Raw genomic sequence first — 71,444 nt, forward strand, 5'->3', positions numbered from 1 at the left:
AGCAGTAGCACAGTGGGTAGGGCATTCACCCGAATTTAGACTTGTCTGTCCAGGTGCCAACATCACCTGCATCTCTGAAAGGTCTCAGCTGTCACTGTTATGACCTGGATACTATAGTTTCATTGCCTTAATGAGCTTCTTCTAGAAACTTTCCCACACCCATGAAAGCACCCATACATCTACTTGCACATCCTGAAATTTGGGGGTTCTCCCTGACTCCTGTCTCCTAACCCAGGTTCCATACACCCAGGAATGATATAAAGTCCAACTTCTAATGCCTGCAGTATCCAGTCACTTTTCTTACTTTCCCTATTCACACCCCCAAATCCCCAATATTTATACCCCAAATCTGCACTAGTTTCCCAGTTTCCTCTTCAGCTCACTCTCCCCTCACTTGTCCATCTGCACAGCAGCCAGGCTGATGCCCCCAAAGACATTGCCCTGGGCTGAACTTCTATTCAAATCTGCCCGGAGCTGCCCTTCTTAGATACAAGTCAAACCTTCGAGGCTCATCGAGGCCTCATAATCTGAGGTACCAGGACCTCACCTCAGTGACTGTTCCAGCCATACTGACACCTCCTTTTCCCTGACAAAGATTCGCTCCAACCCTGATGCATTTGCACTGGGATTCCCTGCCTGGCATGTGCCCCAGACATCCACACAGATACTACCTCATGTCCTTCCATCTTTCATCAAAGGTCAATGTCCCTGTGAGGCTACACTAAACTGGGTAAAAAAAAAACAGACGCTGTTCCTGTCCCCAATCATTTATAAATGGGTTATGTCACCCACAGCAGTTCAATTTTGAACCTGAAGACCTGAGTTAGTAATGCTATTTCCAGTGTAAATCTGTCCCTTCCTGTTAAATCTCTAAGTCTGGTAAGTTTTGCCTGATTTTCATTCTGTGCTGTTTGCTAGACTCAAAAACAGCATTCCCATATCTGACACAGTGGGTAGATCATCAGAGCAGACCACTATAAGAGACACTGTCTTATTTATGCAACCTCAACCTACATGCTGTGCTGTGGCAGCTACAATGTCTACAACGATAACATTGATGTCACCTCCACTTTTCTCACAAGTGCTTCTCATTCCTCACTTTACTCCCTCTCACACTGGCACCCCACAGCACTTTTTCTCTTCAGAGAAGAGGATCTTGGGTTGGCAGATCCCATTTTCTAAGCCGTAAGTTTGAAGGTAACTCATAGTACTTTGTAATCCATGAACTCAGACAGCGTTACGATTCCTAGAGCTTCAGGGTTGGTGTGTGGGTGGGCTGATGAAGAGGAATACATTGAAGATGAAAAACAGTAAGATCCCCTTCATTCTTTTGGTTCTAGATTGTGAATCCTTCAAGGCAGGAAAATCTGGGAAGAACAATGCAGGATACAATCCAGAACAAAGGCAAGTCTGAACACTCATCTTTTGATACCACAGAGACTCCTGTATGCAGAGGCCATGCTAGGCCTTGGGAGACAGTGACAGGCAAATACATCCTGAGGCTCAGAGATGGGGACACACACTGACAGAATGAGCTATGAATGTGTGGGAAAGTGAACAGGCAGCCTTCTGCATGGAAGTAACAAAGAAACACCCAGATAAGACTGAGGAGCAGACCCAGGTCTGAGCCTAGACTGACCAGCACAGAAGCCCTCGCTGCCCAGAGTCCTAGGACAAGGATGAGGCCAGGTGTGACCTGAGTCCCTGTGAGCAAGGGCCTGTGGGAGAAGGTGCTACTGAGGGACGAGAGCAAGGAGCAGGAGAAATGACCCAGACAGCTGTGTGAGCATGTTAAAACCCAGAAGGACTGAGAAAAGGGCTGGGCACAGACTCAGTTCCTGCCCCCACACCCCCGCCGCTCCCCATAGCCTCTCCTGTCACACATGGGACAGACTCAAAGCAGAAAACACATGGAAGGTCTCAGGATTGCCATTTATACCCTCTCATATTTCCTATTTTCATAAAGGGATTTCCTTTATTAACCACTCAATCCCACAAAAAAGGTATTAGAAAAGTGCAAATAAGACGCTTCTTTCAATAAAAAAGAAACATTACATTTATTTATTTTTATTTTTTAGAAATCACCGTGAGACACAGTTACAGACTTACAAACTTTTGTGATTACATTCCAGTCATTCAATGATCGAGTACCCATCCCTACATCAGTGCCCATTCTCCACCACCAATGTTCCATGTTCCCAGTATCCCTCCCTCCACCCCCCCCCCCCCCCCGCCTCTGTGGCAGGCACATTCTCTTTTACTCATAGAGAAACATTATTCAGGAAAACAAGAAGCTAACACAGATAGAGATGGCCAAGTTGCATCTCTGCTGACACAGCCCAGAGAATAAGGTCAGTGTGGGGAGGGCCTGGTGGGCAGGGGTAGGCCAGTCTCCCCCCTCACAGTATGTGACAAGACAAAAGACACACTCAGGTCCCAGGGAGCAAAGAGAATAAGAAGTTTTTGAGTCACAACATTGGATATGAGGAAACCCAGCAGGGAAGCTGTCTTACACTGTGAGAGAAAAGAATGAAGAGACTCAGGTGATTCACAGAAGTGGTGACATCTTGAGAAAACTCCCAGAATCCCTCTCAAAGAACCCCCAAACCCAATCCCGTCCCCTCTGCCCAAACCCTCATTTTAAGTGTTCATGAGAGACTCACCATAGTCCTGGGAACTGTCACTGTCTGGGAGGAACAAACAGGACAAGGTCAGAGCCCCAGAGGATGGAACTAGAGGGGGAATTAGGTGGGCTCTAGTCTCTATCCAGAGCTCCAAGGTCCCAGCCCTGCCCACACTTACTTGCAGTCTGAGTGTACTTTCCTCCTTTCTCACCTTGGTAAGGAACCAACCAGTGAAGGTTGGGGAGAGCACTGGGTCCTGAGGCCACAGAGTAGCTCTCTAGGACCCGACCCCAGGGAAGCATCAGAAATCTGAAGACTGAGGGCAGGACCAGGAAACATGTGATAAGGAGACGCTCATGGAACAACCAGCCCCTCCTAGCGGTCTGTGCTCAGCAAGGACAGTCCCTGTGACCTGGGACCCTGGCAACCAGGTTCATCCCCAGCTTATGGAGGTGAAAATGTCCTTTCATGAGCAAACCTGAAGCGGCACACACAGGGGAAGGGTGAGCAACCGCACAGGGGCGGGTGGTGCTCCCACTAATGAGGCAGGAAAACTAATAAAAGACAGGATACCTCCAAAGTGGGGCAAGAAAGCTCAGACCACCTCAATCCTACCTGAACACTTCTACCTGTAGATCATAGGTTCTCCCATACATCTAGCGATCGCAGCTAAGGGGGTAATCACACCAAGAGTGATGCTCACAGTGAGGGTGCCAAATGCAGATGGGGCTCTGATAAGGAAGGAAGGAGAGGGCATGATTCCCAGCATTGGCCCAGATCCTTCACAGTTCTCCAGAAGGGCATCTCTCCTGATTCCCCTTCTGGAGAGCAGACTCTGCCCATCCCCATCCTTACCCCATCTCAGGGTGACAGGTTCTGGCAGCCCCTGGTGCTGCACACAGCAAGTGTATCTCTGCTCCTCTCCAGAAGGCACCACCACAGCCGCCCACTTCTGGAAAATTCCATCTCCTGAAGGCCTGGTATCCACCAGCTCTGTGTCCTGGGTCAGGTCTTCCCCATCACGCTGCCGGGTCAGGGTGATCTCGGCAGGGTAGAAGCCTAGGGCCCAGCACCTCAAAGTGACTTCATGGTCAGAGAAGGGGTGGTTGGTTATGTGTGTTCTGGGTGGTTCTGAGGAGAAAGAATGAGAAAACTCACACTGTGGGTCGCTTTAAGGTTGAGGATAAATAGAATAATTGGTTTGGAACAGGAGGCAAACATCCAACACAAGTCTCCTGACTCAGGAGACTGGGATAAAATCCTATTATTGGAAAATTCTAGACTAGAGTGTCGGTAGGCGGTTAGGGTCTCTCAGGACACACTGACTGTGGTCCTGCCCTGGGTGGAGGGTGAGTTACTGAGAGATGGAGGAGTCAGAGCTAAGATCTGAGTAAGCTCAAAGATGACTGCGAAGTCATATTTGTTATTGTAGAGAGGGTCTCCCCTTCTTCATGCACATTGGAGGCCTTCAAGGTCCTGTGGACACAGGGTGGGCCTGAGGGAAGGGCGAGTTCCTCTGGAACTTGATCACTTGATCATTTGATCACTTGACTTCCCATTAATCATCGATTTGCTCGAGCGGGCGCCAGTAACGTCTCCATTCATCCCTGTCGCGTGCTAGTGTAGCCCAATGGTGTCTGTTCGTTCTAGGAATACGAAGAGCTTCAAACTGATCGTTCATGATCTTGATGAAGAAGTCTGACCATATGGTAGGTGGGCGGCCACGCGGTCTTTTGACATCCGGTGGAATCCAGTCAGTAACAGCTCTAGTCCAGCAGTCATCTTTAAATCTCATTACATGACCAACCCTTCTGATTTTTGACACCTTGGCAAATGAGACAGCGTCCCTGATTCTTGATCGTCGACGGAGGTCAGAACTCCGAATTCTTTCTCTCATTTGAGTGAAACGTGATATTCCAAGTATAGCTCTTTCAATTCCTCTTTGGGAGACCTGAATAGCGTTCTCATCCTGTTTGCGTAGGGCCCAGGTCTCTGAGGCATATGTTAATGCAGGAAGAACAGTGGAATCAAAGAGATGTGCCTGGAGCCGGAGGTTCTTCGTCCTCTTAGCTATTTCTTCGACGCTCTTGAAGGTGTTCCAAGCCGCTCTCTTCCTCCTGCATAGCTCGGGTGCCAGGTCGTTTGTCATGTTGATTTCTCGACCTAGGTACACATAGCTGTTGCATTTGGAGATGGTTGTTCCATTGAGAGCGAATGGGGCATCAGGAACGAGGCTGTTTCTCATAAACATTGTCTTCGTAAGATTCAGCTGTAGTCCTACCTTTCCACACTCACGGTCGAAGTCGGCCAGCTTTTGTGCCGCTTGGTTAATGTTTAGTGTTATTAAAACAATGTCATCAGCAAAGCAGAGGTGGTGTAGTTGCCGACCGTCTATCTTCACTCCCATTCCTTCCCATTCCAGTCATCGCATGATGTTCTCGAGGGTGGCACTGAAGAGTTTCGGTGAAATGGTATCACCTTGCTGAACCCCTCTCTTGACATCAATGAGTACTTCTTTGTAGAATGGTGAGATCCTGGTAGTGAATCCGCAATACAGCTCACGGAGGATCCTGATGTATTGGGCTTGAATGCCCTGATTGGCTAGGGCTTCAATGACCACTTCTGTCTCAACAGAATCAAAGGCCTTCTTTAAATCAATGAACATTAGACAGAGCGGCATCTTGAACTCCCAAGAAACCTCAATGAGCTTGGTTATCATGTGGATATGGTTGATGGTGCTGAATCCTTTGCGGAACCCGGCTTGCTCGCATGGTTGTCCTTCATCTAGTGTTCTGCCAATCCTATTCAGGATGACTCGAGTGAACAACTTGTAGATGTCAGACAATAGGCAGATTGGATGATAGTTACCAATGTCGTGGATGTCTCCCTTCTTGTACAGCAGTACAGTGCTGCTGGTTTTCCATTGGGACGGAACCTTGCCTTCAGACAGGTAGCATGTGAAGAGCCGAGCCAGCATATTGATGAGTACTGACAGCAGGTTCTTCAGGTGTTCAGGTCTGACCTTGACTGGGCCGGGTGCTGTTCATTTCTTTACTGACGAAATGGTGGGTGTTATGAATACTTTTCCCGGCTTCTGCCGCATCTACCAGCACTTCTGCTCTTCTCTCTTTGAGGTCTTCCTTGATCGCATCTCTGCACTACTTTGCGAGCTTGGACGTTCGCTTGCGGTTGCCTGAGGCATGCACCAAACCACGTTGGCGAATAAGCTCAAGAGTTTTCGAAGACAAGCTTTTTTTGTGGCTACCTCTCTCTTGGCGTTCCTCGCACATTCATGGAGGTGCTGAACCAGTCGATCGTATTCCTCGTCAATGTTGTCAACAGTGGCATCTTCCCATGTTGCCGCAATAGTGCCAAAGAGCTCCCAGTTGGTGGTCGTTCTGGGAGTTCTCTTTTTAAACTTTGCAGCCCTTTCTCCCTGCTCTGTAAAGTAGAATTTTGCACAAAGGAGACGGTGGTCCAATCCCATTTGGAATTTTGGGACAACAGCGACATCAGTCAGGCAAAATCGTCGATTGAATATGATGTGGTCTATTTCGTTGTGGAATCTTCCACCAGGACACTCCCATGTCCAACATTTAGATTCGGCCTTCTGGAACTGTGAGTTACCATGGATGGTCTTGGTTGACATGATGAACTCAGACAGTCTCTCACCCTGTTCGTTCCATTCTAGGCCATGGGTCCCAATGTGAAGTTCTTTGGCTGATCTTCTCAGTCCTATCTTGGCATTAAAATCACCCACAATGATCTTGTAGAAGGTGTGGTCTTCTTTATAGAACTTCTCCAGCTCCATGTAGAACTTCTCAATTTCTCCTTCATCATAATTAGATGTTGGTGTGTAGACAACGAAGATAGAAACTGCCAGCAGTGAGCCACATCTATTCAAATGTAAACATCCGATTCAGGTTGTTAGGCATTCGAATGAATCAATGCTCATGGCCAAGTTTTTGTTGACAAGGACACCGACGCCTCCGACACCTCTTTTATCGCATGTTCCGAGGAACCATTCTTCTCCAGTGTCGAAAACAGCATGATGAGATTGGTGCCTTGTCTCAGTCAGACCAATGATGTCGTACTTGATCTTTCGTGCTTGTACTATCAGGTCCTTGATGGCTGCATCTGATGCTAGCATACGTGCACTTAAAGTACAGACAATCATTTTTGTATTCCTTCATTGTGGCAGCCTAGTTCGGCCTTGAGATTTTATCGGCCTCTCCTTTCTCATCCTTCTCAATGCTGCCATATTGGTGAAGACTTCAGGGTCAGGGGAATGAAACCCATTGTAATTACTGGTTTTGGCATATCGAATACACAACGGATAGCTTGCGAGGCTCTGCCTTGCGGGCGGAATACTCTCGGTAGCTTGCCAGGCTTTCCAAGAGGGATAGAGGCTTTTGGGGAGACCTCTAATCGCCCTTGTAGGTGTTACCATATTTGAACCCTATCAAATATGGTAGGGCAATTCCGGAAGATGGGTATTTAATGTCTTATAATGTGTCGCGTGTCCGCAGGGTGGGCCTGAGTGAAGGGCGAGTCTCTCTGGAACAGAACATGGAAACCAGGCGGGTTTGTCCCTCTCCTGACTGAAGGGGTGCTGTTCTGACAATGAACCCAGCTATCTTTCCCCTTGTGGGGAGTCGCCATACCCCACCCCCAGGGAAAGTCGGGGGTCCTCACCACTGGGGACTCAGTACCTGCTCACAAGAGAGTGTCCTTCCTGTCCTGCAGGTATCTGCAGAGCCACTGCACGCACGCACTCCCCCTCCAGGTAGTACCTGTAATGATCAGCTACACCTGCCTGCTCCCACTTGCATTGGGTTTGCCAAGCCTGCATGCCCCCCCCCCCCCCCCCCCCCCCCGCTGCCCGCCATCCAGGAGCGCAGGTCCTCCTTCAGGGCGATGTAGTAGGAGTAGGAGTATTGGCTGTACCTGCGCAGGAGGAGTTCGTCGTATCCCACATCGCAGCAGTACATCAGCTGCAGGGTGTGAGAGTCTGACCCCGCCCCGCACAGATTAACCCCGAACCGAGAAAAAAACCCGGCGGCGGCGGTCCCCCGGTCCTCTTGGTCAAGGATCCGGGGCTGGTCCCTCAGCCTCGGGGACGCTCGGACCCGCCTCGTGGCGACCCGTCCCATCCCTGCTCGCTCTGGTTGTGGTAGCAGCGCAGGTTGCTCAGGCTCCGCGTCTGCCCATCCCAGTTCAGGTCCCTCCTGCTCCGCCCACAGCGCCCGCGGCTCCATCCTCCCACTAGCTGGAGTGGCTCTGACTTCGAGTCGCTGTCTAAGCGCAAGAACTCGTGTTGTCCACGTAGCCGACCGTGATGAAGCGGGGCTCCCCGCGTTTGGGCAGGGACATGGTGGTGTAGAAATACCGCAGGGAGTGGGGACCTGGGGGAGCGGAAGGGGTGAGACCGGGCCCGGCCCGCCGTCCCGCACGCCCCGGGGCCAGGGTGATAGGGGGAAGAGAAACGGGAAAGGGGGAGAGGGACCGAGAAGCGGGAGACTTACAGACGCAGTCCCCACCCTCCTCCTCGTAACGAACTCCCCTCCTACCAGCAGTCACCCGCCCGGGTCTGGGTCAGGGCCAGGCCCCACAAGAGCAGCAGCAGAAGGGTTCGCAGCTCCCACATGTGGTGGGAACCAGGGAGTCTGACTCCTTGAAGGGCCCCACCTGGAGCCAAGCAGACCAAGCAGACGCTGATTGACTTCTCTACACAGTGTCGCTCAATGGGAGTGAAGATTTGTGACGCTTCACTAGTATCTGTGCAGGAGGCACTGACATAGAGGGAGAAGCGAAACTCTGGGGAGACCAGGAATCACAGCCCTCAGTTCCCGCCCCCAACACCTCCTTGGGGATCAAGACACTGGGAGCCACACCTGGGACTTGAGACTTCACCCTCTCGTGCTGCTCATGCAACTGATCTTTGTCACACTGTCTCCTCCTGTCCAGGGCTGAGACTCAATCAGTGATTTTCTATGGTTTTTCATTTCAGGATCTAGCTACAGTCTTACAAGTTAGTGAGGACCCCAGAGATGCTTCTGTGCGTGTGGGTTATGCCTGTCAGTGTTGGTGCCAGGAATCTGAGTAAAAGACACATTATTGTTGGTTTTGTTTTGGGCTTTTAGGCATACCCGGGGGTGCTCAGGAGTTATTCCTGGCTCTGTGCTCAGGGGTCTCTCCTGGCAGGTTCGTGAGACCACATATGGTACTAGGGATCAAACCCGAGTTGACCACATGCAAGCCAAGCACTTTACCTTCTCTACTATATCTCTTGCAGAGTTAAAGACTTAAAATTACTCCAACTGGAATAATAACAACAAATTAATGTGAACAGGGAGACTTCTTTTTGGGGGAAAGGGGTCACACCCAGTGATGCTCACTGGCTCTGCACTCAGCAATTACTTCTGACAGTGCTCAGGGGAACATTTTGGATGCAGGCAATAGAACTCATTTCAGGCACATGCAAGGCAAGCACCTTATCTGCTATACTATCTCTCTAGCAATCAGAAAGTCTCCTTTAGGGGCTGGAGCGATAGCACAGTGGGTAGGGCGTTTGCCTTGCACGTGGCCGACCCGTGTTTGATTCCCAGCATCCCATATGGTCCCCTGAGTACCACCAGGAGTAACTCCTGAGTGCAGAGCCAGGAATAACCCCTGTGCATCGACGGGCATGACCCAAAAAGCAAGAAAAAAAAGTCTTTTTTAGAAAAAAAAGATAGGATTTTTCCAGGGACCAACCCTGACTAAGCAGGTCTGAACTAGTGACTTCAGGAGGATTAAGAAAAGAGAAATAGGAGAGTTAAGGTATGGTGGCAGGGAGCTAATAACCTGGTGGACTGAGAGCCCCAACTGTCCTCCATGATTAATATTTATTGCTTAGAATCTATAATCATCAGGAGGACAACATTCTTTGGAAAAATGCCTAACCACTTTCATCTATGCAAGATAGACTTTTACACATCCAGAGGTGTCTCTGGGATCTCACTCACTTGTAGGACTGTAGCTAGATGGGTTTATGGTGCCCCCTGGAGGTCAATCTGTGCCTGTGAGGCGAGTGCATCAGCAGCCTGATGGCGGCTTCAGATTTCCAGATACCCCAAAATTGCTGCTGTGCCTTTGGTCAGACTCTAAAAACTCGGGGCAAAGTTTACCAAGAAAGTAAATGGCCAAAAGTTAGGTATGTGGGAGACACACCCACAAACCACTTATGGCTCCGCTATATAATTGGAGGCAAGGCCTCTCTGGTTCCCAATTGAACTGCTTAATGGCCATGATCCCAGAGACTCAGAGACAAATCTCGGAATTCAGCGGCTTTTGGCAGAAAGGTGTCCGGTCCCCTCAATGGTCTAGTGGCACCGGACCATCCCTAGGGGGAAAGGGTATTGTCCCACTGCCTGTTCCCTCTTGGCGGCTCAGTGGCCACCATCTACCAGAGTCCATGGGACAGTCAGGCTTGGCCCCACCATGACAAGACATGCAGGGCCTCATGGGATGGGGGTGGAGCTGGCCCTTTCCTCCCTGCCCCAATGAGACCTCGAGTTGCCCACCGCCCACAGGTGGCCTCTCTGGCTCCTGATCAAGCTGCTTAATGGACATGATCCCAGATATTCAGGAACAAATCTCGGAACCCAGCAGGTTTTGGCAGAAATCCCTCCAGACTTAATTGTTAAAATTTCGGAATTTCAAAATCATATGTTATTTATAACCAGCAATAGAAAACAAATTGTCTACTGTTTCCTTTTCGGCAGATCTGAGTGTTGAGGTAAAATCCCAAATAACAATGGTGGGTCTGTTGTCGAAATATTGAATGTAATCAAAGTAGAGAGAGAGTAATGTAGAAATCATCTGCCCCACAGGTAGGGGGAGGGTGTGGAATGGTGGGTATACTGGGGCTTTTGGTGGTGGAAAATGGGCACTGGTGAAGGTGCGGGTGTTTCATTGTATGACCAAGACTTAAACCCGAAAGCTTTGCAACTGCTCTCATGGTGATTCAATAAATAAAATTATAAAAAAAAAGGGGGGGGGGAGACTATAGCTAGATCCTGAAATGAAAACCACAGGAAATCACTGATTTAGTCTTCAGCCCTGGACATGGTGAGACAGTGTGACAGAGATCAGATGAAGGAGCAAGGGGGCAGGGCAAAGTCCCAAGTCCCAAGGGTCTTAAGTTTATGGGAACAAACATCTTTGTAATGGGCTTTCTCGAAGTTTCTTTTAGAAGAGGAAGCAGAGATAGAGCAGATATAGGTACCCTGCCTCCTCTGGAGCAACAATCTGCCTCTAGCACCAGCATTACTGGTTGAAAAGTTCTCTTAAGGACCTATCTTGTCCATCTCCTTATTTATTTATCTAGTCCCCAACAGTTTTATTTTTCTAGCATGGAAATGGACCAGTTCTTCAAGTAATCTTGAAAAGAATTCCAAGCTGCTAAATCTTCCATGCAGACAAGTCAAGGTTGAGCTCTGGGGGTCTCCTCAGAATGGGGGTGAACAAATTCCTCCAAACACCCCGGTCACCCTCCCATGCCCAGCAGCCCCCACGCACACTCAAAATTTTCAGGCATAGAAATGACCCAGCTCCACAACTGAACTTTACAAAGCTTCCAAGTCACTAAATGGTCCCAGCTCCTGGAGTGACTCCTCCAAACTTCATAGTAATGACAGCCCAGTAGGAACACAGCAGAATTGGGAAAGTTGCACAGAAGCCCACAATGGAGGAATCGAACCTGAGTCAGCCGCCTGCAAAGCAAATGCCCTACCTGGTGAGAAAGAACAATGATCATATATTGACTTCTATTGACCAGTTTTCTGAGAATTCCTTGTTTTGAAAAGCAATATAAAGCCAAGTATTTGTTTCCTGCTAAGGGGGCAGACTTGGGGAAGGGGAAATGCCAGTGTGTGCAACCAAAATAATGAGCAGTGCAGCCAAGTGTGCTGACTTCATGGTTAACATGTGCAAACTCAGAGTGCCAGAGCATGAGTGCAACCTCAGAGAGCCAGCATGCCTGTGCACCTCCAAGAGCTAGCACGTATGTGCCATACCATTCACCTCAGTAAAACTGTCAATTCAAAGGGAATTACTATGCAGGAATACTTTTATGTTTTAGCATGTGTTATAACAAGAAATATGAAAGAAACTATTTTGTGCTGCTACGTGGGCATGCTTAAGGGGTGAGTGGGAAACTGGGGACTTTGGTGGAAAGAAGGTTACACTGGTGGTAGAATTTGTGTTAAACAACTGTTTTGAAACAACTATATTGAAACAACTGTATGATGAAAAACTTTGTAAATCATGGTGCTTAAATAAGTTTCAAAAAATAGAAATTATTCCGAGGCTTAATTGGTACACGGAACCAAATTCAATCTGACACTGCATGGTCCTCAGAGCAACTCCAGGTGTGGCACTGAAGCTCTCTCAGAGACCTCCTGAGCACTGCTTTGGAGTCTCCCCCCCATTAGAAGGAAAAGGGGAAAAATGTTTCCAACAATAAATGGTGCTGTGAAAGAGTACATCCTTTACCTTTTACATTTTTCAAGTGTTATCTTCTCTGTCTCATGAGAAAATAGCTGGATTTTTTTTCTCCTGCTTTTAATCTATTGTGCTGTTTGATGTATCTGGAAAGAAAATTAAACTTTGTACAAATACATAGGAATAATATTTTTTTTTTTTACAATCAGCAAGCAGGTAGTTTATTGAGCTGGCTAGCCAGGGTCAAGCCGTTAGGCAAGACCCCGAACTTCTTCAAAGGGGATCTTTTTTTTTCCCCCTTTTTTTATTAGTGAAACACCATGAGGTACAGTTGTAGATTTACAAAGGAATAATATTTTTAACAATTGTGACAGATAATTGTGAACAGTCAGCTTGAATAACAATGAGAGAGTCACTTAAAGGGAAAACATTGTTTGTCTCAGGAAATAGGGTACATGAATATTGGGGACCTCAAACTTGTAGAAGTATTGGACTTTTGAATCTACATTTTTTATTTGATAAAAATAAAACATCAGTTTGGAAAATGAGATATGAACTCAAAACTGCTGATGTTGAGGAGAATTAAAGGGTTGACATGGTCACCGAGATCCAGGCTCCCATGGGTGAACCCTAGGCTTCATCCGGGAACCCAGTATGGGAGACTTGTGACAGCAAGTAGAAGACATGGGACTGATATTGGGATATCTTAGAAGCTTTTATTTAGACTTATTTAGCATCTTTTTCAGGCCCCAGTCCTGTGCAAGCAGAGGGGGACTTTAGACAGAGCAGGACCATTGCTGTCCTGCCCCTCACTGGGGCAAAAGAGCATCCAGGTCCTGATGTGGAGAGTGGGAAGATGATGAAACTGTTCTCTTCTGAAACCCTGTTTATTCTGGGTAAAAGTGCTATAGGGACCAGATAACTAAATAAATAAATGTGCTATAGGGATAGTGGGTAAGGGGCTTACCTTGCATACTATTTACCATGGTTTTATCTCTGACACTCTATGTAGTCACCTGAGCAGTGACTGGACTAATCCTTAAGCACAGCCAGGTGAAGCCTCAAAACCAAAAAAGTAAATACAAAGTGAAATGAACGCATCTGCTGAGTATGGGGATAGGGAAGGAGCTTACTGATTGGCACAGGGAGGAGGAAGTGGGACTCAGTTCTCAAGAAGTGGGAGAGTGAACTGACAGGAAAATGGTATGTGGGAGAGCAGGGCTGGACTCTGCTGAGCTTAGAGACCCACATGGGGCAGCAGGAGAGGACAGGTAACAGACTAGAGGAAAAAGTGACAAAGTATCCACAGATGTGGCGTGCAATAACTGTTACTAAGGACTCATAGACCTTCCCCCCATATCTCATTATCTGGATGGTGTTATCTGTCAAGCTCATGTAGAATCTCTCCCTTTATTCCTGTCTACACATTTGTGGGGTGGGTATTTACAGCCTTCTGTGCTTGGGGGCTGCACCAGCCTCTGTACTTGGGGGAATGCTCCCACGGAGGACCTCGCAGTCTGGGTGAGCCTGGACTTCCTGCACACACAGCCTGCTCCCCAGGCCTTTATGCTAAGGTATCTTACTGGTCCCTGGGAATTGTTCACTATCTTGTAAGGTCTGATGATTTTAACTAGGTGGTTTAAAAGATCTTTTATTGAGGATTTTTTTCTGAACCTTTCCTTTCCTTTGTTGTCACTGCTGTTGGTGCCTTTACTACTGCTCATACACTCGGTTGAGGTGCTTGCTGGGATCATACACTTGTTTGATGTGCTCACATGCTTTTTAGTTGTGGTCCTTGGGGAGATACTATAATTTAGTTATGGAGTTCCTGCACACTAGGTATTGTGTCAGAGACAGAACCCTGGCTTTTTTGTGGTCTGGAATCACACAAGACGGTGTCATCAGAATCACACAAGGCATGTGAGATGGTTCCAGGGGTCAAACTCATGCTCTCATATCTACAGGGCAGGCAGCCTACACTGAGCAACATTCCCAGGCCCCAAAATGTCTACACTGAGCAATATCCCAGACATTCAATCTAGCCTCCTCTTCTAAACTGAAAAGCTAAGCTAGTTCTGTGAGGTCAGGGATAAAGCTCAGCAGTAGACCATGTACCTTCTGTGTACTGAGGCAAGAGTCCATCATGGCACTGCAAAACAAGTAAATAAGTTTACATAGAAATTCATAGAAATTCCTTCAAAGAAACTGTATGGGAAAGAGGACAAGGAAAATGTGTATGCGTTTAGAGTTGGTTGGGGAATGGAGAGAATTGACTTAATTAACATAAAAGTAACAGAAGGACATGGTGAATAGTATTGTTAGAACCGAAGTACAGCCATTTTTGGCATGAACCAAAGTGTAGCCATTTTAGTTCTTAGTAGGCATCTTGCTATTCTGTATGATTATGTAACCGGCAGCAGAATTGGGTATGAACCAGAGACCACATCTTGGGAAAGGAAACAGAACGAACAAAATTTACAGTGCTTGCAGAGAGTGCCAGCCAATCAGTAATCTAGTGGTTGACCAGACATGGAAAGAATAGAGCAAAGGGGCACCTACAGGTGGCACTAACCAATCAGCTTACATGTCAGTTAGGGAGAAAGAGCAATGTGGTTTTAGGGTGCTTAAACCTTTTCCCATATTTGGAGGGGGTCACACGCCGACTGTTTCTCTATGGGGTATGACCCTGACTGGTCAGTCTGTAACTCTCTCTCTCTTTTTCTCTCTCTCTCTCTTTCTGTCTCCCTCCCTCCCTCCCTCCCGCCCTCCCTCACTCCCTCCCTTCCTTCTCTCTCAGTCTTTAATAACTTCTCTCTCTTTCTCTCTCAGTCTGTAACAGCTCTCTTTAATAAAATCTTTGAATTCCTTACAGATGTCTTGTGTTAGAATCACAGACATTTGGGAGCTTTTCTGGGATTGAATAACAGCCCATGAGTGGAGAGAGAGAGTTGTGGAAAGCCTCTAAAGGTGATTCTGTCAGTCTGTTTGGGGTCCATTGGTCACTTTAATAGTACAGAATCTGGACACAGTACAGCTTGTAGAGACCGGGATATTAGGGGAACACCCCTACTGTCCACTGTCTTCCTCAAGATGGGGAAGAGTTAGGTTTTTTGGTTCTTCTTTTCTCTTGAACACTCTTGAATTGTCTTTTGTGACCTCTCTTCTTCCCACCAGAGGATGGTTTGTGGTGTAAAGTCTTGTATTGATGGTGTCTGTGTTAGTCTGTGTCATTTTACTCATGGGTAAGGAAAATTTGAAAGCGACTCTCACGCCCCTGGATTTGGTTCTAAAATGTTTTAAAGTTTATCAGTGTGTGGCTGCAAAACATGGTGATTTTGCCTAGACATTTGACCAACTTAGGCTCACAAAAACTTCTCCAGAATTTAGTTTGACGGCTTTATATTAACAAAAGCACTTTCTTGACCCATTTTTAACAAGCAGGAACAGGCTGGTCAGACTGAGAAATGGGGACAAGTTTCCACCTTTGGAGTACTGGCTTCAAGTGTGATCAAACAACATGTACATGACAAAACTTTGTTAAAAATATTGTAAACCACAAAATCTTAATCATTAATTTTTTTGTAGGAGTACTGCTATTTATTCAGCCACTGATTAGCTGATTGAATTGGGCATGAACTCCACTTTAATTTTTATTTTTTTATTTTTATATTTATTTATTGAATCACTGTGGGAAAAATTACTAAGGTTTCAGGTTTAAGTCTCGGTCATACAATGATCAAACACCTTTCCCTTCACCAGTACTCATTTTTCATCACCAAGAACCCCAGTATAATCCCCCTCCCACCCCTCCAGATGCCTGTGAGGCAGATGATTTCTACTTAACTCTTCTCTACATTGATTACATTCATTATTTCTACAAAAGATGCACGATTATTGTTTAGAATTTCCTCCCAAACAATCATAATTGCTGAAAAGGCATTGTGAAATATTTTGTCTTCTATAGCTGGTTATGAGAATCATATAATGTCATGCAGCCACGATTTTGGATTTCTGCAAAGAGCCAGATAATTACGAGATTGGTTTCTGTGTGTCTGGTGTTATGGCAGTGCCAGAGAGCCACTCGTGGGGGGTAACTTGTGACCTCAGTAGGGCGTGAAGGATGTGCTGGTACTGCCCCCCTTCCCATGAGACTGCAGTTGCCCCATCATCGCCCACTTATACCTGGTTTTCCAATAAGCTCTGAGGTGGTGGCCACCTTGCTGCCGTGGGGCAAAAAGGCGGAAGGGAGCAACACCCTTTCCCTCCTGGGGAGGCATGGCACCGTAGTTTAACGCATGGTCCATGCACCTTTCTGCTGCAAGCTTCCGGGCTCTGGACTAAGTCCTTTTGCCTCTGGAGCCATGGCTGTACCAGAGAGCCACTTGTGGGGGGCAACTTGTGACCTCGGTAGGGCGTGAAGGACGAGCCGGTACTGCCCTCCTTCCCATGAGACAGCAGTTGCCCTGTCACCGCCCACTCATACCTGGCTTTCCAATAAGCTCTGAGGTGGTGGCCACCTTGCTGCCGTGGGGCAAAAAGGCGGAAGGGAGCAACACCCTTTTCCTCCTGGGGAGGCATGGCACCGTAGTTTAACGCATGGTCCATGCACCTTTCTGCTGCAAGCTTCCGGGCTCTGGATTAAGTCCTTTTGCCTCTGGAGCCATGGACGTGCCAGAGAGCTGCTTGTGACACATATTCAGTTTTAATATTTGGCCTTTTCCTGTAGTTCCTGACACAGGGCTCTTGATACTTTATGAATTTGTTGATGGGAGGGGAATAGGAGAATTTTTATTCTAACGAGGCAACACTGGATGGATTCCTGACTAGAACCGGTCACTGGAAATCAAAGCAACAGAATAATGTGCACTGCCCCCAACTCCACTCTTGAAAATTTAGAACTGAACTCCATTCCATTAGCATCAAGTTCAGAGTGTTTCCAGTTAGTGATCCATACACTGGATGGTGATAAAACCCAATTCTGTGGTAACAGAAGCTCCTTTGCTTCTGCGGTTTATCACTTCTATCTCCTTATCAGGATCCACATTTGTACTCTTTATCATGCCATTACAACCTGGTAAGTATAAATATTTCCTTGAATTCTGTGAATCACTCTAGAAAATTGAACTTGAGGAAGTAACTGTAGCAATCAGATTTATTCCTGATTGGGTGTAAGCTCAGAAAACAATCTGGACTTGAGATTTGCATCTAAGACAGAGTGGCAGAGTCTCATGGATGAAGTCTTTTTATCTCTAGCAGATGGTGTCAGGATTGAGGCATATTGGATACCATGACCAGGAGCTGTGGCCGCTAGTGGGCATGTGGTGGGCACCACAGTGACTCCAGTGACACCACAAGCATAATTTGTGTCTCAACTGGGAGTACGCCCCAACCCCCAGCAAGCACTTGAGAAAGTCCCACCACCAGCCTCAAGGTGAGTGTCATAGCTAGAAATGTGCACGCACCAGTCATGCATGTGCACAGCCTCTGGTCATCACAGCATCACTGACAACAACAATGAAGAGAAGGAGAGGAAAAAAATTTACTAAGATAAAAATAACTAAAACATGCATTTCATAAATACAGGCATGATTAAGAGGGTATGGTGCCACCAGCAGGTCAATCTGTACCTGTGAGGTGAGTGTACAGATACCCCAAAATTGCTGCTGTGCCTTTGGCCAGACCCTAAAAACTTGGGGCAAAGTTTACCAAGAAAGTAAATGGCTAAAAGTTAGGTATGTGGGATACACACCCACAAACCAACTCCGGCTCAGCTATATAATTGGAGGCATGGCCTCTCTGGTTCCTGATCGAACTGCTTAATGGCCATGATCCCAAAGCTCATAAACCAAACATGATTGCCACTCAATGCCTCTCTTGCAAAACACAGTACCCAAAAGAAGAGAGAGAGAACAAGGGGGAATGACCTGCCACAGAGGCAGGGTGGGACGGGGGAGATGGGGGGTGGGGGGGATGCTGGGACCCGTGGTGGTGGATGATGGGCACTGGTGGAGGGATGGGTATTCGATCATTGTATAACTGAAACCCAAGCACAAAAATTTGTAAGCCTACAACTGTACCTCTTGGTATTTCACTAATAAAAATCTAAGGGGAAAAAAAAAGAAATAGGAGGCAAAAATCCAGACACAAGCTTGGCTGGGGAAACTGGATAAAATCCTATCCTTGGAAAGTTCCCAAACAGGGTTTGGGTAGGAGGTTAGGATCTCTCAGGAGACACTGATTCTGGTCCTGTCCTGGGTGGAGGTTGAGTGACTGAGAGAAGCAGGAGTCAAAGCTAAGATTCGAGAAAGTTCACAGATGGCTGTGGGATCCCAGGGAACCCACATTTGTTATTTCAGAGAAGGTCTCCGTCCCCCGCCCCCCCCACAGGGAACACCTGGAGTCCTTCATGGTCCTGTGGACACAGGGTGGGCCTGAGGGGAGGGCGAGTCTCTCTGGTACAGAACATGGAAACCAGGCGTGTCCATCCCTCTCCTGACTGAAAAAGGTGCCTGCTCAGACACTCTGTTCCTCCTTGAGGGGAGTCGCTCCCCACCTCCACCCCCAGGGAAGGTCAGGAGTCCTCACCACTCAGGTACTCAGTACCTGCATGCAGCAGCGTGTCCTTCCCGGTCTCCAGGTATCTGAGGAGCCAAAGCACGCAGATGTTCTCCAGGTAGTTTCTGAGATACTCTTCAGCACCCCCCAGCTCCCACTTGCGCTGGGTGATCCAAGCAGGCGTGCCCGCCGCTGCCGTCCAGGAGTTCAGGTCCTCGTTCAGGGCAATGTAGTCCGCGCCGTCATAGGAACATTGACGGTACCCGCGCAGGAGGAGCCCGTTGGACCCCGTCGCAGCCGTACATGCTCTGGTATGTGTGAGAGTCTGACCCCTCCCCCGCCCCCCCCCCCCCCCCGCACAGATTAATTTCGAACTGAAAACGAAACCGGGGCGCGAAGCCCGCAGCTCCTACGGGTCAAGCGTCCAGGGCAGGTCCTTCAGCCTCCGGGACGCTCGGACCCGCCTAGGGGTGACCTGGCCAGTCCCTGTGTTGGTTCGTCCCTGCCGGGCCGCGCTCACCCGCCTGGCTCTGGTTGTAGTAGCCGCGCAGATTGCTCAGGCCCACTCGGTAGCTCTTTGGTTGCGTTTGGCGACTCGCGTCTCCCACTCCCAGTACTCGGGTCCCTCCTGCTCCACCCACGGCGTCCGCGGCTCCATCCTCCGACTCGCGGAGTCGCTGTCGAAGCGCACGAACTCCGTGTCGTCCACGTACCCGACGGTGATGAAGCGGGGATCCCCGAGGCCGGGCGGGGAGATGGCAGTGTGGAAATACCGTAGGGAGTGGAGGCCTGGGCGAGGGGAAGGGGTGAGACCTGGCCCGACCCAACGCCCAACGCGCCCCGGATCCAGGGATATGGAGGGGGGAGGGAGGCAAGAGGAGAGGGAGACGGGAAAGGGGCGGAGGGACGGCAGGAGGAGTTGAAGGTTGTGGGGAACAAAGAGGAATATTTGGGGGGTATCCGGCAGGGAACGGAGATACTTCTTCTCTCCTTCTCGGGGGTCCTGAACATCAATGCCTGGCAGTCCCCACCCTTCCCCCCCTCCCCGCAGCGAACTTTCCACCTGACCCCGCACTCACCCGCTGGGTAAGAGCCAGGGGTCTGGGTAAGAGCCAGGGGCCCCAAGAGCAGCAGGAGGAGGGTTTGAGGATCCCACATGGTGAGAGCATCTGTAGATTCTGACTCAATTGCAGCCCTCATAAATTTATACCGAGAGTCAGATGGGCGCTGATTGGCTGGTCCAGACAGCGTCGCCCAATGGAAGTGTGAGCACTGGGTATGGGTCACGAGTACCCGGGCAGAAGGCGGAAGAGGGAGGAATGAAACTCTGGGGAGACTAGGCATGCCCAGGACTGAATCCTTCCCCCAGCACCACCCTGGAGAGACTGGGAGCCATACCTGGGACCTGGGACTTTGCCCTCTCACCTGCTCGCTTACCTGATCTTTGTCACACTGTCTCGTCGTGTCCAGGGCTGAGGCTGACTCAGCGATTTTCCAGGGTTTTTCATTTCAGTATCTCACTACAATCTTACAAGTATTTGAGGACCCCAGAGATGCTTCTGTGCATTCAGGTTATGCCTATCTGTTTGCCGTGCGAGGAATTTGAGTTAATGCCCCTTTATTGTTGGTGGTGATGATTTTGGTTTGTTTTTGGCTCTTGGCCACACCAGGCAGTGCTCAGGAATCACTCCTGGCAGGTTCATGGGACCCTATGTGGTGCCAAGGATCAAACCGGTATTGGCCACATGCAAGGCAAGTGCCTTACCTTTGTAATAGCTCTCCTGCAGAGTTAAAGCCTGAAAATAAATTCAACTGGAACAACATCAACAACAAATTAATACTAACAGGAAGTCTTTTTGGGGGGCAAGGGGTCACACCCAGTGATACTGTACTAAGGAATTACTCCTGATGCCTACTCAGGGTAACGTTTGGGATGCAAACAATAGAACCTGTTTCTGGCAAGGGGCAAGGCAAGCACCTTATCTGCTATACTATCCCACCAGCCCCTATAAAGTCTTTCAAAGGAAAATCATATTAGATTTTTGCTGGGGACAAGTCCTAGCTGAGCAGGCCTGAATCGGGGACACCATGAAGACTAAGAAAGAGACAGAAATGGGAGCAAGAAGGATGTGGTGAGGGGCTCACAGCCTGTGGGCTGAGCCCTGACTGTTCTCCATGAATCATTTATTACATAGAATCCATAATCATCAGAACAACATTCTTTGGGCAAATACCTAACAACCTTAATCTATGTAAGACAGACTTTTACATATCCAAGGGCCTTGGTTCATGGGGGAAAATATCTTTGTAATGGGCTTTCTCAAGGGAGATACTTTCAGCAGAGGAAGCAGAGATAGAGCAGATACAGAAATCCCCTTCCCCTACTGGAACAACATTCCACCTCTAGTGCCAGCATTCTGGGTGAAAAGGTCCCATAAAGGAACTATTTCTTTCATCTGCTTTATTTATTTATCTAGCCTCATTGAATTTTTTTTTATTTTTCAGCATAGAAATGACCCAGTTCTTCGAGTAATCTTGAAAAGATTGCAATGCTGCTAAATTTTCCACATAGACCAGTGAGGGCTGAGCTCTGGGTCCTCCTCAGAATGGGGTTGGGCAGATTCCCTGAACACCCCAGTCACCCTCCCCTGACCAGGGGCCAACAACTCCCACCCACACCCAAAATTTTCAGGCATAGAAATGGCCCAGCTCCACAACTGAACCTCATCCAGCTGCCAAGTCACCGAATATTGCAAACCACAATGCCCAAAGGGATATATATATATATATATATATATATATAGAGAGAGAGAGAGAGAGAGAGAGAGAGAGAGAGCACCTGGCATAGAGGCATGCAGGGGTCTGCGGGGTCGGGGGTGATGGGAGGGAACATGGGGACTGGTGCTGGAAATGTACACTGGTGGAGAGATGGGTGTTGGAATACTGTACGACTGAAATCCAAGTGTTAACAGCTTTGTAATGGTCTATCTCACAGTGATTCAATAAAAAAAAGTTTTTAAAAAAATGTGTAGAACCCCGAGTCGCCGCCTACAAACAGCTCTCTGGCTCCTGATCAAGCTGATTAAAGGCCATGATCCCAGAGACTCAGAAACAAATCTCTAAACCCAGAGGCTTTTGGCAGAAATGCATCCGGACCACATACAAAGTGGCCACCGCCTCAGAGCTTATTGGAAAGCCAGGTATGAGCCGGCGGTGACGGGGCAACTGCAGTCTCATGTGAAGGGGGGCGATACTGGCTCATCCTTCATGTCCTACTGAAGTCACGAGTTGCCCCCAATGAGCGGCTCTCCCGCACAGCCATAAAACCAGATGAACAGAAACCAATCATGTAATTATCTGGTTCTTTGCAGAAATCCACGTGAGATTCTATGATTCTCATAACCAGCTATAGAAAACAAAGTATTTCACAATGCCTTTTCAGCAATTCTGATTGTTGGGGGGGAAATTCTAAACCATAATGGTGCATCTTTTGTCTAAATAGTGAATGTAATCAATGTAGAGAAGAGTTAAGTAGAAATCATCTGCCTCATAGACATTGGGAGAGGTGAGAGGGGAATATATTGGGGTTCTTGGTGGTGAAAAATGAGTACTGGTGAAGGGAAAGGTGTTTGATCATTGTATGACCAAGACTTAAACCCGAAAGCTTTGTAATTTTTCACACAGTGATTCAATAAATAAATAAAATTAAAAAATAAATAAAATTATGGAAAAAATGTGTAGAAGCCCATCAAGCTCAGTGAGCAAAAATAGTAACATAGAAGGCTCAGAGGCACAAAACAGTCCAGTAAACTCTCAGACAGTGGTTTAGTAACACCATTGTGAGAAAGAACAGTGATCAGAGATTGACTTCTATTGATCTGTTTCCTGATACTTTCTTATTGTAACAAGCAATATGTAGCACTGTAGCACTGTCCTCCCGTTGTTCATGGATTTGCTCAAGCGGGCACCAGTAACATCTCCATTGTGAGACTTGTTGTTACTCTTTTTGGCATATCGAATTCGCCACGGGGAGCTTAGCAGGCTCTGCCATGCAACAGCAGTATAAAGTAAATTATTTTGTGCCCACTAGGGGGTAAGGCTTCCGAGGGGAGAGGAAACGCCTGTTTGTGCAACTAGAATAATGAGCAGCAAAGCCAAGTGTGCCGACACTACACCTGACATGTGCAGCCTCAGAGCCAGATCGTGTGTATGACCTCAGAGGGCCAGTCCAACTGTGAGACCTCAGAGAGCCTGTCCACCTGTGTGCGATTTCAGAGAGCTAGAGTGCATGTGCCACCACATTCATCCCAGCAAGAACTGCCAGTACAAAGGGAATTATTTTTAATACAGAAATAATTTTATGTTTTAGTATGTGTTGTAACAAGCAATATGAACTAAATTTCTTTGTACCTGCTAAGGGGGCATGCTGAGGGGTGTGTTGGAAACTGGGGAGTTTGATGAAGGGAAGGTCACACTAGAGGTGGAATTGGTGTTGGAACATGGACTTCCTAAAATAACTGTATAATAAAAAACTTTGCCAAACTGGGTTCAATTCCCAGCATCCCATATGGTCCCCTGAGCAACACCAGGAGTAACTCGAGTGCAGAGCCAGGAGTAACCCTTGTGCATTGCTGGGTGTGACCCCCCCCCCCCCGGCCAAAAAAAAAAGAGTTTCAGCAGCTGGGTTCTATATGGTACACGTGAGCTTCAGAGCACCATGGGTGAGGCGCTGGAGACCCTGGAGCTTGCTCAGAGGCCTCCTGAGCACTACTTGGGAGTCCCCACCCACAAATAAGAAGGAAATAGGACAAACTAATCCAGAACAGTTGGTGTTGTGGAAGAACGAATCCTTTGTATCGTAAGTACTTGAAATGTTTACTCTATCTCATCAGAAGCTAGGTAGATTTTCATATTTTCTTCTGTCTTTAATCTATTTTTTTTATGTGAAATGTATGAAAATGATAAACTTTATTCAAATATGTAGGGCTGATGTTTTTAACAATGTGTGTCAGATAGTCATGAGCAGTCAACTTGGAGACCAATGAGAGAGTCACCTAGAGGGTAAAACTGGTTGTTTCTGGAAATGGGGATACATGAATATTGGGGACCTAAACCCTTATAGATGTATTGGGATTCTGAAATCACATGTTTAATGTCCATTTGGTAAAAATAAAATATCGGCTTGGTAGGTGAAATATGGATTCAAATCAGTTGTGTTAAAGAGGATCATAGGGGGATGTGGTCAAAGGGGTCCAGGCTCCCATGGGTGAGCCCTGGGCTCCATCCTGGCACCCAGTATGGGAGACATGAGACAGAAGGTGGGATAGGACATGGGGTTGACAGTGGGATAGCTTGAAAGCGTTCGTTTTGATTTATTCAGTATCTTTTCCAGGCCCCAATCGTGTCCCAAGCTGAGGGGACCTTGGACAAGCCAGGACCATTGCTGTCTTGCCCCTCCCAGGGGGAAAGATCATCAACGCCCTGATGAGAGAGTGGGGAGATGATGGAGCTGTTCTCTCCTCAGACTCTGTTTATACAGAATGAAAGTGATAAAGGAACCAGACAGATTGAAAAGTAAATAAAGTGATTACCCTGTTCACCACTCACCAGGGTTCTATCCCTCATACACCATATGGTCAACCTAAACTCCACCAGGGGTAATCTCTGAGTATAGCAAGGTGTGACCAAAGACTAAAAAAGCAAATAGAATATAAGATACACTCATCATCTGAGCATGGCGATGGGGAGGGACCTGACTGGTTGGCAGAGGGAGAAGGAAGCAGCGCAGTGCTCAGGAGGTGAGAGAGTGACCTGACTGGGAAATGGCCTGTGGGAGAGCAGGGCTGAACTCCGCTGGGCTTAGAAACCCACATGAGTAGGCAGAAGAGGGCATGTAACAGATTGGTGGAAAGTGCAACAAAGTAGCCATAGATATGAGTCTACAGTTACTGTCACTAAGGACTCACAGACCTTTCCCCATGTCTCAGGAGCTGTTATATGTGGAGCTCCTGCAGGGTCTCTCCCTTTCTTGGTATCTGCTCATTTGGGGCAGGCTGGGGGAACTACACCCTGCTGTGCTCAGGGTTACTCCAAGCTCTGTACTTGGGGGCTGCTCCCAGGATTGCTCAGGGGACCTCGCAGTCTGGGTGAGCCTGGCCTTGCTGCATACACAGCCTGCGCCCCGCCCCTTTGAGCTAAGGATTTCACTGGTCCCTGGGCATGGTTTACTATCTTTAAGGTCTGATGTTTTTAAGAAGGTGGTTTAATAGATTCTTTTATTGCTGATTTATTTCTGTCCCTTTTCTTCCCTTTCTTTTCACTGCTGTTGGTGCCTTAACTGGTGCTCACACACTTGGTTGTGGTGCTTGCCGGGGTCACACAGTTGCTCGCAGTACTCACACACCGTTAAGTTGTGATATAATTTAGGCAATATCATTTAGTTGTGGAGCTCCTGCACACTTGGTTGGGGTGTCAAAGACAGAACTATTTTTGTTGTGGGGCCGGGGATCACACAAGAGAGCGTCATCAGGATCACACGAGGCATGTAGGATGTTGCCAGGGGTTAAACTCATGCCCTCATATCTGCAGGGCAGGCAGCCTACACTAAGCAACATTCCCAGGCCCCAAAATGTCTACACCGAGCAATATTCCAGACATTCAATCTAGCCTTCTCTTCTAGTCAGGAAAGCTAAGCTAGTTCTGTGAGTCGGGAATATGGCTCAGCGGTAGGGCATAGCCCTTCCACATACGGAGGCAGGGGTCCATCCTGGTTGTGCAGAAATAGCAGTTTAGTTCAGTGAGAAAATACTGGTCGTAGACTAGAATGGAATTTTATATTTTGAGTATGATATGATAAGTATTTTATAAATGTCATAAAGGTTAAAGTATTTAAAGTAATATTTAAAAAGTATTTACACCCATAAGAATTGAAAATATTCTCAGAAACATTGCCAGAGTACAGAAGGAAGGGTGTTTACCTTGCATGCAGCTGACTCGGGTTCAATCCCTGGCACCACATATGGTCCCCTGAGTCCACCTAGGATTTTGAACACTGCTAGGTGAGACTCAAAAGTAAACAAACAAAATTGAATGTTTCATACAATCTGATGAACATTTAATAGTGTGAGCATTATAGAGGGATCTGTTCTAAAGAAACAGTGTGGGAAAGAGAACAAGGAATATTATATATATATATATATATATACTCTTTGGGAATTGGTTAGGAAAATGAGGAGAATTCTTGGTAATAACATGAGTAACATAAGGACGTGGTAGATGGTATTAGGTATTTTGGTGTTGGTGAGATGCAGAAACTATATTAACACTGTATATTCACCTTAATTACAATAATAGATATATTTTTTGCATAAAATAAAACACAAGTCTTCAAAGGGAGAAACTGAAGAACGTGTCTTATCAGGGGGTGATTGTGACCATCATCAGTGATGGTCAAGTGGCCCCTTCACTCCCTGAAGTGCTGTTGAGAATGATATTTTCTGTCTGTGGGCATTGCACACCCCTAGCCATGACCACCACACTCAAACTGAGGGGCTTTCACCAATGCATAGCAGAGCAGCCTCCTTACAATGCCACGTCATCTAAGACAAAGAGAATCTGAGACCTACTCAGCCGGAGGCGCCTTTGGGAGACATGACTGGAACCTCACTCGAGGTGCATGATCCTGGGGTGGGAGCAGCTGAGAAAAAAAAGAAAACAATAACATCCAAATATAGTGTAAACATGAGAAAATGCTCTACATCATTAATCATCAGGGAGATGCATGTCAAAATTACAATGAGATATCATCTCACACCATAGAGACTGGCCCACATCCAAAAGAACTAAAGCAACCGGTGTTGGTGCGGATGTGGCGGGAAAGGGACCCTCCTTCACTGCTGGTGGGAATGCCCACTGGTTCAGCCCTTTTGGAAAACAGTATAGACGATTCTCAAAAAATTAGAAATTGAGCTCCTATTTGACCCAGCAATACCAATCCTGGGAATATATCCCAGAGAGGCAAAAAAGTATAGTCAAAGTGATATCTGCACTTGTTTGTTCATTGCAGCACTCTTTACAATAGCCAGAATCTGGAAAAAACCTGAGTGCCTGAGAACAGATGACTGGTTAAAGAAACTTTGGTTCATCTACACAATGGAGTACTATGTAGCTGCTAGAAAGGATGAAGTCATGAAATTTACATACAAGTGGTACTACATGGAAAGTATCATGATAAGCGAAATGAGTCAAAAGAGAGGGACAGACATAGAAAGATTGCATTCATCTGGGGAATATAAAGTAACAAAATAGGAGACTAACACCCAAGAATAGCCAATATAAGTACCAGGAGATTTACTCCATGGCTTGGAGGCCAGCCACACATGCTTGGGGAAAAGGCAGCTCAGATAGAGAAGGGAGGGAGTATGGTGCCACCAGCAGGTCAATCTGTACCTGTGAGGCGAGTGCATCAGCAGCCTGATGGCACCATTAGACTTTCAGATACCCCAAAATTGCTGCTGTGCCTTTGGTCAGACACCAAAGACTTGGGGCAAAGTTTACCAAGAAAGTAAACGGCCACTACCGAGGCCACCAGTTGCTCCCCGCAAGAGGCTCTCCAGCACGGCCATGGCCCCAGAAGCACAAGGACTTAATGCAGAACCCGGCAGCTTGGAGCAGAAAAGTGAACGGACTATGCGTTAATCCAGGCCATCATGTCTATCCGGAGGGGAAAGGGTATTGCCCCAGTCGCCTTCTCCTCTCTGGAAAGAAAGATGGCAGCCGCATGGGAGCCTTGTGGACAGCAGGTATGAGCCGGGGGAGTAGGGGCGACTAAAACCTCATGGGAAGGGGGGCGTTTCGCTCCGCCCTTCACGCCCTACCGAGGCCACCGGTTGCCCCCCGCGAGCGGCTCTCCAGCACGGCCACGACTCCAGAACACAGAAACCAATTTCTTAACTATCTGACTTTCAGTAGAAATACTTCCAGGGTCAATAGGTAAAATAGCAGAAATCCAAAACCAACATTTAATTCCTGAACCCAGCTGTAGAAAGCAAATCACTTCACAATGCTTTTTCAGCATGTCTGATTTGGGGGGGGGGGTAAACTCTAAATAATAGTGGTGAATCTTTTATTGAAACAATGAATCTAATCAAAGCAGATAGAGTGTTAACTAGAATTCATCTGCCCCACAGAGACTGGGAGGGGTGGGGGGTGGGGTTTTATTGGGGTTCTTCATGGTAAAAAATAAGTATTGGCAAAGGGAAATGTGTTTGATATTTGCATGACTGAGACCTAAACCTGAAAGCTTTGTAACCTTTCCCACGGTGATTCAATAAATAAATAAATAAAAAAGAAAAAAAAAAGAAAGTAAACGGCCAAAAGTTAGGTATGTGGGAGACAAACCCACAAACCATCTCTGGCTCAGCTATATAATTGGATGCAAGGCCTCTCTGGTTCCTGTTCAAACAGCTTAATGGCCATGATCCCAGAGACTTAGAAACGAATCTTGGAACCCAAAGGCTTTTGGCAGAAATACATCCTGTTCCTGCAGTAGGTTACTGGCTCTGGGTCACCCCAGATGAGAATAGGTTTCATGCCTTTACCTGTTCCCCCTGGGGGCCTGGTGACCGCCATCCTCCAGAGTCCACTGGACAGTCAGGTTTGGGCCTGCAGTGACGAGACACATGGGGTCTCACCAGGTGGGGCGGAACCGGCCCTTTCCTCCCCATCCCAGCGAGACCCCAAGTTGCCGCCTACAAATGGCCTCTCTGGCTCCTGATCAAGCTGATTAATGGCCATGATCCCAGAGACTCAGAGACAAATCTCAAAACCCAGCGGCTTTTGGCAGGAATGCATCTGGACCACATACAGGGTGGCCGCCGCCTCGGAGCTTATTTCCCCGGGAGGGAAAGGATGTTGCTCCCTTCCGCCTTTTTCACCCCCAGCAGCAAGGTGGCTGCCATCTCAGATCTTATTGGAAAGCCAGGTATGAGCCAGTGGTGACAAGGCAACTGCAGTCTCATGGGAAGGGGGGCGGTACCAGCTCGTCCTTCACGCCCTACCGAGGTCACGAGTTGCCCCCCACAAGATGCTCTCAGGCATGGCCATGGCTCCAGAGGCAAAAGGACTTAATCCAGAGCCCGGCAGCTTGCAGCAAAATGAATGGACCATGCGTTAAACTACAGTGTCATGCATCCCCGGGAGGGAATGGGTGTTGCTTCCTTCCGCCTCCCCCCCCTCCCCCAGCAGCAAGGTGGCCACCACCTCAGAGCTTATAGGAAAGCCAGGTATGAGCCGGTGGTGATGGAGCAACTGCAGTCTCATGGGAAGGGGGGTGGTGCCAACTCGTCCTTCTCGCCTTACGGAGGTCGAGGGTTGCCTCCCACAAGTGGCTCTCTGGCACAACCATAAACCAGGCACACAGAAACCAATCTTGTGATTGTCTGGCTCTTTGTGGAAATACAAGGTCGTGTGGCCACAATAGCGGCCGCGTGACTTTATATTATTCTCATGACCAGCTATAGAGAACAAAGTATTCCACAGTGCCTTTTCAGCAATTCTGATTGTTGGGGGGGGGGGGAATTCTAAAAAATAATGGTGCATCTTTTGTCAAAATAATAAATGCAATCAATGTAGAGAAGAGTTGGGTGGAAATCATCTGCCTCACAGGCATTGGGAGGGGTGCGAGGGTATATTGTTAAGTTGGGATTCTTGGTGGTGAAAAGTGAGTACTGGTGAGGGGAAACGTGTTTGATCGTTGTGTGACTGAGACTTAAACCTGAAAGCTTTGTAACTTTTCCCACGGTGATTCAATAAATATAAGAAGAAAAAATGGATAAAATTATGAAAAAAGAGGAGTAAGGTGGAGTTCATGCTCAACTCAATCAGATAATCAGTGACTGAATAAATAGCAGTACTCCTGCATTAAAAAAAAGATAGAGAAGAGATCACCAAATAGTGTTGGGAGGATCCTCCCAGGATGGAAGAAGCATGCTGAAAGTAGACTCTAGACCAAACATGATTGCCACTCAATGCCTCTTTCGCAAACCACAGTACCCAAAAGGAGAGAGAGAACAAAAGGGAATGCCCTGCCACAGAGGCAGGGTGGGATGGGGGTGGTTGGGGGTGGGTGGGTGGGAGGGATACTGGTATCCATGGTGGTGGAGAATGGGCACTGGTGGAGGGATGGGTACTTGATCATTGTATAATTGAAGCCCAAACACTTTTTTTTTTGCTTTTTTGGGTCACACCCGGCGATGCAAAGGAGTTACTCCTGGTTCATGCACTCAGGAATTGCTCCTGGTAGTGCTCGTGGGACCATATGGGATGCTGGGACTCGATCCTAGGTCGGCTGCGTGCAAGGCAAACACCCTACCCTCTGTGCTATTGCTCCTGCCCACCAAACACAAAAAATTTTAAGTCTACAACTGTACCTCATGGTGTTTCACTAATAAAAAATTTTAAAAAATTATCTTTGCATAAAAATAGATAGTAGTCATTCAATACAGTGGAACTTCTAATTACAGCTATGGTGGTAATTATTTTGCAATATATGTATATAAGGTCAATATGTAAAAGTTGATCTGTATGTCGTATACGTATAATGTATGTCAATTTAATTTCAATAAAACTGAAAAATTTAAAAAAATGTTGTGGAGACTCAGGATACTGTCCTGACACGGACTTATTAGCTATAGAAATCGGTAGCAATAAAAGTTGAAGAATGTTTCTAAGAAAAGGAACAGGGAGTGGAAGGAAAGTTACCTTGTGGTTTCTATGCTTGGTATCATGGGCTGGAGAAAGAGGTTTTGGGAACAAGATGGAACCTCAGACACAGCACAAGGTCCCAGAAGTTTCCCTTCTGCAACTCTTCATCCCGCTGCCGAGCCTGACTCCAGGATTGCTCTGAAGGCACCTTCATCCCACTGATGTCCTCCTCCAGGCCAGCATGTCAGCCTCAGTCAGACCACAGCCAAACCCCTGCAAAGTAGGAGCAAGCAGAGCAGCGGCGCCCCTGTCTGGCCATAACGCTGAAAGACACTCAGTCCGAATAGAGCTTCCCAGAAGGAAGCTCTCTAGGGCTCCCAGCAACTGGACAGGCTGTGCACAACAGGGGGCGCCCTATCCCGCGTCAGAGGCTGTAGCTGAATAGTTTTCCTAAATCATACTCATATAGAGATTCCTCCTCATTCATAACCGTGAGCACTGGCTCCCAGTATGATTAAACAACATGTGCACGAGAAATCCTTGTTAATAGTATTGAAACCCCCCCAAAATTAATCAATAATTTTTTTGAAAAATAAAAATATAAGCATGAACTACTCCAGGTCATAACTGCTGCTAATCAGAGCCAGAGTGAGCCCCACAAGCACACTGGAGCACTTACTGTGCTGAGATGAGATATTGATCCCTATGTCTCTGTCACTTACTCCTGCTGCTGCTGATTCCAACAGAATCAACTCTGAAGTTTCCATTCCTAGAATAAGTTGCAGGAGGAAGGAGGAAAAAGCCCTGATGCTCAGGAGCACAAATATGCCTGAAGGCCGGGGGGGGGGGGGTGGGGAACGCGGAGATGTCTCATGAACAAGTGAGATAGGTAATGGCAGCCAAATAATCAAATAATGTGGAGAAGGCAGAAGCAGAGGAAAGGGAAGGGCCTACTAGGGCACCTGTGGCAGAGGAATCTGTGGATCAGGCAGGAAGCGCAGGGGTAATAAAATGTGTTTGTTACCTGGAAGATAATATTAGAGCAGACATTAGCTCTGTAATTGACTGGCAAATTACAGTTACCTTTCAGGCAATTCCCCATACTTTAAAGTGTGACATAATTCTAACACTCAGGGAAGAGTAGAGAATAGGGGAAGGGAATGGAAAGGAAGGGAAGGCAAGGGAAAGACAGGAAAGGAAAAAGTAGGGAAGAGAAGGGAATAGTAGAAAAGGGAAGTATTCAAGGGAATAAAGGGAAGAAAAGGGAAGGGTAGTGAAGGGAAGATAAGAGAAGGGAAGGAAAGAGAAGGAAAGGGAAGGAAAGAGAAGGAAATAGGAGGAAAGATAAGAGGAGAAAATATATTTAGGATTGTTTTCATCTAAATAAGATGCCTTAATGCTGGTGAGAGAATGAAAGGACCCAGATGAGGGGAGCAAGGCCTGGGCAGCCTGGAGGCATCAACCCTGGGCACCGGTTCTTGAGTTTCCAGATTTCCACAGTATGTGAGAGCAACAGCTGTAGGCCATGGGACTGCTACTGGAAAACTTTTGTTGGAGAGGTGAATTTAAAAATATCTAGCATATGAAAGGTGACAATGTGTTATTTATGAAACCCTATCAATAACAGCACTGTAAACAACAGTGCAAAAATTTTAAAAAAATAAACACTTTGGGCCCGAGTGTTAGTGCAGCAAGTAGGATATTTCCCTTGCCTGCATCTGACCAGAATTTGATCCCAGATATCACATATGTTTCTTTGAGCACTTGCATGAGTAATTTTAGAATGTAAAGCCAGCAGTAACTCTGGCCAAAAAACAGAACATAACAAAAGGAACCCCTAAAAAACCTCCCCAGAAACCTTCCCCTCATAGAGATAGACTGGTGGGTGGGTAGCAAATTGTCTGGAGGGCAGTGGGTGTTGGTAGAGATGAAGGGATCAGTGTCGAAACATTGTATGCCTGAAACCAAATCATAAGTAACTTTGTAATTTCCTGTGACTGAATAAAAAGACAACAATAATCCAGCATAAATAGTCTCCTCAGAGACTATGTAATGCACAGACTTGACAGTTGATTTTTAAACATTTCTCTGTCAGAGACCACAAATCCTCTTGTTGAAGCTACATCTCCACATTTTGTTTGTGTAGGGAGAGAGTGCAGTAGAATGTCTTAAAATTAATGCATTTGAAAAAGAACATATTTGGGGCTGGAGAGGTAATAATGACCATGCATACAACCTCACCATACCCCTAGTTTGATCATCTCCCCAGTTCCTAGCAAGAAAATCTGCCTACTGGTGACACTGACAGATCCAAGTGATGATCTTGGCCATGGGGCTGTGTGACTTGGAGAACAATGGAATCCCTGCTTGAGGGAGAAGTGTCAGAATCAAACAGGCCAGCAGATGTCTGTGGCTGCAGAAGCACAGGACTGGGAGGAGATGGTACTGGTTTCTCGGCAAATGTGCTGAAGTTGCTGCACTCTCTGTTTCCCTGTCAGGGATCTCCCTATAAAAATTCTCCTGAGCTCCTGCTACAGAGCTGTGATGTCTCATGGTACTTGATATTATTTTTGATGAAAAAACATTGGAGTTTTGGCAAAGTCATAGTGGCCAGAGAGATAGTGGGAGAGTGCATAAGCCTTTTTCTTCTTGCATACAGCTGACCCAGGTTTGATCACCAACATCCTGTTTGGCCTCTTGAGCATCAGCAGGAGTGATAACTGAGCACAAGCCAGGACTAAGTCTTGAGAACAGCCGAGTGAGGCCGAAAGAACAAAAAAAATATTGATTCTCTGTTTAATTGCTGTTTTCAGATCATTAAACGTCAATAGGATGCTTTTAAAAGTCTTTTTCCTCAATACTAGACATGAATCCATAAGGTACATGGACGAAAATGTAGGCAGAACAGTCCATGACATTGAAGTCAAAAGCATCTGTAAGGATGAAACACCACTGACCAAACAAACATAAACAAATGGGATAACATCAAAATAAGAAGCTTCTGCACCACAAAAGAAACTACAGAAAGAGTCCACAGAATGGAAAAGAATATTTACCCAATACCCATCTGATAAGGGATTAATATCAGGATATACAAGACACTAGTAGAATTGTACAAGAAAAACCTCCAACTTCATCAAAAAGTGGGGAGAAGAAATGAACAGAAACTTTCTCAAAAAAGATATACAAATGGCCAAAAGGCACATGAAAAAATGCTCCACGTCACTAGTCATCAGGGAGATGCAAACCAAAACAACAATGAGATACTGTCTCACACCACAGAGATTGGCACACATTCAAAATAACAAAAGCAAACAGTATTGGCGTGGATGTGGAGAGAAAGGGACACTCTTCCACTGTTGGTAGGAATGCCGACTGGTCAAGCCTTCCTGGAAAACGATATGGACATTCCTTCAAAAAATAGAAATTGAGCTTCCATATGACCCCACAATACCACTTCTGGGAATATATCTTGAGGGTGCAAAAACGCAGAATAAAAATGACATCTGTACCTATATGTTCATTGCAGCACTCTTCACAATAGCCAAAACTCTGGAAACATCCGAGTGCCCAAGAACAGACAACTGGTTAAAGAAACTTTAGTACATCTATACTACATAATAAAAAAATCACCGACAATGATCTTGAAGAAGGTGTGGTCTTCTTTATAGAACTTCTCCAGTTCCATGTAGAACTTCTCAATTTCTCCTTCATCATAATTGAATGTTGGTGATAGACAATGAAGATAGAAACTGCCAGCAGTGAGCCACATCTATTCAAGTGTAATCATTCGATTCGTGTTGTTAGACATTCGAATGAATCAATGTTCTGTTGACAAGGACACCAACACCACTGACGCCTCTTTTGTCACATGTTCCGAGGAACAGTTTTTCTCCAGTGTAGAAAACGGTGTGAAGTGATTGATGCCTTCTTGTCTCAGTCAGACCAATGATGTCGTACTTGATCTTTCATGCTTGCAACATCAGGTCCTAGATGGATGCATCCGATGCCAGTGTATGTGCATTGAAAGTACAGACAGTCATTTTTGTCTTTCTTCGTTTTGGCAGACTAGTTCGGCCCTGAGATTTTATCAGCCTCTCCTTTCTCATCCTTCTTAACACTGCCATGTTGGTGACTTTTTCAGGGTCAGGAGAATGAGACCCTTTGTATTTACTGGATTTGACATATCGAATACACCACGGATAGCTTGCCAGGCTCTGCCATGTAGGCGAAATAGTCTCGGTAGCTTGCCAGGCTCTCCGAAAGGGATCGAGGTTTTAAGGGCGGCCTCTAATCATCCTTGTAGGTGTTCCCATAGTTCTAACCATATTTAAACCCCATAAAATATGGTGCGGTAATCTTGTATTCAGTGTTTATGATGTGTCCAGAAAGCGTCATGGAGCGTGGCTGCGGCTAAGTAGCGGAGGTAATGGAGGTCTGCCGGGCTGCTGGAAGCAGGCAGAGGATCTCTGCTCCTGGGTCCACTAAGCCTGGAGTTCAGGGTCAAAGTGTTTCGCTTTCCCGGTTCTGTGGGGCCTCACCTGTGCATGAGTCTTGGCCTAAGGTTCCGTAAAACATCCTGGAGCATGGCTGCGGCTGGGTAGTGGAGGTAGTGGAGTTAGTGGAGGTCTGCAGGGCTTCTGGAAGCAGGCAGAGGATCTCTGCTCCCGGGTCTGTTGAGCCTGGAGTCCAAGGTCCACCGTCTCCTTAGTGCAAAATTCTACTTCACAGAGCAGGGAGAAAGGGCTGCAAAGTTTAAAAGATCTCCCAGAATGACCACCAACTGGGAGCTCTTTGGCACTATTTTGGAAAGATGCCGTCATTGACAACATTGATAAGGAATACGATTGAATGTTTCAGCACCTCCATGATTGTGTGAAGAATGCCGAGAGAGAGATAGCCACAAAAAGACGCCTGTCTTGGAACTCTCAAGATCATTCGCCAACATGGCTTGGCACAAGCCTCAGGCAACTGCAAGCGGACGTCAGAGCTCACAAAGCAGTGCAGAGAAGTAATAAAGGAAGACCTTAAAGAGAGAAGTGCTGGTAGATGTGGCAGAAGCTGGGGAAAGCATTCGCAAAGCCCACCTGTCCTTCACGAACTACAAGACCAAGATGACTGCCCTCCAACATCCTGATGGATCTATCACATGTTCCAGAAGGGCAATAGAAAAGATTATTCATGACTTCTACTAGGATCTGTTCAATAGCCACGTCCACCTGCCCACATACCAAATTCCGCAGGATGGATATGTCGCTCCCAAAGTTTTCCCTTCCAAAATCCGACATGCCATTCCATCAGTAAAGAAGCAAACAACACTTGGCCCAGACAAGGTCAGACCCAAACACCTGAAGAACCTGCCATCAGTACTCATCAATACACTGGCTCGACTCTTCACACTTTACCTGATTGCAAGGTTCCTCCCCAGTAGAAAACCAGCAGGACTGTACTACTGTACAAGGGAGACATCCACGACATTGGCAACTATTGCCCAATTTGCCTGTTGTCTGTCATCCACAAGCTGTTCACTCAAGTCATCCTGAATAGGATTGGCAGAACAATAGATGAAGGACAACCATGTGAGCAAGCCAGGTTCGACAAAGGATTCAGCACCATCGACCATATCCTCACGATAACCAAGCTCATTGAGGTTTCTCAGGAGTTCAAGATGCTGCTCTGTCTAACATTCATTGATTTAAAGAAGGCTTTTGATTCTGTTGAGACTGAAGCAGTCATTGAAGCTCTAGCCAAACAGGGTGTTCAAACTCTATACATCAGGATCCTCCATGAGTTATATTACAGATTCACTACCAGGATCTCACCATTCTACAGGGAGGTGATCATTGACGTTAAGAGAGTGGTTTGACAGGATGATACCATTTCACGGAAACTCTTCAGTGCCACCCTCAAGAACGTCATGCGACAACTGGAATGGGAAGGAATGGAAATGAAGATAGATAGTCAGCAACTAAACTACCTCTGTTTCACTGATGACATCGTTCTAAAAACACCAAACATCAGCCAAGTGACACAAATGCTGGCCGACTTCGACCGTGAGTATGGAAAGGTGGGACTACAACTGAATCTCACAAAGACAATGTTCATGAGAAAAGGTCTCATTCCTGACATTCCATTCATTCTCAATGGGACGAACATCTCCGAATGCAACAGTTATGTGTACCTAGGTCAAGAAGTCAATATGATGAATGATCTGGCACCTTAGTTGTATACAGAAGGAAGAGAGCAGCTTGGAACGCCTTCAAGCGCCTCAAAGAAATAGTTAAGAGGACGAAAAGCCTCTGGCTTCAGGCACATCTCTTCGATTCCACTGTTCTTCCTGCATTAACATACACCTCAGAGACCTGAGCCCTACTGTTTTCATAGAATGTGAAGGCTATTCGGGTCTCCCAAAGAGGACTCGAAAGAGCTATGCTTGGAGTATCACACTTCACTCAAATGAGAGAAAGAATCCGGAGTTCCGACCTCCATCGGCGGTCAAGAGTCAGGGATGCTGTCTCATTTGCCAAGGCGTCGAAGATCAGATGGGTTGGACACATAATGAGATTTGGAGAAGAACGCTGGACTAGAGTCATTACCGACTGGATTCCAGGGACATCAAAAGATCGCATGGCCGTCCACCTGTGATGTGGTCAGACTTCTTCGTCAAGACCCTGAATGATCGGTTTGAGGCTGTTCGTGTTCCTAGAACGAGCAGATGACATTGGACTACACTAGCACACGACATGGACAAATGGAGGCATTACTGGTGCCCGCTCGAGCAAATTGAGTAATGGGATGTCGAGTGATCAAGTAGCTGTCCAGTTTGGCCAGCACCATCTGTTTTGTTTTTTGTTTTACTTTTTAAACATTTTAATAATTTAATTTTAGTTTTTGCACAATACCCTGAGATAATCAGGACTTACTGCTGGCTCTATGCTTACTGTTTTTTTAAAAATATATATTTATTTATTGAATCACTGTGGGAAAAGTTACAAAGCTTTCAGGTAAGTCTCAGTCATGCAATGATCAAACACATTTCCCTTCACCAGTACTTATTTTTCACCGCCAAGAACCCCAATATATACCCCCTCCCACCCCTCCCAATGCCTGTGAGGCAGATGAATTCTACTTAACACTCTATCTACTTTGATTACATTCATTATTTTGACAAAAGATGCACCATTATTGTTTAAAGTTTACACCCAACAATCAGAACTGCTGAAAAGGTATTGTGAAATAATTTGTTTTCTACAGCTGGTTATGAGAACCATATGATTTTGGATTTCTGATATTTTATTTATTAAGACTGGAAGCATTTCTGCCAAAAGTCAGATAATTAAGAGATTGGTTTCTGTGGCTCTGGAGCCATGGCCATGACGGAAAGCCGTTCGTGGGGGGCAACTCATGACCTCGGTAGGGTGTGAAGGACAAGCTGGGAACTCCCCCCATTCCCATGAGGTTTCAGTTGCCCCATCACCGTCGGCTCACACCTGGCTTTCCAAAAAGCTCCGAGGCGGCTGCCATCTTGCTGTACAGGGAGAAAAAAGCAGAAGGGAGCGACACCCCTTTCCACCCAGGCAGGCATGGTACCGTGGATTAACGCATAGTTCATTCACTTTTCTTCTGCAAGCTGCCAGGCTCTGTGTTAAGTCCTTGTGCCTCTGGAGCCATGGCCGTGCTGGAGAGCCTCTCATGGGGGGAGGGGGGACAACTCGTGATACCAGCACCATTTGTTAAAGAGGATTTCCTTGCTCCATTTTATATTTCTTGCTCCTTTATCAAAGATTAGATGATCATAAGTTTGAGGGTATGTCAGTTATCAACTTCTAACCTGAACACCTGCCCTGGTTATTTATTTATTTATTTATTTATTTATTTTAGTGTAAGTCTGTTCTTTCCTATGAAATCTCCAAGGCTAATAAGTTTGGCCTGATTTTTATTCTCTGTGGTTTGCTAGACCCCAAAATATCATCGTTATATCTGACACTGTGCTATCGCTCAATAGCACAGCGGTACAGCGTTTGCCTTGCACGCAGCCAACACAGCCAACCCAAGTTCGATTCCTCCGCCCCTCTTGGAGAGTCCGGCAAGCTACCGAGAGTATCTTGCCCGCACAGCAGAGCCTGGCAAGCTACCCGTGATGTATTTGTATGCCAAACACAGTAACAAAAGTCTCCAATGGAGACGTTACTGGGCCCACTCGAGCAAATCGATGAACAACGGGAGGACTGTGACTGTGACCAAGAATTTCACTGACCACAATACAATATCTGGCACAGGGGGTAAGTTACTGGTAACGAAACTGTTTTACTCATATAACCTCAATCTACATACTGTGCCATAGCAGCTGCAATACAATGTATCCTCCAAGATCTTCTCACTCTCCCTTTTCTGGGAGCACACAGCATTTTCTCTCTTCAGAGGAGAGGATCTTGGGTTCAAATATCCCATATTCTAACCCCAAAGTTTGAAGGTACTTTAAAATCCATGAAGTCAGATAACAGACAGAGTTAAGATTACTACAACTTCAGGGTGACTGGGTGGCTGTAAGCAGAAACCCAACAGGAATTCATGAAAGACGAGGAACAGTGAGACCCCTTCCTCTTAGCTGGGTTCAGAATGCAAATCCTTAATGGCAGGCAAATCTGAGGAGAACAACACAGGACACAGCCCTAGAACAAGGACAAGAGCTGGATGAGTCTGAACAATCATCTTTTGATACTATAGGGACTCATCTGTGAAGGGGTCTTGCTGGGCCTAAGGATCAGTGACAGACAGATGCTTCTTGAGGCTCAGAGATGGGGACACACATCCAGAAATCAAGCTGTGAATGTGTGTACAAGAGAGCAGGCAGCCTCCTGCACAGAACAAATAAACACGCAGATGGGACTGAGGAGCAGACCCAGGCCTGAGCCCAGACTGACCAGCACAGAAGCCCTTGCTGCTCATGTTTCTGGGACAAGATGAGGCTGGGTGTTACTTGAGTCCCTGTGAGAAAGCTCCTGTGGGACGAGTTGCTATCAGGGGACCAGGACAAGGAGCAGGAGAAATGACCCAGACAGCTGTGTGACCACATCAAAGCCCACTCTGGCCTTGGCCTATTTGTACCTTCCCATGCAGCGACATTTCGCAGGACTCTGATGAGTCGCTCATGAACACTTGGGGTGAGGGGTTGGATAGAGGGTACAGGAGAACAGATAGCCTCCTCCAGGAGGAGGTAGGTCAGTCCAGGAGCACCTCCTTCCTGAGAAAGAGACAGACTGGGTGCAGGTCTGTCCTCACTCATTTCCTCACAGCCTCTCCTGTCCCACTTGTGATGGAATCAAAACAGAAACCGCAGATAATCCCTGTGTATTCTGGCAAAGTCAGAATTTCCATTTATTCCTTGTCAAATTTCAGGGATCTCCTTCATTAGCCTTTCAATTCCATGAAACAGGAGTTAATTAGAAAAATGCAAGTCAGATGCTTATTTCAATTCAGGAGAAATATTATTTGGGAAAATAAGAAGCTAACACAATGGATTCAGCTGGGTGATGTCACAGCCGACACAGACCAGATCATCATGGAAGAGAACGCAGTCAATGTGGGGAGGGTTGGGCGTGCAGGGATGAGCCAGTCTCCGCTCTCACAGATGTTACAGGACACATACATACTCAGGTTCCAGGGCAGAAAGAGAATCAGCAGTTCTTGAGTCATAGCATGGAAACGTGAGGAAATCAAGAAAATCTTGCATCCCTAGGCCACATGCAGGGCCGCTGTCTCACACTGAAAGGAAAGAATGGACATACTCAAGTGAGTCACAGAAGTGGTAACATCCTGACAAGCTCACAATGTCGCTCTCAAAGAACCACCAAACTCAGTCCTGTACCCTCTGTCCAACTCCTCACCTCAAGTTTTCATTAGAGCCCTAGGAACTGTCGCTGTCTGGGGAGGAACAAACAGGATAAGGTCAGAGCCCCAGGGAAGGGACTAGAGGAGGAAATAGGGCTGCGGGAGCTCCCAATGGGCTCTGGTCTCTGTCTCCAGAATTCCAGGGCCCAGCCCTGCCCAAACTTACTTTCAGCCTGAGTATACGTTCCTCTTTTCTCACCTGTGGGAAGGAAACAACCATGGAAGGTTGGGGAGAGCACTGGGTCCTGAGACGACAGAACAGCTCCCTAGGACCAGATCCCAGGGAAGTGTCAGAACTCTGAAGACTAAGGGAAGGATCAGGAAACACACGGAGAGGAGATGCTCATGGACTGACCATGAGCAGTCTATGCTCGGCAGGGACAGTCCCTGTGACCTGGGACCCTGGGAAGCAGCTTATGGAGGTGAAAGTGTCTTTCATGAGCAAACCTGAGAGCAGCACACATGGGGGGGGGGTGGGGGGTGAGCAACTGCACAGAGGTGGGTGGTGCTCCCACTAATGAGGCAGGAAAACTAATAAAAAAGGGGATACCTCCAAAGTGGGGCAAGAAAGCTCAGACCACCTTAATCCTACCTGAACGTTTACACCTCAAGATTATAGATCCTCCCAGATAACTAGTGATCAAAGCCAAGAAGGAAATCACGCCAAGAGTGATGCCCACAGTGTGGATGCTGAACACAGATGGGGACTCTGATAAGAAAGGAAGAAGAGGGCTTAATTCCCGGCATTGGCCCAAACTCTTCACAGTTCTCCAGAAGGGATCTCTCCTAATTCCCCTTCTGGAGAACAGACTCTGCCCATCCCCTTCCTCACCCCATCTCAGGCTGTCAGGCTCTAGCAGCCCTTGGTGCTGCACACGGCACGTGTATCTCTGCTCCTCTCCAGAAGGCACCACCACAGCTGCCCACTTCTGGAAGGTTCCATCCCCGGAAGGCCTGGTCTCTACCAGCTCTGTGTCCTGGGTCAGGTCCTCCCCATCACGCTGCCAGGTCAGGGTGATCTCAGCAGGGTAGAAGCCCAGTGCCCAGCACCTCAGGGTGACCTCACGGTCAGAGAAGGGATGGTGGGTTATGTGTCTTCTGGGGGGTTCTGAGGATAGAGAATGATGAAAATTCACACTTTAGGTGACTTTAAGGATGAAAATAAATAGGATAATTTATTTGGAACAGGAGGTAAACATCCAGACACAAGTCTCCTGATTCAGGAGACTGGGATAAAATCCTATTCTTGGAAAGTTCTAGACTAGAGTGTGAGTAGGAGGTTAGGGTCTCTAGGGCAACACTGACTGTGGTCCTGCCCTGGGTGGAGGATGAGTGACTGAGAGGAGTCAGAGCTAAGATCTGAGTAAGCTCACAGATGACTGCGAAGCCACATTTGTTATTTCAGAGAGGGTCTCCCCTTCCCCGTGCACACTGGAGTCCTTCAAGGTCCTGTGGACACAGGGTGGGCCTGAGGGAAGGGAAAGTCTCTCTGGTACAGAACATGGAAACCAGGAGGGTTCATCCCTCTCCTGACTGAAGAAGGGGAGCTGTTCTAACACTGAACCCCACTGTCTTCCTCCTTGTGGGGAGTCGCCACCCCCACCCTCACCCCAGGGAAGGTCAGAAGTCCTCACCATCCAGGGACTCTGTACCTGCTCGCAGCAGAGTGTCCTTCCCGTCCAGCAGGTATCTGCTGAGCCACTGCACGCACTCCCTCTCCAGGTAGTTCCTGTAATGATCAGCAGCACTCTCCTGCTCCCAGTTGCACTGGGTGCGCCAAGCCTGAGTGCCCGCCGCCGCCGTCCAGGAGCGCAGATCCTCATTCAGGGCGATATAGTCGGCGCCATCGTAGGAGTATTTACTGTACCCGCGCAGGAGGCGTCCATCTGACCCCACGTCGCAGCCGTACATCAGCTGGAGGGTGTGAGAGTCTGACCCACCCCGCACAGATTAACCCCGAACCGAAAAAGAAACCCGGGGACGGTCCCCGCGGCTCCTCCGGGTCAAGGGTCCGGGGCGGCTCCCTCAGCCTCCGGGACGCTCGGACCCGCCTCGGGGCGACCCGACCAGTCCCAGTGTTGGCTCGTCCCTGCCCCGCCGCGCTCACCCGCCTCGCTCTGGTTGTAGTAGCGCAGTAGGTTGCTCAGGCTCACTCGGTAATTCTTCGCGGCGGCCCTGGCGTTCCGCGTCTCTTCCTCCCAGTACTCAGGTCCCTCCTGCTCCGCCCACGGGGCCCGCGGTTCCATCCTCGGACTCGCCGAGTCGCTGTCGAAGCGCAAGAACTGCGTGTCGTCCACGTAGCCGACGACGATGAGGCGGGGCTCCCCGCGACCGGGCCGGGACACAACGGTGTGGAAATATCGCAGGGAGTGGGGGCCTGAGGAAGGGAAGCGGTGAGACCTGGCCCGATCCGCCGCCCTGCACGCCCCGAGTCCAGGTGATAGGGAAGAGGGAAAGGAGAAAGGTGGGGAGGGACTAAGAAGAGGGAGACTTAGAGACGCAGTCCCCCCACTCTCCTCTCCACAGGGAACTCCCCTCGGACCCGCACTCACCCGCCCGGGTCTGGGTCAGGGCCAGGCCCCCCAAGAGCAGCAGAAGGAAGGTTCGCGGCTCCCACATATCCTGGGAACCAGGGACTCTGACTCCTTGAAGGGCCACATCACTTTATAACCAGGAGCCGCGTGGACGCTGATTGGCTTCTCTAGACAGTCTCGCCCAATGGGACTGAAGATTTGTGACGCGTCACTAAAACATGGGCAAGAGGAACTGACACAGAGGGAGAAGTGAAACTCTGTGAAGACCAGGAATCCCAGCCCCCAACACCTCCTTGGGGACCTAGACACTGGGAGCCACACCTGGGACTTGGGACTTCGCCCTCTCCTGCTGCTTGTGCAACTGATCTTTGTCACACTTGTCTCCTCGTGTTAGGGCTGAGACTAAATCAGTGATTTTCCAAGGTTTTCATTTCAACATCTAGCTACAGTCTTTCAAGTTAGTGAGGACCTCAGAGATGCTTCTATGCGTGTGCGTTATGTCTATCAGTGTTTACCGTGCCAGGAATTTGAGTTAAAGACACTTTATTGTTGATTTTGTTTGGGGCTTTTAGGTACACCAAAGGTGCTCAGGAGTTTTTTCTGGCTCTGTCCTCAGGGATCACTCCTGGCAGGTTCTTGAGACCATATATGGTACCAGGGATCAAATCTGAGTTGGACACTTGCAAGGCAAGCACTTTACCTTCTCTACTATATCTCCTGCAGAGTTAAAGACTCTGAAAATTACTACAACTGGCAAAGGTAAAGGCCCTCCCGTTGATTGTCGATTTGCTCGAGCGGGCCCAGTAACGTCTCCATTGGAGACTTTGTTGTTACTGTGTTTGGCATATCGAATACTCTCGGTAGCTTGCCGGGCTCTCCGAGAGGGGCAGAGGAATCGAACTCGGGTCGGCCATGTTGGCTGCTTGTAAGGCGAACGCCCTACCGCTATCAGTGCTTAAATAAGTTACAAAAAATAAAAATTATTTCAGGGATTAAGTGGTACGTGAAACCGTCTGTCTGGATTCTGTCTGGCACCACGTGGTCCTCAGAGCATCTCCAGATGTATGTGGCACTGGAGACCCTAAGCTCGCTCAGAGGCCTCCTGAGCACTGCTAGGAAGTCTCCCTCCCAAATTAGAAGGAAAAGGGGAAAATGATTCCAAAAATAAATGGTATTGTGAAAGAGTAGATTCTTTACCTTTTGAATTTTTCAAGTTTATCTTCTCTGTCTCATCAGAAGGTATCTGGATTTTTATATTTTCTCCTGCCTTTAATCTGTTGTTTGATGTATATGGAAAAAATTAAACTTTATGCAAATACATAGGAATGATATTTTTTTATAGTTTTATTTATTTCTTTTTCTTCTTATATTTATTTATTGAATCACTGTGGGAAAAGTTACTAAGCTTTCAGGTTTAAGTCTCGGTCATACAATGATGAAACACCTTTCCCTTCACCAGTACTCATTTTTCACCACCAAGACCCCCAATAAACCCCCCTCCCACCCCTCCCAATCCTGTGAGGCAGATGATTTCCACTTAACTCTTCTCTACATTGATTACATTCATTATTTTGACGAAAGATGCACCATTATTGTTTAGAATTCCCCCCCCCCCCCCAACAATCAGAATTGCTGAAAAGGCATTGTGAAATACTTTGTTTTCTATAGCTGGTTATGAGAATCATATAATGTCATATAATGATTTTGGATTTCTGCAAAGAGCCAGATAATTACGAGATTGGTTTTTGTATGTCTGGTGTTATAGCTGTGCGGGAGAGCCACTAGTGGGGGGCAACTCGTGACCTTGGTAGGGCGTGAAGGACGAACGGTACCGCCACCCTTCCCGTGAGACTGCAGTTGCCCCGTCACCGCTGGCTCATACCTGGCTTTCCAATAAGCTCTGAGGCAGCGATCACCTTGCTGCGGGGGGGGGGGGGGGGGTGGGAGGGGAGAAGGGAGAAAGGTGGAAGGGAGCAACACCCTTTACCTCCCGTGGAGGCATGGTGCCGCCATAGTTTAACGCATGATCCATTCACTTTTCTGCTGCAAACTGCCAGGCTCTGAACTAAGTTCTTTTGCCTCTGGAGTCATGGCCGTGCCGGAGAGCCGCTTGTAGGGGGCAACTCGTGACCTTGGTAGGGCGTGAAGGACGAGCCGATACTGTCCCCCTTCCCATGAGACTGCAGTTGCCCCATCACCGCTGGCTCATACCTGGCTTTCCTATAAGCTCTGAGGCGGCGGCCACATTGTATGTTGCTGCAGACTGGCTCGGTCGAAGACTACCAGGCTGAGGGGAGACCAGGCGAAGGTGCACAGGAAAGCAGGAGATTCGGCGCGTTGGACAGACAGACACCAACACAAGAGAGGTTGAGTGCTGCTGCAGTTTATTGCATCCAGAGTTCTTCTTTTTATACAGTTACAGAAACAACGTGGCAAAGCACACGTTACATCAGACCATGGGTCATGTTCCCAAAACATCAAGGGGCACGTACACGTTCTGTTTTAAGATTAGGGCAGAAGATCCGCTTGTTCCAATAAAATATCTGAGTAAAATATTATGTTCCTTATAATTCCTTTATTGTCTACTTTTACTGACATTAAGTTTTTATTTCCCTAAAAACGCCTACCCATAAACTAAAAAAATATCAGGACTTTACAAAAGCTAATATTAACTCTACTTTACTAGCAGGCATATAAAAATCAGGATTTTACAAAAACTAATATTAACTCTATTAGCAAGCATCTTTCCAAGGCCAAAAGTTAAATCAAGATATCTAACAAGCAGGCTCCTATTCCCACAGAATGGCAAGTGAAGACTGCATGTCAGAGGCGCCTAGAAAACAGAGAAAGGGGGCTGCCGGAGGCATAGACCCGTGGGTCGCGAACCTCCCATTCCCAGGGACCCAGGCCCTTGCCTGAGCCCCCTTGCAGCATGTTGCTACGTGGGCGATGCCGTTGCCGGCGTGGCAGTATGTGATCCAGATGCATTTCTGCCAAAAGCTGCTGGGTTTCGAGATTTGTTTCTGAGTCTCTGGGATCATGGCCTTTAAGCAGCTTGATCAGGAGCCAGAGAGGCTGTTTGTAGGCGGCGACCCAGGGTCTCGCTGGGATGGGGAGGAAAGGACCGGTTCCGCCCCCATCTGGCAAGGCCCTGCATGTCTCATCATTGCAGGTCCAAACCTGACTGTTCAGTGGCCTCTGGAGGATGGCAGTCACCGGGGCGCCAAGGGGAACAGGCCAAGGCACAAAACCTATTCTCACCTGGAGTGGCCCAGCCCCAGTAACCTACTGCAGGAACAGGACGCATTTCTATCAAAAGCCTTTGGGTTCCAAGATTTGTTTCTGAGTCTCTGGGATCATGGCCGTTAAGCAGCTCGATCAGGAACCAGAGAGGCCAGGCCTCCAATTATATAGCTGAGCCGGAGGTGGTTTGTGGGTGTGTCTCCCACATACCTAACTTTTGGCCGTTTACTTTCTTGGTAAACTTTGCCCCAAGTTTTTGTGGTCTGGTCAAAGACACAACAGCAATTTTGGGGTATCTGAAAGTCTGACAGTGCCATCAGGCTGCTGATACACTTGCCCCACAGGTACAGATTGACCTGCTGGCGGCATCATACCCCTATAGGAATGATATTTTTAAAAATTGTGACAGATAATTATGAAGTCAGCTTGGATAACAATGATAGAGTCATGTGAAAGGAAAAACACTGGTTGCCTCAGGAAATGGGGTACATGAATATTGGGGACTTAAACATTATTTTTGAATCTACATGTTTTTATTCATTTTCTAAAAAGTCAGTTTGCAAAATGAGCCATAAACTCAAAATTCTAGTGTTAAGGAGAATAAAAGGAAGGGCATGATCAGCAGAAATCCAGGCTCCCAAGGGTGAACCCTGGACTCCATCTGGGTACCCAGTATGGGAGACTTGTGACAGAGGGTGGAAGATATGGGACTGACATTGGGGTATCTTCGAAGCTTTTATTTAGACTTATTTACTATCTTTTTCAGGCCCCAATCCTGTGCAAGCAGAGGGAGACTTTAAACAGGGCAGGACCATTGCTGTCCTGCCCCTCACTGGAGGAAAGCGCATCCAAGTCCTGATGTGGGAAGTAGGGAGTTGATGGAGCTGTTCTCTCCTGAAACCCTATTAATTCTGGGGAAAAGTGCTATAGGGACCAGACAGAAAAGGTGCTATAGGGACAGTGGGTAAAGCACTTACCTTGCATACTATTTTTCAGGATTTTATCCCTGCCACTCTATATGGTCACCTGAGCTCAAACTGGACTAATCCTTGAGCACAGCCAGGTGAGGCCCCCAAACCAAAAAAGTAAATACAAAGTGAAATGAACCCATCCCCTGAGTATGGGGATAGGGAAGGAACTTAATTGGTCAGCAGAGGGAGGAGAAAGTGGGACTCAGTTCTCAGGAAGTGGGAGAGTGAACTGACTGGGAAATGGCCTGTGGGAGAGCAGGGCTGGACTCTGCTGGGACTCTGCTGGGCTTAGAGAACCAGATGGGGCAGCAGGAGAGGACATGTAACAGATTAGAGGAAAGTGTGAAAAAGTATCCACAGATGCGAGGTGCAATAACTGTTACTGAGATCTCATAGACCTTTTTCCCATAGGATGCAGTTATCTCTGAAGCGCATATAGAATCTCTCCCTTTATTCCTCTTTACACATTTGTGGGTATTTACAGCCTTCTGTGCTTGAGGACTGCACCAGGCTCTGTACTTGGGGGGAATGCTCCCATGGAGGACCTCGCAGTCTGGGTGAGCCTGGACTTGCTGCACACACAGCCTGAACCCCTGCCCTTTGAGCTAAGGTATCTCACAGACACCTGGGCATTGTTCACTATCTTGTAAGGTTTGATGTTTTTAAGTAGGTGGTTTAAAAGTAGGTGGTTTAAATAGGTCTTTTATTGAGGATTTTTTCTGAAACTTTCCTTGCCTTTGTTGGTACTGTTGGTACCTTTACTTCTGCTCACACACTCGGTTGAGGTGCTTGTTGGGATCATGCATTTGTTTGATGTGCTCACATACATTTTAGCTGTGGTCTTGGGGAGATACTATAATTTAGTTATGGAGTTCCTGCACACTAGGTATTGTGTCAGAGACAGAACCCTGGATTTTTTGCGGGCTGGAATCACACAAAAGAGTGTCATCAGGATCACACAAGGCATGTGGGATGGCTCCAGAGGTCAAACTCATGCACTCATATCTGCAGGGTAAGCAGCCTACACTGAGCAACATTCCCAGGCCCCTAAATGTCTACACTGAGCAATATCCCAGACATTCAATCTAGCCTCCTCTTCTAAACTGGAAAACTAAGCTAGTTCTGTGAGGTCGGAGATAAGGCTCAGCGGTAGAGCAGGTACCTTCTGTGTACTGAGGCAGGGGTCCATCCTGGCAGTATAAAACAAATAAATAAAAGTTTAGTTCGGGGCTGGAGTGATAGCACAGCGGGTAGGGAGTTTGCCTTGCACGCGGCCGACCCAGGTTCAATTCCCAGCATCCCATATGGTCCCCTGAGCACCACCAGGAGTAATTCCTGAGTGTAGAGCCAGGAGTAACCCCTGTGCACCGCCAGGTGTGACCCAAAAAGCAAAAAAAAAAAAGTTTAGTTCAGTGAAAAGATAATGGTCATAAAACTAGAATGGAATATCAGAATTTGAGCATGATTTGACAAGTGTTTGCAAATGTCCAAATGTTTAAAGTAATGTTTAAAAACTATTCACATAGAAAGAGAATTAAAAATATTCTCAGGAAGGACTGGGCCAGAGGACAGTACAGTGGCTAGGGTGTTTACCTCGCCTGGGCCGACCAGGGTTCAGTCCCCATCACCACATATGGCTCCATGAGTCCCACTAGGAGTAACTCCTGAGAACGTGTGGGTGTAACTCTAAAATAAACAAATGAAATTGAATGTTTCACAAAAACTTACATAACAGCCCTTACTGTGGGCTGTACATAAAATTCCTTCAAAGAAACTGTATGGAAGAGGACAAGGAAAACGTATATGCTTTTAGAGTTGGTTGGGAAATGGAGATAACTTAATTAACATAAAAGTAACAGAAGGACATGGTGAATAGTATTATTAGAACCAATGTACAGCCATTTGGGACATGAGCCAAAGTGCAGCCATTTTAGTTGTTAGTAGACATCTTGCTATTCTGTATGATTATGTAACTGACGGCAGAATTGCATATGAACCAGAGACCACATCTTGGGAAAGGAAACAGAACGAACAAAATTTTCAATGCTTGCAGATAGTGCCAGCCAATCAGTAATCTAGTGGTCTACCAGGCATGGAAAGAACAGAGCAAAGGGGCACCCACAGGTGGTACTAACCAATCAGCTTACATGTCAGTTAGGGAGAAAGAACAATGTGACTTTAGGGTACTTAAACCTTTTCCAGTAGTTGGAGGGGGTCATACCCCGCCTGTTTCTTTATGGGGTGTGGCCCTGACTGTCAGTCTGTAACTCTCTCTCTCTCTCTCTCTCTCTCTCTCCCCTCACTCCCTCCCTTCTCTATCAGTTTTTAAAAACTTCTCTCTTTTTTCTCCCTCAGTCTGTAACCTCTCTCTTCAATAAAATCTTTGAACTCCTTACAGATGTCTTTTTTTTTATGTAGGAGTGTTGCTATTTATTCAGCCATTGATTAGGCTGATTGAATTCGGCATGAACTCCACCTTACTTTTTTTTCTTTATCCTTTTTCATAATTTTATTTACTGATTCACAGTGAGAGCTGTTTCAAAGCTTTCAGGTTTAAGTCTTGGTCATACAATGAAATGCCCCTCCCTTCACCAGTGCCCACTTTCCAACACCAAAAACCTCAGTATACCACCCATCCCATACCCTCCCCATACCTGTGGGGCAGATGATTTCCACATTACTCTCTACTTTGATTACATTCAATATTTCTACACCAGACCCACCATCATAAACACTCAGATCTTTAAAAAAGCAACAGTAGACAATTTGTTTTCTATTGCTGGTTATGAATAACAGATGATGTTGCGTGGCTGCAGTTGTGGCCAGGAGATTTTGGAATTCCGAAATTTTAACAATTATATCTGGAGGGATTTCTGCCAAAACCTGCTGGGTTCCGATATTTGTTCCTGAGTCTCTTGGATCATGGCTAGTAAGCATTTTGATCAGGAGCCAGAGAGTCTGTTCATGGGCAACTCGGGATCTCGTTGGGACAGAGAGGAAAGGGCCGGCTCCATCCCCGGTAGCCTACTATGGGGACCAGATGCAATTCTGCCAAAAACTGCTGGGTTCCGAGATTTTTTTTCTGAGACTCTAGGATCATGGCCATTAAGCAGCTTGATCAGGAGCCAGAGAGGCTGTTCGTGGGCAGCAACTCAGAGTCTCCTTGGGGCGGGGAGGAAAGGGCCAGCTCCACCCCCATCCCGTGAGACCCCTTGTGTCTCATCACTGAGGATCCAAATCTGACTGTCCAATAGCCTCTGGAGGATGGTGGCCACCGAGCCACCAAAAGGGAGCAGGCAGAGAGACAGCACCCTTTCCCCCCTGGGGTGGCCCAGCAACAGTAACCTACTGCAGGTTCCGGACACATTTCTGCCAAAAGCCGCTGGGTTTAGAGATTTATTTCTGAGTCTCTGGGATCATGGCCATTAAGCAGCTTGATCAGAAGCCAGAGAGGTCATTCATTGGGACTCAGGGTCTCGTTGGAATGGGGAGGAAAGGGCCAGCTCCACCCCCATCCCTTGAGGCCCCACGTGTCTCATCACTGTGAGCCCAAACCTGACTGTACATATTCCTGCCTCTGGAAGATGGCGGCCACGGAGCCCTAAGAGAGAGCAGGTAGAGGGACAACACCCTTTTCCTCCTGGGTGGTCCGGTGCTGGTAACACATTGTGGGGACCAGACGCATCTAGGCAAAAGCTGCTGGGTCCCGAGATTTGTCTCTGAATCTCTGGGATCATGGTCATTAAGCAGTTTGATCAGGAACCACAGAGGACTTGCCTCCAATTATATAGCTGAGCCAGAGTTGGCTTGTTGGTGTGTCTCCCACATACCTAACTTTTGGCCGTTTACTTTTTTTTTTCATTTTGGGTGATGCTCAGGGGTTACTCCTGGGTCTGCACTCAGGAATTACTCCTGGCGGTGCTCAGGGCACCATATGGGATTCTGGGAATCGAACCTGGGTTTGTTGCATGCAAGGCGTTCAAACGTCTTACCTGCTGTGCTATATCTCTCCAGCCACGTGGCCATTTACTTTCTTGGTAAACTTTGCCTCAAGTTTTTGGTGTCTGGTCAAAGTCACAGCAGCAATTTTGGGGTATCTGGACGTCTGAAGGCGCCATCAGGCTGCTGATGCACTCACCTCACAGGTACAGATTGACCTGCTGGTGGCATCATACTGACGAAATGGCATGTCGAATTTTGGAAGGAAGAACATTGGGAACAACATATCCATCCTGTGCAATTTGGTATGTGGGCAGGTGGACATAGCTATTGGAGAGATCCAAGTAGAAGTCATGGATAATCTTCTTCATTTCCCATCTGGAAGATGTGATAGATCCACCAGGACATATAAGAGGATAAGTATTAGAACAGGAGTTAACTCTGTAATTGATTAATAAACTATAGTTAACTTTCAAGCATTTCCCCACACTTCAATTCCCCATGATTTGAGTTATGTCATATAACTCAAACACAGAGGGAAGAGTAGAGGATAGAAGAAAGGAGAGGAGATGAATGGAAGGAAAGAGAAGATAAGGAAAGGGAATTTCGATTCCTCTTTGGGAGACCCGAATAGTGTTCTCATTCTGTTTTTGTAGGGCCCAGGTCTCTGAGGCATATGTTAATGCAGGGAAGGGAACCGAAGGGAAAGGAAGGGAAGGGAAGGGATAGGAAGGGAAAGGAAGGGAAGGGAAGGGAAGGGAAGGGAAGGGAAGAGAAGGGAAGAGAAGAAAGAGAAGGGGCCAGGAGGGGAGGTCTATGGTTCCTTTTCCACGCACCTTCTTAAGGACACAGGAAAAACAACCTAAGGAAAAAGTGATGATCAGATGATTATGGGCCTATTTTTAAAATCTCAGTTTAAAGTTCAAGATTATAAATAAATATATCTTCAGTGGTTTTGGTTCCAAAGGAAAGAATTTTCTTGTTTACAAAGAAGAATTATAGCTAACACTGGTGGAGAGAATGGTGTTGAAATATTAACTTCAGTAACTTTATAAATCACTTGATCACTTTACATCCAGTTACTCATTGATTTGCACGATCAGGTGCCAGTAACGTCTCCGTTCGTCCCTATCACGTGCTAATGTAGCCCAATGGTATGTGCTCATTCTAGGAACATGAAGAGCCTCAAGCAGATCATTCAGGGTCTTGACGAAGTCTGACCATCTCATAGGTGGGCGGCCACGCGATCTTTTAACGTAGCTATTGAAGAGAAGTCATGGATAATCTTCTCCATTGCCCTCCTGGAAGATGATCCATCAGGACGTCGGAGGGCAGTCATCTTGGTCTTGTAGTTGGCGAAAGACAGGCAGGCATTGTGAATGCTTTTTCCAGCTTGTGCCGCATCTGCCAGCACTGCACAGCAGCTCTTCTCTCTTTGAGGTCTTTATCGCTTCTCTGCACCGCTTTGCTAGCTCGGACGTTCTCTTGCGTTACTTGAGGCTTGCGACAAGCCACATTGGTGAATGAGCTGGAGAGTTTTTGAAGACAGGCGTCTTTTTGTGGCTATCTCTCTCGGCATTCTTCACACAATCATGGAGGTGCTGAACCAGTTGATCGTATTCCTCATCAATGTTGTCAACAATGGCATCTTTCCATGTTGCCGCAATAGTGCCAAAGAGCTCCCAGTTGGTGGTCATTCTAGGAGTTCTCTTCTTAAACTTTGCAGCCCTTTCGTCCCGCTCTGTGAAGTAGAATTTTGCACAAAGGAGACGGTGGTCCGATCCCTTTTGGAATTTTGGGACAACAGCGACATTGGTCAGGCAAAATTGTCGGTTGAATATGATGTGCTCAATTTTGTTGTGGAACCATCCACCGGGAGACTCCCATGTCCAACGTTTAGATTCAGCCTTCTGGAATTGTGAGTTACTATGGATGGTCTTGGTCGACATGATGAACTCAGATAGTCTCTCACCCTGTTCGTTCAATTTTAGACCATGGGTTCCTATGTGGAGTTCTTCACCTGATCTTCTTGGTCCTATTTTGGCATTAAAATCACCGAAAATGATCTTGTAGAAGGTGTGGTCTTCTTTATAGAACTTCTCCAGCTCCATGTAGAACTTCTCAATTTCTCCTTCATCATAATTGGATGTTGGTGCATAGACAACGAAGATAGAAACTGCTGGTAGTGAGCCACATCTATTCAAGTGTAATCGTCCGATTGGGTTGTTAGGCATTCGAATGAATCAATATTTATGGCCAAGTTCATGTTGACAAGGACACCAACACCACCAGTGCCTCTTTTGTCACATATTCCGAGGAAGAGTTCTTCCCCAGTGTGGAAAATGGCGATGTGATTGATGCCTTCTCGTCTCTGTCAGACCAATGATGTCATAGTTGATTTTTTATGCTTGCACCATCAGGTCCTCAATGGATACATCCGATGCCAGCACACATGCATTGAAAATACAGACAGTCATTTTTGCTTTCTTTGTTGTAGCAGCCTAGGTTGGCCCTGAGATTTTATCAGCTTATCCTTCCTCATCCTTCTTAATGCTGCCATACTAGTGGCTCTTTCAGGGTCAGAGGAATGAGACCCATTGTATTTACTGGTTTTGGCATATCGAATACAGCACAGATAGCTTTCCAGGCTCTGCCTTGTGGGTGGAATACTCTCGGTAGCTTGCCAGACTCTCCGAGAGTGATAGAGGCTTTTAGGAGGGCCTCTAATTGTCCTTGCAGGTGTTCCCATGGTTCAAAACATATTTCAATGCAATCAAATATGGTGTGGTAGTCTTGTATTAAGTGTTTTATGATGTGTCGGAAAGCGTCCTGGTGTGTTTCCACGGCCGGGTAGTGGAGGTAGTGGAGGTCTGCCAGGCTGCTGGGAGCAGGCAGAGGATCTCTGTTCCCAGATCCACTGAGCCTGGAGTCTAAGGTCCAGAGTTCCGCTTTCCTCGCTCTGTGGGGCTTCACTCCTGCATGAGTCTCGGCCTGAGTGTCCAGAAAGCATCCTGGAGTGTGTCGGCGGCTGGGTAGTGGAGCTACTGGAGGTAATGGTGGTCTGCTGGGCTGCTGGGAGCAGGCAGAGGATCATGGTTCTTTAATTAAATATAAAACATTTTTTAAAAAGGAGAATCATCAGAGACGGTGAATTGGTTCCTTTTAGCTAGAGTTGTATCATCTCCACGGGAACAGCAAGCCCAGTCTAGGATCTCGGTTGCAATTTGTGGCTTATTTTCTCTAATTTCAGATGATGTTAGAATGATTTGTAAAATCTTTCCTAGCTCAAATTCTAATATTTTCTGACAGCCACGACTTTCCAAAGTTTCTGTCCCTTCAATTTCTTTATTTTGTATTAATTTTTCAGGACTGAACAGGGAAGAAAACTGCCAGGAGTGACAGTAAGATTGTACCAGTTCCTGTCTGAGCATAAGAAGCTCCCAGAGTGGGAAGAAAGTAGCTGAAGAAATTTTCATTCTTAGCTGAGATCAGCACCAGGAGGATTACTCCATAACCTAAAGGCCAGCCGGGTATCCTAGAGGAAAGGGCAGTTCAGATAGAGAAGGGAGCACCAAATAAAGGGTGTTTGGAGGATCCTCCCAGGAGGGGAGATGCATGTCGAAAGTAGACTATGGACTGAACATGTTTGCCACCCAATGCCTCTTTTGCAGACCACAACACCCAAAAGGAGAGAGAGAACACAGGGGATTGCCCTGCCACAGAGGCAGGGGGGGATGGGGGGATGGGGGTGGGGGGATATTATCCATGGTGGTGGAAAATGGCACTGGTAGAGGGATGGGTATCTGATCATTGTATAATCGAAACCCAAGCACAAAAAATTGTAAATCTACAACTGTACCTCATGGTGTTTCACTAATAAAAAAAAAATCTAAAAAAAAAAAAAGAAATTTTCATTCTTACTGAGAGCAGGAAGGAAACGTTGCTCCTCCTAATGTCAGGTGGGAACATATTCTCTGTAGATGTTCTATCTCTCCAGGAACTGGAGTGCTTTCTGGGTGCTTATTCCTGGAGCTTAAAGCACTCGCAGGTTTCCCTAGTAGTTGAACTGCTCTGGTCTCTGGAGGAAACTGAGGATCCAGCACTTTGGACTGAGATCACACTGAAGAGGAAAAAGGGACAGGAATCTGCCGTGAGAAGCCCTGGCATTAGGTTCAACCTCTTTTGGGCAACATCCAGCTTAGTGAACCTACATAATTGACAGAATTTTTTGTTGTTGTTTGTTTTATTTGACTGTAGTTAAGGTAACATAGTTACAATAATGCTCAATCTTATGCTTTTGATCTAAAAATGACTGTACTTCCTCCATCATCAGAGTGCTTAAGACCCACCTGCACTGCACTTGTTATTTTTATTTTTGTCAAGTTAACTTTTATATTTCATGCCTATGATTTTTTAATTACAGTTTTTTAATTTTTTATTTATTTTTCCCTTCTTTTAAAAAATTTTTATTAGTGAAACACCATGAGGTACAGTTGTAGACTTACAAAGTTTTGTGCTTGGATTTCAGTTATACAGTGATCAAGTACCCATCCCTCCACCAGTGCCCATTCTCCACCCCCACCAATCCCAGTATCCCTCCCACACACAACCCTCCCATTCTACCCTTCCTCTGTGGCAGGACACTCCCTTTTGTTCTCTCTCTCCTTTTGGGTGCTGTGGTTTGCAAAAGAAGCATTAGGTGGCAAATATGTTCAGTTTATAGTCTACTTTCAGCATGCATCTCCCATCCTGGGTGGATTTTCCCAGCACCCTATATTTGGTGCTCCCTTCTCTTATCTGAGCTGCCTTTACCCCTAGAGTGTGCGGCTGTCCTCCAGGCCATGGAGTAAACCTCCTGGTATTTATCACAGCTATTCTTTTGTTTTGTTTTGTTTTATTAGTGAAACACCATGAGGTACAGTTGTAGACTTACAAGTTGTTGTGCTTGGGTTTCAGTTATACAATGATCGAGTATCCATCCCATCACCAGTGCCCATTCTTCACCCCCACCAATCCCAATATCCCTCCCACCCCCCATCCCCCATCCCACCCTGCCCTTTTTCCTCTTCAGTGTAATCTCAGTCCAAAGTGCTGGATCCTCAGTTTCCTCCAGAGACCAGAGCAGTTCAACTACTACTCCCTTTTGTTCTATCTCTCCTTTTGGGTGCTGTAATTACACAGTTTTTATTTGGACGTTTTGAAGGGAAGGAGGGAGAGAAAGTGAGAGAGTAAAAAGTACCGCTCAAGAGAGAATGTGGGCTTCTCCAAGGGCAGAGAGAGCCCCTACACAAATCCCAGCAGTAGACATGAAAACATGAAAGTACACATCTCAAGAGGGGAGATGCGGGCGACACATGTGCTCAGGCAGCACATGCGCCTCATGCCTATGATTTTTAATATTAACCAAAACTATCTGTACAGAAGACCTAAGATCAGCCAAGTAGCAAAACATGTAAAATGCACAAATATCTTTCCAAATGAAAGTTATTTAATAATGTTTTCAAGGTAGAATTAAGGAAGAAATGAAGGAATCTACTTTATTCTAGCTAAATTAATGTTTTTCAAGTATTGTCAATGCAAGCGTACAATGTACAACTTAGTGTTGAGGCTAAAGAGTACCACACACCTTCAGATAGCTTATTTGAAGATATTAAAATAATATAATGTCAAACTTGCATTCTGTTATTTAAAGAGATTTCAGTTCAATTCAAAAGATTCAAAAGACATTGTACTGGTAATACATGTGTTTCCAGGAAGAAATAGTCTCTGAACTTAAAAGATAAAGACAAGGTCCTTGCTCTTCTATATTTCAAAAATCATATGTATATGTATACACTTACAATGATAACAAGTGAAAGTTTCCCACACTCCAAAGGATGGCCGGTCTTTTAAACAAAGTTTCTATTACAGTATATTGTAACAAAGTTATTTTAAAAGCACACATTTTTCACCTCTTTTGGTCAATCTTGCTACAAAAAGACATGAGATAGATAAATTTCTTCAAGATACAGACCATGCCGAATTTATAAAGTCCTTTTCTTGAGATTATAGTGTGAAAGTAGTTAACTATAAAAGTCGGCAGCTTAGGAGCCTCCTCCTCTTTGTCCCCAACACTGTGCCGGTCTTCTTCCCCTCCCCATCAGTTAAGCCACCAGTATTTGAATCCAGGACTTGGCTTTTGCCTTGCAAGCACCCCAGGCATCCTCCAGGATCCTGGGACAAAAGCAGCCCTGAGCCTCTTCCTCTTTGTCCCCCAACACTGTGCTGGTATTCTTCCCCTCCCAGCTAGTACCGGCCCCACACACCACATTCCCATGGATGTGTGGCCTCTCCAAAAGTGGGCATGGCCTAATTCTGGGCCAACCAATGCTCATGTGGTCGCAGGTACTTTACTCATACCAAGAAATCTAGTGTAACAACTCAGTTCCCATACTTACACACCAACATGAAGAAACAACGCAAATCCCTACCACGTGGGGACGAAGATAAAAAAGAGTCCAGAAGCCTCATTAGGTGCTACTCACCTAAAGGACCTCTCTGAGAAAGAATTCAGATATGAATTCTTTCATATGTTCAATGAACTCAATGAAAATAACAGACAGATATCCAGTAACATGACAGAAACAATCGAGAAAATACGGGAAGAAATGAGAGCAGAAATGTCATGAATAAAAGATTACATAGATGAAATAAAAAACTCAGTCTGTGCCCTCAACAGTAGAATGACCACAGCTGAAGACAGAATCAGTGAGCTGAAAGATCAGCTGCACCAACCCAACAGACAACAACAAACAATGGCAAGAGACCTCAAAATAGCTCTAGAGCAAATCAGAGTCCTAGGAGATGATTCCAAGGGGAACAACATTAGAATCATTGAAGTACCAGAAGATCAAGGAAACAATCCCAATGAAAAAGCCACAGTTAAACAAATCACTGCTGAAAAATTCCCAGAGCTGTACAATGCAGTCATTCAGATTCAAGGAGCCCAAAAGGTGCCAGCTAAAAGAGACCCTAGCAAAAACACTCTAAGACATATCATAGTTAGAATGATCAATGCCGCCCATAGAGAAACAATACTGCAAGCAGCAAGGTGAAAGAAGGAAATTACATACAAAGGAGCACCCTTTAGATTCACATCAGACCTGTCAGAGGAAACTCTCCAAGCGCGAAGGCAATGGTGGGATATAGTGGAAAAAACTCACTGAAATGAATGCTTCACCAAGAATACTCTATCCGGCTAAACTCTCACTCAAACTCGAAGGAACGATGCACTATTTTCTAGATAAACAGCAGCTCAAGAACTTCATAGACTCAAAACCAAACCTAAAAGAAGGACTAAAGGGGATACTATAAGACAAGACAAACACTACAAACAATGCACCCTTACAGAAAGATGACACAAAACCCCATAACAATAATCTCTCTCAACGTCAATGATCTAAATTAACCAATTAAGAGACACAGAGTGGAAAATGAATTCAGAGACAGAACCCAACATTCTGCTGCCTATAAGAAACTCACCTCAACAGTCAAAACAAACACAGACTCAAAGTGAAAGGATGGAAAACAATCCTGCAAGCAAACAGCTCCCTCAAGAAAGCTGGGGTGGTCATACTAGTATCCGACAACATACACTTCAGGTTGAAAAAGATTAGAAGGGACAGCGAAGGCCATTTTCTATTCAGCAAGGGATATGAACAACAGAAAGAAATCACACTCTTAAATATATACACACCAAATGAGGTAACAGCTAAATATTTAAAACAACAGCTAACAGATTTTAAGGAGGACATTGCTAGCAACACAATAGTAGCCGCAGACTTCAACATCGCCTTATCACCTCCGGATAATTCAACAAGAACAAAACTCAGCAAGCAAACATTGACTCTGAAAGAAGAAATAGAAGAGAGAGGGCTTATAGACCTATACAGGGCGTTACACCCCAAAAAGAAATAATACACATTTTTCTCCAGTGCACACGAAGCATTTTCCAAAATAGATCATGTTCTAGGACACAAAACATACCTCAATAGAATCAGGAAGACAGAAATAGTATCAACAATCTTTTCAGACCACGATGCACTGAGAATAGAAGTGAATCGCACACAGACACGGAGAACCAAATCAAACACCTGGAAATTAAACAACTCAATGTGGAACAACGAGTGGGTCAGGAAGGAAGTCAAGGACGAAATCAAAAGATACCTGGAAGCAAATGAGAATGAAGACATGAGCTACCAGAACCTATGGGATGCAGCTAAAACCGTGTTAAGGGGGAAATTTATAGCTCTGCAAGCATTTCTCAGGAAGGGAAAAAGGACACATATAAACAACTTGACCTCACAGCTCAAGATCTTAGAAAAGGATCAAGAAAAGGAGCCCAAATCAGGCAGAAGGACGGAGATAATAAAACTTAGAGCAGAAATTAACGACATGCAAACCACAAAAACAATCTGAAAGATCAATGAAACCAAGAGCTGGTTTTTCAAGAAAATAAACAAGATAGATAAACCACTAGCAAGACTCACAAAGAGAGAGAGAACCCTAATTAACCGAATCAGAAATAAGAACGAGAACAGTGCAGTCTTCTGCCCCCGCGCCTGGGTGTTTCTCGCCGGGACCCCTTGGAGGGGAGCGGGTTGAGCTTTCCTCCCCGCCCCGACCGGGGCTCCGGCAGTCAAAGACCTCCAGGACCAGCCACCACCATGCTGAGACCACTCTCCGCACACATGAAGGTACTGGCAGAGGGACAAAGCCACGCGGGTTCCGGGGCCGAGACCTCCAAGCCTACTCGGATTGGAGTCGAGCATCTTCCATCCAGATCCTCCAAATTCCAGTAGGCGGGGGTCACACCCACCACCTGGCCCCCTGGCGCCGTGTAATCCCATCAGCGGCCAAGACTCAGAAACTATAAAATCCAGATCCCGGAACCGCGACATATTATCAAAACTTTTTTTTATGACATCTTATTATCTCATTCCTACTTTGGACAAATTTGCAGGCTATCGAATGTAGCCTGCCCACAGGGCAGAGTCTGGCAAACTCCCCGTGGCGTACCAAATATGCCAAATACCAGTAACAATGATGGGTCTCATTCTCCTAAAGAGCCTCAAATATAATCTCAGGGCTAGGATGAAAGAGACATTACTGGGGCCTGCTCGAGGCAATCGACGAATAACAGAAATAAGAAGGGGATATCACAACAGAAACCAAAGAAATTCAAAAGATCATCAGAGACTACTTTGAAAGTCTGTATGCCACGAAACAAGAGAACCTAGAAGAAATGGATACATTCCTGGCTTCCTATAATCTCCCAAGACTGAATTAAGAATATCTAGAGTACCTGAATAGTCCTATTAGCATCAAGGAAATTGAAATTGTAATCAAAAGTTTCCCAAAAACAAAAGCCCAGGTGGATTCACTAGCGAATTTTCCCAAACATTTAAAGAGGACCTATTGCAAGTTCTTCTCAAGCTTTTCCAGAAAATTGAAGAAACAGAAATTCTCCCAAACAGTTTCTATGAAGCCCATATCTCTCTAATACCAAAAGGAAACAAAGACACCACAAGAAAAGAAAACTACAGGCCGATATCCTTGATGAACACAGATGCGAAGATTTAAGAAAATACTAGCTGATCTGAGTTCGATTCCTCCGCCCCTCTTGGAGAGCCCGGCAAGCTACCAAGAGTATCTCACCCTCATGGCAAAGCCTGGCAAGCTACCCATGACGTATTCGATATGGCAAACACAGTAACAACATGTCTCTTGATGGAGACGTTACTGGGCCCGCTCGAGCAAATCAATGAACAACGGGAAGACAATGGACAATAGACTAGCAAATAGAATCCAACAGCTCATCAAAAAGATCATACACCATGACCAAGAGCGATTCACCCCAGGGGTGCAAGGATGGTTTAACATTCAGAAATCAATCAACATAATCCATCATATCAACAAAAGAAAAGATAAAAACCATATGATCATATCAATAGATGCAGATAAAGCATTTGACAAGATACAGAACCCGTTTATGATGAAAACTCTCACCAAATGGGTATAGAAGAGACTTTCCTCAATATAGTTAAAGCCATATACCACAAGCCTATGGCAAGCATCATCCTCAATGGGGAAAAACTGAGAGCCTTTCCTCTAAAATCAGGGACAAGACAAGGATGCTCACTCTCTCCACTGCTGTTCAATATAGTACTGGTAGTACTTGCAATACTGGTTAGGCAAGAAAAAGATATTAAGGGCATTCAGGTAGGAAAGAAAGAAATCAGGCTCTCATTATTTGCAAATGATATGATACTATACTTAGAGAACCCTATAGCCTCTATTAAGAAACTCCTAGAAACAATAGACTTGTATAGTAAATCAACATGGTCAAAACGACAATTGTCCCCAAAGCATTGTACAAATTCAATGAGAGCGAGGGACATAGATTGCATTCAACAGGGGAATATCACTTGATCACTTGACTTCCCCTTAATCGTCGATTTGCTCAAGCGGGCGCCAGTAACATCCCCATTTGTCCCTGTCACGTGCTAGTGTAGCCCAATGGCGTCTGTTCGCTCTAGGAACATGAAGAGCCTCAAACCGATTGTTCATGATCTTGATGAAGAAGTCTGACCATCTGGTAGGTGGGCGGCCACGCAGTCTTTTGGCATCCTGTGGAATCCAGTCAGTAACAGCTCTAGTCCAGCGGTCGTCTTTAAATCTCATTACGATGACCAGCTCATCTGATTTTTGACACCTTGGCAAACGAGACAGCGTCCCTGATTCTTGATCGTGAACGGATGTCGGAACTCCAGATTCTTTCTCTCATTTGAGTGAAACGTGATATTCCAAGCATAGCTCTTTCAATTCCTCTTTGGGAGACCCAAATAGCGTTCTCATCCTGTTTACATAGGGCCCAGGTCTCTGAGGCATATGTTAATTCAGGAAGAACAGTGGAATCAAAGAGATGTGCCTGGAGCCGGAGGTTCTTCGTCCTCTTAGCTATTTCTTCGACGCTCTTGAAGGCGTTCCAAGCCGCTCTCTTCCTCCTGCACAGCTCGGGTGCCAGGTCATTTGTCATGTTGACTTCTCGACCCAGGTACACATAGCTGTAGCATTCGGAGATGGTCGTTCCATTGACAGCGAATGGGGTGTCAGGAACGAGAAATATATAGTAGCAAAATAGGAGACTAACACCCAAGAATAGCCAAGATAAGTACCAGGAAGTTCACTCCATGACTTGGAGGCCAGATGAACATGCTAGGGAAAAAGGCAGCTCAGATAGAGAAGGGAGCACTAAATAAAGGTTGTTGGGAGGATCCTCCCAGGATGGGAGATGCATGCTGAAAGTAGACTATAGACTGAACATGATTGCCACTCAATGCCTCTTTTGAAAACCACAGCACCCAAAAGGAGAGAGAGAACAAAAGGGAATGCCCTGCCACAGAGGTGGGGTGGGATGGATGTGTGGGGGCGTGGGAGGGATACTGAGATCATTGATGGTGGAGAATGGATACTGGTGGAGGGATGGGTACTCGATCATTGTATAACTGAAACCCAAGCACAAAATGTTTAAGTCTACAGCTATATATCATGGTGTTTCACTAATAAAAAAATTTTTTTGAAGGAGTACTGCTATTTATTCAGCCACTGATTAGCTGATTGAATTGGGCATGAACTCCACGTTAATTTTTATTTATTTATTTATTTATTTTCTTTTTATATTTATTTATTGAATCACTGTGGGAAAAGTTACTAAGCTTTCAGGTTTAAGTCTCGGTCATACAATGATCAAACACCTTTCCCTTCACCAGTACTCATTTTTCACCACCAGTGAACCCCAGTATACCCCCCTACCCCTCCAAATGCCTGTGAGGCAGATGATTTCTAATTAACTCTTCTCTACATTGATTACATTCATTATTTCGACAAAAGATGCACCATTATTGTTCAGAATTTCCTCCCCAAACAATCAGAATTGCTGAAAAGGCATTGTGAAATATTTTGTTTTCTGTAGCTGGTTATGAGAATCATATAATGTCACGCGGCCACGATTTTGGATTTCTGCCAAGAGCCAGATAATTACAAGACTGGTTTCTGTGTGTCTGGTGTTATGGCCATGCTGGAGAGCCACTCATGGGGGATAACTTGTAACCTCAGCAGAGCATGAAGGACGTGCCAGTACCCCCCCCCTCCCATGAGACTGCAGTTGCCCCGTCACCGCTGGCTCATACCTGGCTTTCCTATAAGCTCTGAGGCAGCAGCCACCTTGCTGCCAGGGTGGGAAAAGGCGGAAGGGAGCAACACCCTTTCCTTCCTGGGGAGGCATGGCGCCGTAGTTTAATGCATGGTCCATTCACTTTTCTGCTGCAAGCTGCCGGGCTCTGGATTAAGTCCTTTTGCCTCTGGAGCCATGGCCGTGCCAGAGAGCCGCTTGTGGGGAGCAACTCGTGACCTCGGTAGGGTGTGAAGGATGAGCTGGTACTGCCCCCTTCCCATGAAACTGCAGTTGCCCCGTCACCGCCGGCTCATACCTGGCTTTCCAATAAGCTCTGAGCCGGGGGCCACCTTGTATGTAGTACAGATGCATTTCTGCCAAAAGTCACTGGGTTTCAAGATTTGTTTCTGAGTCTCCGGTATCATAGCTATTAATCAGCTTGATCAGGAACCAGAGAGGCCGTTTGTAGGCGGCGACTTGGGGGTCTTGTTGGGATGGGGAGAAAGAGTCGGATCCACCCCCATGTGGTGAGGCCCCATGTGTTCTCGTCACTGCAGGCCCAAACCTGACTGTCCAGTGGCCTCTGGAGGATGGTGGTCACCAGGCTGCCAGGTGGAACAGGCCAAAGCACGAAACCTATTCTCACCTGGAGTGGCCTAGCACCAGTAACCTACTACAGGAACAGGACGCATTTCTGCCAAAAGCCTTTGGGTTTCGATATTTGTTTCTGAGACTCTGGGATCATGGCTGTTAAGCAGTTCGATCAGGAACCAGAGAGGCCATGCCTCCAATTGTATAGCTGAGCTGGAGGTGGTTTGTGGGTGTGTCTCCCACATACCTAACTTTTGGCTGTTTACTTTCTTGGTAAACTTTGCCCCAAGTTTTTGAGGTGTGGCCAAAGGCACAGCAGCAATTTTGGGGTATCTGAAAGACTGACGTTGCCATCAGGCTGCTGATGTACTCACCTCACAGGTACAGATTGACCTGCTGGCGGCACCATACCCCCCTCACTAATAAAAATTTTTTAAAAAAAGGAAACCATCCAGGCCATGCCTCAGATCACTGGCATTTGGGGCTCTATATCTCTGTACCTTCTACACTGTGTCACATCTGTGAGGTCTGCTCTGATAGCCTAGCTGGGGGTTTAGGATTTGATCTTTGTTGTTTCTCTTTAGTCATCATTCTCAGGGTGTCCTCATATGTTCTCCAAGGTTTAAATATCACTATTGGAGCCCGTTATCCCAGCCATCCCACCCAGACAGCCCAGACTTGTCATTCCAAGTGCTAACATCATTTGCACTTCTGACACGTCTCTGTTGTCACCCTCCTGACCTGGTCCTCTTATTGTCATTACCGTAGTGATCTTCTTCCAGAATCTTTCTTGAGCCCAATAAAAGCACTCATACTTCCACTTGCACATCCTGACATTTGGGGTTGCTCTCTGACTCCTGTCTCCTAACCCAGATTCCATACATTAGGAAATGCTGTAAAGTCAACTTCAAACGCCTGCAGAATTCAATCACTTACAGTATTTCACCTGTTCACACTCCAAATGCCCCAACATCTCTACTGTGGAATCTGCACCAGTTTCCCAGTGCCCTGCTGCTCACTCCCCTTCTCCCCCCCGCCATCTGCACAGCATCTAGTCTGATGACCAAAAACATTCACACCAGGCTAAACTATCATTCAACCCTGTCTATAGCTGGCCATTTTAGATACAAGTCAATCCTTCCAGGGTTACTGAGGCCCCAGAACCTGAAGGCACCAAGACCTCACCTCAGTGACTGCTCCAGCCACACCACCACCTCCTCTTCCCTGACAGACACACTTCTACCCTGGTGCACTTGCACTGAGGTTTCCTGTCTGGCATGTGCCCCCAGACACCCACATAGACAATCCCTCATGTCCTTCTTCTTTCCCCAACGGCCACCTTCCTTGTGAGGCCACACTGACCAGGCTAGGAAAGCAGTCATTGTCCCTATCCCACACACTTATGGGATCCTGTTCCCCACAGTAGTTACGAACTACTTTTTTTTTTCACTGCTCCAGCCACTGATGCCTCCTCTTTAGTGACATAGATGTACACCTGCCCTGCTGCATTTACACTGACATTTCCTGCCTGACACCACACACCTACACAGACAGTCCCTTACAGCCTTCCATATTTCCTCCAAGGTTACCTTCCTGTGGAGCCACACTGACCGGGCAAGGAAAACAGTTACTGTCCAAGTCCCCACACACTTATAAATGGATCCTGTTCCCCCCGGAGATTACCAATTTCAAACCAGAACATTTGCCTTGGTAATTATATTTTCAGTGTAAGTCTGTTCCTTCCTACTAAATCTCAAAGTCTGGTAAGTTTTGCCTGATTTTCTCTTTTTTTTCCCCTTTTTTATTCAGATACAGTTACAAAGCTTTCATGTTTCAATTTCCACATTCTTTCCTCTATGGATAATTTTTGGAGCATTTTCAGTGATTTTTCATGACAAACAACACAAAATATATTATTTTGGTTTTGCTTTGGGGCAAGGATTGGGGTTTAGGGTGGAAAAACCTGAAATATGGTATTGGAAAGGTGTAATGGTGGTGGAATTGGCGTTTGAACATTAAATGTAATGAAATATTGTGAACTATTTTATAAAAAAAACAAACAAAAAACAAAACAAACAAACCAAATTTTTATGTTTGAGTTTCACTCATACATTGAACAAACACCATCCTTCCACTGGTGCATTCTCACCAGTAATGTTCCCTGTGTACCCCCCACCCTTTCCAACCCTCCTCTTGCCTCCATGGCAGACAATTTGCCTCATATTATGTCTCTACTTTTGGGCATTATAGTTTAGTATTGCCTGATTTTCATTCTCTGTTGTTTGATAGACCCCAAAATATCATCCCCATATCTGGAGCAGTGGGTGGATGATCAGTGTAAGGCCATGGTAGAGACACTGTCTTATTCATGAAACCTCAACCAACATACTCTGCTGTGGCAGCTACAGTGTCTACTCCAAGTGACATCGATGTCACCTCCACTATTTTCACAAGTGTTTCTCACCCTCACTTTACCTCCCTCCCACACTGGCCCCCCGCAGCACACAGCACTTTCTCTCTTCAGAGAAAAAGATCTTGGGTTCACAAATACCATTTTCTCACCCCTAAGTTTGAAGGAAACAGAGTAGTTTATAAATAAATCCATGAACTCAGATCACAGACAGCACTGAGATTCCTAGAGCTTCCATGTTGCTGGATGGGAGGGCTGAATTCCAGCATGGCCAGTTTGAACACTCATCTCTTGATACCACAGAGACTCCTGTGTGCAGGAGCCATCCTGGGCCTTGAGGGGACAGTTACAGGCAAATGCCTCCTGAGGCTCAGAGATTGGGACACACTGAGAGAATGAGCTATGAATGTGTGGACAAGAGAACAGGCAGCCTCCTGCACATAATCAACAAAGAAACACCCAGATGAGGCTGAGGATCAGACCCAGGCCTGAGCCTAGACTGACCAGCATAGAAGCCCTCGCTGACAACGGTCCTGGGACAGGATGATGCCGGGTGTGACCTGAGTTCCTGTGAGCAAGGGCCTGTGGGATGAGGTGGCACTGAGGGACCAGGAGAAGGAGCAGGAGAAATGACCCAGACAGATGAGTGACCACATCAAAGCCCTCAGCGGCTGAGACAGAAACAGATTGGGCATAGATCTGTCCCTGCCCATCCCCTCACAGCCTCTCCTGCCACATCAGGGACAGACTCATATTAAAACAGAAAACACATGGAAGGTCTCAGGATTTCCATTTGTTCCTTCTCAAATTTCAGAAATTTCCTTTATTAACCCCTAATTGCACAAAACAGGAATTAAAAAACCCAAATTAGATCCTTATTTCAGTAGTGGGGAAACATTATTCAGGAAAATGAGAAGCTGACACAGATGGAGACGGCTGAGTTGTGTCTCTGCTGGCACAGCCCAGAGATCAGAGAAGAGAAGGCAGGTCAGTGTAGGGAGGGTCAGAGGGGCAGGGCTTTGTCATTCTTCCCTGTCATAGTATGTGACAGGATACAGACACACTCAGGACCCAGAGCAGAAAGAGAATCAGCAGTTCTTGAGGTAGAACAGTGGGATGTGAGGAAACCCAGAGGGGCAGCTATCTCACACTGTAAGAGAAAAAAATGAAGAGACCCAGGTGAGTCACAGAAGTGGTGACATCCTGAGCAAGCTCCCAGCATCCCTCTCAAAGAACCCCCAAACCCAGTCCTGTCCCGTCTGCCCAATCTCGCCCTCTCCAGCCTCCAGAGTCTCACCTCTAGGGTTCGTGAGAAACTCATCAGAGCCCTGGGAACTGTTTTCATCTGGGGAGGAACAAACAGGCCAAGGTCAGAGCCCCCAGGGGTGGGACTATAGGAGGAAATAGGGGTGTGGGAACTCCCCATGGGCTCTGGTCTCTGTTCCCAGGATTCCAGGGCCCCAGCCCTGCCCACACTTACTTGCAGCCTGAGTGTACTTTCCTCCTTTCTCACCTGCAGGAAGAAAACATACCAGGGAAGGTCAGGCAGAGCAATGGGTCCTGAGACCACAGAGCAGCTCTCTAGGCCTGGACCCCAGGGAAGGCCCAGGACTCTGAAGACTGAGAGCAGGACCAGGAAACATGCAGGAAGGAGATGCTCCTAGACTGACCAGCCTCTCCTGATGTCTGTTCTCAGCAGAGATAGTCCCTGTGACCTGGGACTCTGGGAACCAGGTTCATCCCCTGCTTATCAAGGTGAAAGTGTCTCATGAGCAAACCTGAGAGCGGCACACACAGGGGGAGTGTGAGCAACAGAACAGGTGCGGGTGGTGCTCCTGCTAATGAGGCAGGAGAGCTAATATGGGAAGAGACTCCTAAAGTGGGACAAGACTCAAGAATTGCCATATTGGACAGATTCCCACCTGCCCCCTTCTCTTCCTCCATCTTACCTGAGTGCTTCTTCCTGCGGATCACAGCAGCCACCACAGCTCCAGTGACCACAACCCCGAGGAGAGCCAGGCCAATAATGATGCCCATAGTGAGAATGGTGGACTGAGAAGGGGGCTCTGGGAAGAAAGGAAGGAAGGAGAGGGTCTGACCCCCAGCCTCAGCCTGACACTCAACAGTTCCCCAGGGAGGCCAACTTTGATTCCCCTTAGAACAGGCTCTGTGCCCCGTCCCCGTCCTTACCCCATCTCAGGGTGACAGGCTCTGGCAGCCCCTGGTGCTGCACATGGCACGTGTATCTCTGCTCCTCTCCAGAAGGCACCACCACAGCCGCCCACTTCTGGAAGGTTCCATCCCCTGAAGGCCTGGTCTCCACCAGCTCTGTGTCCTGGGTCAGGTCCTCCCCATCACGCTGCCAGGTCAGGGTGATCTCAGAAGGGTAGAAGCCCAGGGCCCAGCACTTCAGGGTGACCTCATGGTCAGAGAAAGGATGGTGGGTTATGTGTCTTCTGGGGGCTTCTGAGAAGGAAACGTGAGAAAATTCACACTTTGGGTCACTTCCACAATGAGGTTCAACAGGATAATTGGTTTGGAAGAGGAGTCAAAAATCCATACACAAACTTGGCCGGAGAAACTGGATAAAATCCTATTCTTGGGAAATTCTAGACCAGGTTTTTGGGTTGGAAGCTCAGGTCTCTCAGGAGACACTGACTCTGGTTCTACCCTGGCTTGAGGGTGAGTGACTGAGAGAAGCAGGAGTCAGAGCTAAGATCTGAGAGAGTTCACAGGTGGCTGCCAGGTCCCAGAGAACCCACATTCGTTATTTCAGTGAAGGCCGCCCTCCTCACGCCCCCTTCACACAGAGTTCCTCCACAGTTCCGTGGACACAGGGTGGGTCTGAGGGGAGGGCGGGTCTCTGTGGTACAGAACATGGAAACCAGGCATGTCCGTTCCTCTCCTGACTGAAGAAGAGACTCTGTTCGGACACTGAACCCCACTATGTCACCCCTGTGGGGAGCTGGCCCCGCCAGGGGCGGTCAGTGGTCCTCACCATTGGGGGCCCAGTTACCTGCACGTAGCAGCGTGTCCTTCCCTTTCTCCAGGTAACTGAGGAGCGAAGGCACGCAGGTGTTCTCCAGGTGCTCCCTCTTGTGCTCAGCGTCACCTTCCTTCTCGAACTTCATCTTACTGATCCAAGCCGGCGTTCCCGCCGCCGCCGTCCAGGAGCGCAGGTCCTCGTTCAGGGCGAGGTAGTCGCTGCCTTCGTAGGCGGATTGGTCGTACCCGCGCAGGAGGCGACCAATGGACTCGGACTCCACGTCGCAACCATATATCAGCTGGAAGGTGTGAGAGTCTGACCCGCCCCGCACAGATTAACGAGAACCGTAAACGAAACCGGGCCCGGTCCCCGCGGCTCCTCCGGGTCAAGGGTCCGGGTCGGGTCCCTCAGCCTCGGGGACGCTCGGACCCGCCTCTGGGCGACCCGGCCAGTCCCAGTGTTGGCTCGTCCCTGCCCCGCCACGCTCACCCGCCTCGCTCTGGTTGTAGTAGCCGCGCAGCGTGCTCAGGCTCGTTTTGATCCTCTGTGCGTTCTCCTTGGAGGTCCGCGTCTGCCGCTCCCAGTACTCGGATCCCAACTGTTCCGCCCATGGCGCCCGCGGCTCGGCCCTCGGACTCGCCGAGTCGCTGTCGAAGCTCATGAACTGCGTGTCGTCCACGTAGCCCACGGCGATGTAGCGGGGCTCCCTGCGGCCGGGCCGGGACACGGCAGTGCGGAAATACCGCAGGGAGTGGGGGCCTGGGGGAGGGGAAGGGGTGAGACCCGGCTAGCCCCGCCGCCCGGAGCGCCCCGGGTCCAGGGTGAGAAAAAAGGGAGAGGGCTCAGGAAACGGGAAATGCGGGAGGGACCGAGAAGGGCGAGACCTACGGACGCGGGAGGAGTTGAAGATCGGGGGGGGGGGGGGGAGGGGCACAAGGAGGAACATTGAGCGGGGGGGTGTGGGGGGCGGCATCCGGCAGGGAACCGAAGAAACTCCTTCTCCGGGGTCCTGCACATCAGTGCCTTGCAGTTCTCACCCTTGCCCCACAACGAATTCCCCTCTCGACCCCTTACTCACCGGCGCAGGTCTGGGTCAGGGCCAGGGCCCCCGAGAGCAGCAGCAGAAGGGATCGCGGCTCTGACATACTGAAATAATCAGGTGGGTTCTGACTCCCTCGAGATTCCCATCAGTATATAACCGGGCCGGCAAGCTACGGAGAGTATCTCACCCGCTCGGCAAAACCTGGCAAGCTACCCATGATATACTGGATATGCCAAACACAGTAACAACAAGTCTCACACAGTGGAGACATTACCCGGCCCTGCCCGAGCAAATCGATGAACGGGAGGACAGTGCTATATAACTGAGAGCGAAGTGGACCGCTAATTGGCTGCTCTAGACAACTCTACCCAATAGGAATGAGGACTGGCGATGCGTCATGAGTATCCGGGCAGAAGGTGCGCGGGGAGAAGTGAAACTCTGAGGAGACCAGAACACCCAGGCCTCATCTCCTGCCCAACAACACCACCCTGGAGACACTGGGAGTCACACCTGGGACCTCGAACTTTGCCCTCTCACCTGCTCACTCCCCGTATCTTTGTCACACTGTCTCGCAGTGGCCAAGGGTGAGACTGATTTAGAATGTTCCATGGTTTTCATTTCAGTATCTCGCTACAATCTTACAAGTTCGTAAGATGCCCAGAAATGCTTCTGTGCATTCAGGTAATGCTTATCAGTGTTTTCCATGCAAAGAATCTGAGTTAAAGTCTTTTATTGTTGGTGGTGACGATTTTTTTTTTTTTGGCTTTTGATCACACCAGTCAATGCTCAAGAGTAACTCTTGGCTCTGTGCCCAGGGATTACTCCTGGCAGGTTCATGGGACTATATGTGGTGCCAGGGATCAAACCTGTGTTGCGCGCATACAAAGCAAGTGTCTTGCTTTCTGTAATACCTTTCCGGCAGAGTTAAAGCCTGGAAATGATTTCAACTGGAATAATATATGCAACAAATTAATGCCAACAGGAAGTCTTTGGGTGGGGGGGCTCACTGGTTCTGGACTCTAGAATTATTTCTGGAAGTTCTCAGGGGAACATATGGGATGCAGACAATAGAACCTGTTTCTGGCAAGGTGCAAGGCAAGCTCCTTACCTATTATACTATCTCACCAGCCCCTAGAAAGTCTTTTGAAGAAAAACCATACTAGATTTTTGCCAGGGACCAGTCCCAGCTGAGTAGGCCTGAACCAGGGATGCCATGAGGATTAAGGAAGAGGCAGAAATGGGAGAGAAAAGCATG

General features: G+C 47.1%; 2 protein-coding genes and 1 pseudogene across 3 annotated transcripts in view; all 3 read right to left on the minus strand.

Annotated features, from left to right (window-relative positions):
* Positions 1 to 2,509: 2,509 nt before the first annotated feature.
* LOC130036046 (class I histocompatibility antigen, Gogo-B*0201 alpha chain-like) lies at positions 2,510 to 19,865 on the minus strand (annotated as a pseudogene).
* Positions 19,866 to 39,443: 19,578 nt separating this feature from the next.
* Positions 39,444 to 42,878, minus strand: LOC130036048 (patr class I histocompatibility antigen, A-126 alpha chain-like). The gene is made up of 7 exons (XM_056128015.1): positions 42,812 to 42,878; positions 42,367 to 42,636; positions 41,912 to 42,190; positions 41,092 to 41,367; positions 40,852 to 40,968; positions 40,422 to 40,458; positions 39,444 to 39,516 (listed from the first exon to the last, which is right to left on the minus strand). Exons 1-7 carry the CDS (start codon positions 42,876 to 42,878, stop codon positions 39,444 to 39,446), a joined length of 1,119 nt encoding a protein of 372 aa, XP_055983990.1.
* A 24,640-nt stretch (positions 42,879 to 67,518) lies between these two features.
* LOC130035462 (class I histocompatibility antigen, Gogo-B*0102 alpha chain-like) overlaps positions 67,519 to 71,444 on the minus strand; it is a 4,227-nt gene continuing 301 nt past the window's right edge. Inside the window, exons 2-7 of one of the 2 annotated variants that reach the window (XM_056127187.1) lie at positions 70,226 to 70,283; positions 69,637 to 69,906; positions 69,178 to 69,462; positions 68,352 to 68,627; positions 68,111 to 68,227; positions 67,519 to 67,674 (exon numbers count right to left, since the gene is read on the minus strand). In XM_056127187.1, the coding sequence (XP_055983162.1) occupies positions 67,553 to 67,674; positions 68,111 to 68,227; positions 68,352 to 68,627; positions 69,178 to 69,462; positions 69,637 to 69,906; positions 70,226 to 70,283 (1,128 nt within the window). In that variant the 3' untranslated portion in view covers positions 67,519 to 67,552. Of the gene's footprint in view, positions 67,675 to 68,110; positions 68,228 to 68,351; positions 68,628 to 69,177; positions 69,463 to 69,636; positions 69,907 to 70,225; positions 70,293 to 71,444 lie in introns of those variants that run through there. The other variant, XM_056127186.1, reaches the window with a different exon arrangement.

The sequence above is a fragment of the Sorex fumeus genome, unplaced genomic scaffold (genome assembly GCF_029834395.1).
Source record: "Sorex fumeus unplaced genomic scaffold, SorFum_2.1 ptg000063l, whole genome shotgun sequence".
NCBI classification, from domain to species: Eukaryota; Metazoa; Chordata; class Mammalia; order Eulipotyphla; family Soricidae; genus Sorex; species Sorex fumeus.

What these genes read in the sequence shown, in the direction of transcription:
- LOC130036048 (XM_056128015.1), bottom strand. Translation starts at nt 42,878, where the DNA reads ATGTGGGAGCCGCGAACCTTCCTTCTGCTGCTCTTGGGGGGCCTGGCC. An exon ending in CCTGACCCAGACCCGGGCGG is followed by an intron (nt 42,637 to 42,811) that starts GTGAGTGCGGGT and finishes TCCCTTCCTCAG; the next exon opens with GCCCCCACTCCCTGCGATAT. An exon ending in TATACTCAGGCTGAAAGTAA is followed by an intron (nt 39,517 to 40,421) that starts GTTTGGGCAGGG and finishes AGTGTTCATGAG; the next exon opens with CGACTCATCAGAGTCCTGCG.